This window comes from Neolamprologus multifasciatus, chromosome 20 (genome assembly GCF_963576455.1).
Source record: "Neolamprologus multifasciatus chromosome 20, fNeoMul1.2, whole genome shotgun sequence".
In the NCBI taxonomy this organism is placed as follows: Eukaryota; Metazoa; Chordata; class Actinopteri; order Cichliformes; family Cichlidae; genus Neolamprologus; species Neolamprologus multifasciatus.
In genome coordinates this window covers 28,366,067-28,438,155 of record NC_140458.1, presented here as the reverse complement: position 1 = coordinate 28,438,155, position 72,089 = coordinate 28,366,067, and the positions used below count along the sequence as shown (strand labels likewise).

At 38.4% G+C, this 72,089-nt stretch overlaps 2 protein-coding genes, 1 long non-coding RNA gene and 1 pseudogene across 4 annotated transcripts in view; 3 read left to right on the top strand and 1 right to left on the bottom strand.

The window, feature by feature from the left end:
- The window catches only part of LOC146495121 (NACHT, LRR and PYD domains-containing protein 3-like), a 12,034-nt gene extending 7,743 nt beyond the window's left edge, over positions 1-4,291 (top strand). The window contains 6 exon segments of the mRNA XM_085146203.1: positions 1-867; positions 869-1,153; positions 2,241-2,417; positions 3,073-3,249; positions 3,511-3,557; positions 3,760-4,291. The exon segment at positions 1-867 is cut by the window's left edge and continues 649 nt beyond it. Of these exon segments, the coding sequence (XP_085002329.1) occupies positions 1-867; positions 869-1,153; positions 2,241-2,417; positions 3,073-3,249; positions 3,511-3,557; positions 3,760-4,283 (2,077 nt within the window). The 3' untranslated portion in view covers positions 4,284-4,291.
- An 11,393-nt stretch (positions 4,292-15,684) lies between these two features.
- Positions 15,685-22,345, bottom strand: LOC146495120 (uncharacterized). Its single transcript, XR_014871579.1, has 2 exons — positions 18,577-22,345; positions 15,685-18,527 (listed from the first exon to the last, which is right to left on the bottom strand). It is a non-coding gene; the product is annotated as an uncharacterized LOC146495120 (long non-coding RNA).
- A 2,702-nt stretch (positions 22,346-25,047) lies between these two features.
- Positions 25,048-36,073, top strand: LOC146495119 (protein NLRC3-like; annotated as a pseudogene). The gene is made up of 7 exons (XR_014871562.1): positions 25,048-25,815; positions 25,942-25,958; positions 26,632-28,415; positions 30,386-30,562; positions 33,036-33,212; positions 33,835-33,881; positions 34,913-36,073. The product of XR_014871562.1 is annotated as a protein NLRC3-like (transcript).
- An 11,090-nt stretch (positions 36,074-47,163) lies between these two features.
- Positions 47,164-66,958, top strand: LOC146495118 (uncharacterized). The gene is made up of 17 exons (XM_085146086.1): positions 47,164-47,201; positions 48,287-48,370; positions 49,241-49,324; positions 50,330-50,413; positions 51,282-51,365; positions 52,236-52,319; positions 53,220-53,303; positions 56,260-56,343; positions 58,996-59,048; positions 59,297-60,004; positions 60,346-60,945; positions 61,040-61,768; positions 61,999-63,793; positions 64,891-65,067; positions 65,731-65,907; positions 66,174-66,220; positions 66,427-66,958. The coding sequence occupies exons 1-17, from the start codon at positions 47,164-47,166 to the stop codon at positions 66,948-66,950; spliced, it is 5,436 nt and encodes a 1,811-aa protein (XP_085002212.1). The 3' UTR covers positions 66,951-66,958.
- The last annotated feature ends 5,131 nt before the right edge of the window (positions 66,959-72,089 follow it).

The following is a 72,089-nucleotide window of genomic DNA, read 5'->3' as shown; positions in this document are numbered from 1 at the left end:
GATCACCTCCCGTCCTGCAGCGTCCAACTGTATTCCTGTTGATAAAGTTGACCGTTTCACAGAGGTGCGAGGATTCAATGAAGAGCAAAAAGAAGAGTACTTCAGGAAGAGGTTTAATGTGGATCTGGCTGAAAAAATCCTCACCTGTGTGAAGAAATCAAGGAGCCTTTATATCATGTGTCACATACCAGTTTTCTGTTGGATCACTGCAAAGGTCCTGGAGGAATATGTGACCAAGAACCAAGATGATGAAATGCCCAAGACTCTAACTGACATGTACACATACTTTCTTTTGATTGAGTGCAGACAGGCTAATAGAAAGTATAATGAAGATAAGACAAGTGAAAGCTGTGAGATAGATAAATACTGGAATGAAAGAAACAAGGAAACCATTATATCTTTGGGCAAACTAGCTTTTGAGGAGCTTGTTAAAGGAAACTTTCTCTTTGATGAAGAAAACCTGACAGAGTGTGGTACTGACATCACAAAAGCTGCTGTTTTTTCTGGGATATTGACTCAGATCTCTCAGATCGAGAGAGAAGGTCCTTCACTGTACCCACAGAAATTGTTTTGCTTTGTCCATTTGAGCATTCAGGAGTTCCTGGCAGCTTTCTATGTGTTTTACGTCTTCAGTAACAAAAGTGAAAATCTGCTTACCACACCCCCTTCATTGGTTTCAGATTTGCCTGCATCTGACTTCTACAAGAAGGCAGTGGACAAGGCTTTAGATAGTAAACATGGAGACTGGGATCTGTTTCTCCGCTTTTTGCTTGGCCTCTCACTGGAGACCAATCAGAATCATCTGAAAGAGCTGCTGATAGACAACAAAAAAAATAACAAGGAGACTAACAAGGAGACAGCTGAGTATCAAAAAGAAGATCAATGAAGACATCAGTGATGCAGATAAAAACCTCAATCTTTTTTACTGTTTGAATGAGCTTAATGATCACTCTCTTGTTAAAGACATCAAAGACCAACTGCAATCAGGAAAACAGAAATTTGAAGATTATTCTGCTGGTCAGTGGTCTGCTCTGACGTTTGTGCTGTTGACGTCAGACGAGAAACTCGATGTGTTTGATCTGAAAAAGTATCGGAAATCAGAGAAAGTTCTTCTGGAAATGTTGCCAGTGGTCAAAGTCTCAAAAACTACCTTGTAAGTACTTTTGAATAATTGCTTTTGTAATTCAGTGTACACAACGTTTAACTATCTAAACAGCTTTCACAGAGATGTAGAACTCCAGTGAGTTTAGTGGGAGATTCAGTCAATTCAGTGTCATTTATCAAGTTTGAATTTCAAACTTTCTGCTTTCATTCAGAGGGTTTAAGAACAACTTGACATTCACTATTCAGTAGTTACAGATAACTTTGTGGAAAGTCACCTATTTTCAGTAATTGGATAATTGACTGATAAGCAGTTTCATGGTCAGGTGAGTCATGTTCCCTTGTTACTTCATAACAGTGGAAATGTGTCACTGGCATTTATTGATGATGTGGGCAGGGATAGCTCATTATTATTATTATGAGCTATTATGAGCTATTATGAGCTATTATGAGCTATTATTATTATTATTATTATTATTATTATTATTATTATTATTATTATTATTATTATTATGTGATTGCTGATGTCACAGGATGAATTCGGAAGTTTGCAGCCAAACACCAGAAAACTGATCAGACGGTGTTCCAGAGTGCTGACATGCTAGGTTTTTTAAGGCAAAGAAATGGGATATTCTTCAGTGTCAACTTATCCAAACCTTTTTTTTTTTTAATTAAATATTAAACTGAATACAGAAAGACTCACAGACAAACACCAACTGAAGGTGGCTGCAGTAAAGGCCTGACAGAGCATCTTAAGGGAGGAAATGCAGCATCTGGTGACGTCCATGGGCTCTAGACTTAAAGCTATGACTAACAAATGATTTCCATCCAAATATTACAAATAATTATTTATTTGGATTTAAAATTATGTACTTTTGTGATATTAATTCAAAGATTCTGAAAATGGCAAACTATGTTTAAAAGTGTCTGTAATTTCTAAAGTAAATGCAAGATTTTTGTTGATCTCCTTGAATCTTCTTAATTGTTCTATTTAAATTCCAATGTGGTGGTGCACAGAGTCAGATGTCCCTGTCCAACAAATAATTTATATAACTGTATACACTGGTCTTTTAGTTACTTGAACATACTAGTGCAAAGTAACAGTTCATAGCACTTTGCTGTATGTCTCATTTTCACAGGCTGACTTGGTGTGAGCTCTCTGAAAAAGCCTGCAGTGGTCTGACATCCTCAGTCCTAAGCTCTGCATTCTCAAACCTTTTGGAGTTGAACTTTAGCCATAATGATTTGCTTGATGTGGGTGTGCAGCATCTTGCAGAAGGCCTGAAGAGTTCACACTGCAAACTGGAGAGTCTGAAGTAAGTGTGCATAAATCACACTGCCAAAGAGATTTTTGTCTTTTCTTGTTAGAAAAGCTTCCACATGTTACAAAGTATAACAGACTGTTAGGTTGCTGAGACGCTAGACTGTTTTTAGCCACATATGAATTTTATTAGAAACAGATATTTTTTACACTTTAGTCAAAGTGTGCAGAAAATCTGTACCTTAACACATTGTTCATAATAGATGATTGTTTTCCATTACCATTATATCCTAACCCCAAACTAAAGGGGATGAAAGCAAATAACAGGTTTCTTCTAACAGTCATCTAATCCTAACTGCCTCTTCCTGCCTCTGACTTTTAACAGCCAATTGTTTGCATTATCTTGGGCAAGTTTGGGGTTTCTGAATATAGAAACAAATTAAATGGTCTACCTGGCCTCATACTTTATAGTACATGAAATTTCTGTGAACATTTTGTCAAGTTTACCCAAGCAGGAAAAACATTCACAGCATTCAAATGTCTTATATAAATACATTCACAGCAGCAAACTTGATGTTAAAGAGAAGGTGATCATCTTATTAAAGACATTAATGTGTCATGCGTTTATTGAATCATTTTTTGAGTGTTTCAAACCTTTATCAAAGAGTCAGAAAGACCATCAAAATAATTTCTCTCTGTGTGTTCTGCAGATTGTCTGGTTGTCAGGTAACAGAGACAGGCTGCTCTTTCTTGGCCTCATCTCTCAAATCGAATGCAGCTTCCCCCCTGAAACATCTGGATCTGAGTTATAATCACCCAGGAGACCTTGGGACCAGACAACTCACTGATATAAAGGAAGATCCAAATATGAAGCTGAAGACACTGCTGTAAGTTATAAATATAATTGTCTATATAGTATATATAAATAAAAGGCTTTCTAATAATATGGAAGGATCTTTTTCTGAGCCTACATCAACTTTAAAGCAAAATTATAATAGAACCTGAAGTAAAAAGTCAATGTTTCATTTATAACATAAATTAAATTTGAAGTCATATTTTTTCCACTCTGTTTGAAAATTATTGCTGCACTACTTCCTCACCCTACCTTACTTTACCTAATACTATATATAAAATAAAATCTTGTACAGTTTGGACCATGGTGGAGAGCATCGGTTAAAACCGGGGATGAAGAAGTGTAAGTTGGTCTCTGATTTTCAGTGTTTTGTCATGTAGTCATCAAGTTAAAGCTCCAGTTGCTCATTTTTGAAATCAAAATCACCAATTATAATTTGCTATACCTGCTAATGTTGTTTTGATTTGTTGCTTTGCTTGTATCTTTTTTATGTATTTATATTTTGTGGTCGCGCCAAAGATATCAAATGCATTGTCTTTCTCAGATGGTGTAGAACTGAAGTTTGACGAAACTACGGCGAGCAAAAGGCTTATCCTAGAAGGAGACAGAAAAGTGAAAACTGTAAAGAAGGTAGAGGAGAAACCTGCACGACCTGAAAATGAGGACAGGTTCAAGAGGTCTCAGGTGTTTTGCGTCGAGGGACTGAAAGGTCTCTGCTACTGGGAAGTGGAATGGAGGGGGACGGTCTGCATTGCTGCAGCATACAAAAGAGTGGGTAGAAATTGGGATAGTAGTGGTGGCCTAGGATGCAATGAGATGTCCTGGGGTCTGTACTGCTCCAGCACTGACTACACTGCCATGCATGGGAAGACATCAACAAAGCTGGAATTACCTTCCAGTACAAAAATAGCAGTGCTCTTGGATTGGGAAGGTGGAATTCTGAGTTATTACAGTGTTTCATCAGAAAAGCTGAGCCTCATACACATCTTCCATGCAAAATTCACAGAGCCGCTCTTCCCAGCCTTCTGGTTTAAAACAGGCTCTGTGACCTTATGTGACATTGATTAAATCACTGTGGTTGAAACAGGTTTGATAAACTGATCACCACAGATGTTCTTCGTATTTCATTCAATTAACATTTCAGTTCCTTAACATGAAAAATTACGTTACTGTTTTTCTCTTTTAGATGTGACTTGTTTATAAATGACAATAAAGAAAAAAGAACAATGTAAAAATAAAACTAAGCTTTTGTAATATCATAAAGTTACATTTGCACAACATCCAGAGGTCCTTAAAACACACTAACCCATGGCAGTTGTAGATCTGCTATGATACAGGCAGCTCTGTATGTCAAGATAAGGGACAGTCGCTGATTTCACTCATTTCTTTCTAAAAACTTGTTTGTGTTTCCTTGTTTAATCACTTATATTTTTCTAAGTATGAGATATCCTGATAACAATGATGAATATTAATTTCAAGTATGTTTTTTTTACTTCAGTTCTGCCTTGTTCTTGTTTTCATTACTTTAATTTTATATTTTATATATGACAATAAAGCAGAACATGTACAAGAAAGAATACATAACTGTATCCCTGTCAAATAATACTTACATTTTTTTTTGTTTTTTGTTTTCACTTTCTAATGAAAAGATAGCTAACGTTTAAATTAACAGTGGGGTAAAAATCAGACATTATGGATGGATCGTTTTATTGTCAGTATCTTCAGCAGTGAAGACTGATGGTCATATATAACTGTACATACAGAAACCTGACTTTTTGATATACATAGATATAATACAATAAATCCACTGATTAAGGTCAGACTGTGCTTGAGAAATTTATAAAAAAAATAATTTTGTTTTACCAGCTTTGAAAGCGAGAGAGAGAGAGAAAAAGGCTTCACTAGGAAAGATTTATGGAGAGTTGAACCCAAAGTCAAATAAATGTATGCCAAAAAATATCAAAATGTCACACCTCACAGACTTTGATTTGTTAAAGACAAATTACTCACATTTGACTTTGGCTCACATCACAGGATTAGGTTTTTATCAGGTGTGTTTCTTAACTGATACATCTGGAAACTTGAACACAAAAACACTTCTGAATGTCACCCGATGAGTGTTGTGGTTGGACTGTATATACTGCCTTAGTCTTTATCTTCCTAATTATGTGTCAGTTGATCGCTTGTCCAGGTGGTATGTTCCTACATCCACGTCTGTCTTTGTCTCTGTCCAAATTTCTTTTTTCATTCACGCTTTCTAACATAATTTCAGTCGAGCGGCTGTCAGACACAATTTATTTCCCTTCCCTTCCATCTGGATCCTGATCAAACTTTACTGTGTTACACTGTGAAGAAGCCTGGTTGACTATAGGAATAATTAGGGGAGTAATGGCAGCTGCAGTTTTCAGTCTTGGTATCCAGGTCTCAAACACATGCACAATCATAGACATTTACAGTACAATAATGTGATGTTGAAACAGCCTATTTTCCCTGACACATACAGTTATATTCATGGCAGTTGAGTCTGTTGGGAGTGATTATTTCCATCGGTGTCCACCAGACTGTAAGAAGAGAAGAGAAAAACTGAAATAAAGACCTTTTGCATTTACAGTAAGGTAAGCTTAGCAGCTTCCATGTCCAAAATTGTCTAAATCTTCTTAATGTTAAATTTGAATACTTTATTTCATTCTTTCCTCCCTAATCTTTGCTTAACGTTACAGAGCATAACCGGTTATTTATTTCTTTTTTAGTTTGTGACCAGTTTGAGCCTTTCTAGTTAATCAAAGAGTAAAGAAACAATATTTCAAATATTCTAAAAATTACTGTTAAAGCTAAACATCCTTACAGTGGGGACAGTTTGCATACTACTCAAGACACAGCTTGTTTACTTAAAATGTGCATTTTAACATTATATTATTGTATGCATCCATCTTTTTTTTATTTGTTTTTTTGTTTTGTTTTGTTTAGTTTTTTTTGTTTTACCAAAATTCGCATCCAAGCTGGCATGTTTGGGCATTTTAATTGGTCACTTGGTGTTCGCTCGCTCTGTGGTATAGTATCGCTTCCTGTTCCTGCTCAAACACAGTGGTGTTTCTGAGTAGCTTATTTGCTTAGCAGTTTAATTAACAACTTTTAAATACATTCTTTTTTTTCACAGTATAATCTTCACGTGCTTCATCCGAAGCACACTTTCTGTGTACTCACTACCTAATTTATAGCCAAAGTATTCACTCACTGTCTCTGTACTGTTTCGCTAGCTTAGCTTGTAGCCGACCCGTTAGCACCATGGCTACTTCACCTGTCCCTTCTGCACTTTCTTGCTCATTGTGTCAGATGTTTAGTTACTCCTCGGCCTCCTTTAGCAGTAATGATATCTGTAACAAATGTAGCATATTTGCAGCTCTGGAGGCCAGGATTACTGAACTGGAGACTCGGCTTTGCACCCTGCTCTCACCCTTAGCTAGCCAGGCCCCTGTAGCTGGTGCAGCCGAAGATAGCGTAGGCCCCGCTAGCTGTTCCCCGGCAGATCCCAAGCAGCTGGGGAAAGACGGCTGGGTAACGGTGAGGAGGAAGCGTAGTCCTAAACAGAAGCCCCAGGTACACCACCAACCCGTTCATGTGTCTAACCGTTTTTCCCCACTCGGTGACACACCCGCTGGGGGTCAAACTCTGGTAATTGGTGATTCTGTTCTCAGACATGTGAAGCTAGAGACACCGGCAACCATAGTCAATTGTCTTCCAGGGGCCAGAGCAGGCGACATTGAAGGAAATTTAAAACTGCTGGCTAAGGGTAAACGTAAATTCAATAAAATCATAATTCACGTCGGCAGTAATGACACCCGGTTACGCCAATCGGAGGTCACTAAAATCAATATTGAATCGGTGTGCAACTTTGCCAAAACAATGTCGGACTCTGTAGTTTTCTCTGGTCCCCTCCCCAATCAGACCAGGAGTGACATGTTTAGCCGCATGTTCTCCTTAAATTGCTGGCTGTCTGAGTGGTGTCCCAGAAACGATGTGGGCTTCATAGATAATTGGCAAACCTTCTGGAGGAAACCTGGTCTTGTTAGGAGAGATGGCATCCATCCCACTTTGGATGGAGCAGCTCTCATTTCTAGAAATATCGACAAATTTATTAAACCCCTCAAAACATGACTATCCAGAGTTGGGACCAGGAAGCAGAGTTGCAGTCTTACACGCCTCTCTGCAGCTTCTCTCCTCCTGCTACCCCCCCAAAAACCCATCTCCATAGAGACTGTGTCTGCTTCCAAAAAGACAAAAAACAAACTAAAAACCAGCAACAAACAACTTAAACATTTACAAAGAAAGAACAATACAGTATCCACATCTGAACCAAAGAGTAAAACAGTGAAATGTGGATTATTAAATATTAGGTCTCTCTCCTCCAAGTCTCTGTTAGTACATGACTTAATAATTGATCAACAAATTGATTTACTCTGCCTTACAGAAACCTGGTTGCAGCAGGATGATTATGTTAGTTTAAATGAATCAACACCTCCGAGTCATTCTAACTACCAGAAATCTCGAAGCACAGGTCGAGGGGGCGGTGTGGCAGCAATTTTTCACACCAGTCTATTAATTAATGAAAGACCAAGACAGACTTTTAATTCATTTGAAAGCCTGATGCTTAGCATTGTCCACCCCAGCTGTGAAACTCAGAAACCAGTCTTACTTGTTATCATCTATCGTCCACCTGGGCCTTACACAGAGTTTCTGTCTGATTTCTCAGACTTTATATCTAATTTAGTTCTGAGCTCAGATAAAATAATTATTGTGGGTGATTTTAACATCCATGTTGATGCTAAAAATGACAGCCTCAACATGGCATTTAATCTGTTGTTAGACTCAATTGGTTTCTCTCAAAATGTAAAAGAACCCACCCACCACTTTAATCACACTCTAGATCTTGTTTTAACATATGGCATAGAAACTGAACATTTAACAGTGTTTCCTGAAAACCCTCTCCTGTCTGATCATTTCTTGATAACATTTACATTTACAATAATTGATTACGCAGCAGTGGAGAGTGGACTTTATCAAAGTAGATGTCTTTCTGAAAGCGCTGTAACTAAGTTTAAGAATATAATCCAGCCACTGTTATCATCGTCAATGCCCTGTACCAACACAGAGCAGAGCAGCTATCTGAACGCTACCCCAACAGAGGTCGATTATCTTGTTAATAATTTCACCTCCTCACTACGTACGACTCTGGATACTGTAGCTCCAGTGAAAACTAAGGTCTCTAATCAGAAGTACCTGACCCCGTGGTATAATTCTCAAACACGTACCCTAAAGCAGATGACTCGTAATCTGGAGAGGAAATGGCGTGTCACAAATTTAGAGGATCATCATTTAGCCTGGAGAAATAGTTTGTTGCTTTATAAGAAAGCCCTCCGCAAAGCCAGAACAGCTTACTACTCATCACTGATTGAAGAAAATAAGAACAACCCCAGGTTTCTCTTCAGCACTGTAGCCAGGCTGACAAAAAGTCAGAGCTCTTTTGAGCCAACCATCCCTTTAACGTTAACTAGTGATGACTTCATGAACTTCTTCACAAATAAAATTTTTATCATTAGAGAAAAAATTACCAATAATCATCCCACAGATGTAATATTATCTACAGCTACTCTTAGTTCCATTGATGTTAAGTTAGACTCTTTTTTTCCAATCGATCTTTCTGAGTTAACTTCAATAATTACTTCCTCCAAACCATCAACGTGTCTTTTAGACCCCATTCCTACAAAACTGCTCAAAGAAGTCCTGCCATTGATTAATTCTTCGATCTTATATATGATCAACCTATCTCTAATAATCGGCTATGTATCACAGGCCTTCAAGGTGGCTGCAGTTAAACCTTTACTCAAAAAGCCATCTCTAGACCCAGCAGTCTTAGCTAATTATAGGCCAATCTCCAACCTTCCTTTCATATCAAAAATCCTTGAAAGAGTAGTTGTCAAACAGCTAACAGATCATCTGCAGAGGAATGGTTTATTTGAAGAGTTTCAGTCAGGTTTCAGAGCTCATCACAGCACAGAAACAGCTTTAGTGAAGGTTACAAATGATCTTCTTATGGCCTCTGACAGTGGACTCATCTCTGTGCTTGTCCTTCTTGACCTTAGTGCAGCATTCGATACTGTTGACCATAATATCCTATTAGAGCGATTAGAACATGCTGTAGGTATTACAGGTATTGCACTGCAGTGGTTTGTATCATATCTATCTAATAGACTCCAATTTGTGCATGTAAATGGAGAGTCCTCTTCACACACTGAGGTTAATTATGGAGTTCCACAGGGTTCAGTGCTAGGACCAATTCTGTTTACATTATACATGCTTCCCCTAGGCAGCATCATTAGAAGACATAGCATACACTTTCACTGCTATGCAGATGACACCCAGCTCTATCTGTCCATGAAGCCAGATAACACACACCAATTAGTTAAACTGCAGGAATGTCTTAAAGACATAAAGACTTGGATGGCCACTAACTTTCTGCTTCTTAACTCAGATAAAACTGAGGTCATTGTACTCGGCGCTGAAAAGCTTAGAAATATGGTATCTAACCAGATTCTTACTCTGGATGGCATTACCTTGGCCTCCAGTAACACTGTGAGGAACCTTGGAGTCATTTTTGACCAGGATATGTCCTTCAACGCACATATTAAACAAATATGTAAGACTGCGTTCTTCCATTTGCGCAACATCTCTAAAATTAGAAATATCCTGTCTCAGAGTGACGCTGAAAAACTATTTCATGCATTTATTACTTCCAGGCTGGACTACTGCAATTCATTATTATCAGGATGTCCAAAAAACTCACTGAAAAGCCTTCAGTTAATCCAAAATGCTGCAGCAAGAGTACTGACAGGGACTAGAAAGAGAGAGCATATTTCTCCTGTTTTGGCTTCCCTTCATTGGCTTCCTGTTAAATCCAGAATTGAATTCAAAATCCTGCTCCTCACATACAAGGTCTTAAATAATCAGGCCCCATCTTATCTTAATGACCTTGTAGTACCATATCACCCTATTAGAGCACTTCGCTCCCGCTCTGCAGGCCTACTTGTTGTTCCTAGAGTATTTAAAAGTAGAATGGGAGGGAGAGCCTTCAGTTTTCAGGCCCCTCTTCTGTGGAACCAGCTTCCAGTTTGGATTCGGGAGACAGACACTATCTCTACTTTTAAGATTAGGCTTAAAACTTTCCTTTTTGCTAAAGCATATAGTTAGGGCTGGACCAGGTGACCCTGAATCCTCCCTTAGTTATGCTGCAATAGATGTAGGCTGCCGGGGGATTCCCATGATGCATTGAGTTTTTCCTTTCCAGTCACCTTTCTCACTCACTATGTGTTAATAGACCTCTCTGTATTGAATCGTATCTGTTATTAATCTCTGTCTCTCTTCCACAGCATGTCTTTTATCCTGTCTTCCTTCTCTCACCCCAACCGGTCGCAGCAGATGGCCGCCCCTCCCTGAGCCTGGTTCTGCCGGAGGTTTCTTCCTGTTAAAAGGGAGTTTTTCCTTCCCACTGTCGCCAAAGTGCTTGCTCATAGGGGGTCATATGATTGTTGGGCTTTTCTCTGTATCTATGAAGCGCCCTGAGGCGACATTTGTTGTGATTTGGCGCTATATAAATAAAATTGAATTGAATTGAATTGAATTAATGTAGGAGGCAATGAATTACACACATAATATAGGAGTGGATGGTGGCTAGAGTGAAAGCAGTTACAAAGGAAGGGATGGAAGTAGAAGAGAAAGGAAACATCTGGGACAATGTGGCAACGAGCGAACTGAAGGCCTTTTTGCACCACAATCCAATTCATTGTTTCCATAAACCTATTTTTTGACTGAGTCTGTGAAGAGCCTTAAAGAAAATCACAATAAAAAATTTAGTTCCAGTTCTCACGTCACGGGCCTCATAAAAGCAACAGACCTGTTTGATTTGCTTAGGAACTCTCCTGTTTCTGCTTCGTTCACTCCATACTATTGATCTGCTGCAGCTAATTGACAACACATTTAGGGCCCCTCACGCTCTTTCTGTCTCACTCTGCATCAGTCTCTTAAGATTTGTTTTGATTAGAGAGCTGCCTGAGCACGCTTTGAGTTGAATGAATGAATGGTTTGTGTGGGTTTACAACAGACTTTGTGAGAAATGTGTGAACGTCACTGCTTTTGAACTGGAAAATGTACATTCCTTTTGCAGTGATCAAAAAACCTTTTAAAAGCTCACAGTTCCTTCCTTCCTGTTAAAAGGGAGTTTTTCCTTCCCACTGTCGCCAAAGTGCTTGCTCATAGGGGGTCATATGATTGTTGGGCTTTTCTCTGTATCTATGAAGCGCCTTGAGGCGACATTTGTTGTGATTTGGCGCTATATAAATAAAATTGAATTGAATTGAATTGAATTAATGTAGGAGGCAATGAATTACACACATAATATAGGAGTGGATGGTGGCTAGAGTGAAAGCAGTTACAAAGGAAGGGATGGAAGTAGAAGAGAAAGGAAACATCTGGGACAATGTGGCAACGAGCGAACTGAAGGCCTTTTTGCACCACAATCCAATTCATTGTTTCCATAAACCTATTTTTTGACTGAGTCTGTGAAGAGCCTTAAAGAAAATCACAATAAAAAATTTAGTTCCAGTTCTCACGTCACGGGCCTCATAAAAGCAACAGACCTGTTTGATTTGCTTAGGAACTCTCCTGTTTCTGCTTCGTTCACTCCATACTATTGATCTGCTGCAGCTAATTGACAACACATTTAGGGCCCCTCACGCTCTTTCTGTCTCACTCTGCATCAGTCTCTTAAGATTTGTTTTGATTAGAGAGCTGCCTGAGCACGCTTTGAGTTGAATGAATGAATGGTTTGTGTGGGTTTACAACAGACTTTGTGAGAAATGTGTGAACGTCACTGCTTTTGAACTGGAAAATGTACATTCCTTTTGCAGTGATCAAAAAACCTTTTAAAAGCTCACAGGCCCTGTTAAATGATTATGTTGACCTTTTTAATAGTTTATGCGCATCTACTGACTAATACAACATTTAATAAATTTTGGTTGATTTCCAGAAGTAAAAGTTTTAAAACTCATCAGGCAATGGATAATCTAGTCATGGCAGCAATAATGAGTTGTGTTGTTGAGGATACGCAGAACTTTTGCTTTGGTAAAACTGTTGCTTTTGCTGCTTCCAACCTTTGTTAGCTGCTGTTAGCTGGCTGTTGGTAGCTGCTGTTATTGAAACATTCTTGGAAGTGTTTGGACTGTGATGATTACTGAATAAACTCTCATATGGTGTGAGACTGTAATTAAACTCTATATCAGAGAGCAAGAGAGATTTGTAGGATACTCAAGCCTAACATTAGCTAACATGTTAGCTTAAAACAGCTGTTGTTGTTTAGCTGTCAGCTGTCTGGAGACAGGAGGGTCGCATTTCTAATCCAGTGCATTCCAACCACCGTGCTGCGGCACATAGGTGTGCCGTGAGAAATGATCAGTTGTCCCGTGGAAGATTATCTGGTTCCACCTGGTACTCTAAGCAATCAGCATGAGTAACAGGCAGAAAATTACATTCTCTTTCACTAGAGGGCAGTACTACCTGCTCTAATTAAATTGGTTGCAAACTGCCAGTATAACAGAAGAAATTACATAATAGTCATGCTGTGAGTGAGACAATGCAGCACGTAATAACAATATATAAATATTTGAAAGAAAAAAGTAGTCAATCTGAACTGGGTCCTGACCTTTTTATCATGAAGCTGATGGTGCAGATACAAACTGAAATATCCCCCAAGAAGCCTTCTTTGCCTAGCCACATGCATAAAACACAATTAGTCAGAAAAGGGATGTCTTTCCCAGAACACTGTATTTAAATATGATGGGGAATATAGTGGCTTCCAAAAACTGAACCTATGTATTTTTAGTGGATTAATTTGTTAATTCAAAATTTGTTTGAAGATCTGAAACTTATATGTGACAAAAATGCAAGAAAAGAAGTCAGGAAGAGGAAAAGGACTTTTTCACAGTACTCTCTGTGTTTCTGCAGACTGCAGCAGCCCACCTCTGCCCTCCACAGATGAGCCACAACCACACCCTGGTCTATGGTGTTTATGAGAGGCATCTGCCACTTCCAGTTCCTCATTTATCAATGAGCAGGTTTACTGTTGTGAAGGGAAACTTTTTAACCCAGACCACTATATTATCCTAAATTTAACCAATTAGACTGTGATAACTAAAATGAATCAAGAAATATCCACTGCATAAAAATACCAGGAAGTGAAAGTAAAAAGCAAGTTAATAAAAGCAAACTAGAAGCGAAAAGAACCAAAGTGCAGAACACAACCCTTGTTTTACTTTGTTGGGATCCTACGGCAATTGTGTGGAAGAGAAAGAACTGAGAAGAAGACAGATTTGGAAAGTGAAGCAGGTTGTGAGTGAAAAAGTGGTGTCGTGGCCAAAAAAGCTCCTGCTTTGTTAATGCACTGTGTGCAGGCGTGTTGGCACTCACAGCATTTTAGGTCATTTCTGACTGAAAGTTCTCACAGATTACATCTCCACTGACAGTCTGACCCTGGAGAACAACTCATGATGTGAATGTTAAAACAAGGAACACATCCTGGTTCCACTCCTGACCTGATGTGCCGGGAAACTCTGGAATCTTTAGTTTTCGTTTTCTAACCACAGGCTGACATATGATGATGCAGAGGAGGAGTCGGGTAGTCTGAAGAAGTTTGTGAGGACTTGCTAACAAACTAATTTTAGCACATTAGCTAGGAAAGCCTTGATGAACCTCAGTTTAATAAAACAGGGAAGTTGAACAGGGTGTTCCTCAACCACTTCCATTGTGAAGAATTAATTTTTCATTAATACTTCTACTCCTGTCGATATTGACCACATTACCATGGTGTACATTGCTCAATTAAAGAGCTAAATGTAAAGATTTATGCTGCTTTTATTAAAAGAATCTTACTAAAAAATACTCATATTTTTACCACTAGTGCATTTATGTGTAAGTTGAATTTTGCTGATTTAGTTGATTTAAAGAACGCAAAGCTGAACTGTTTTGCACATCTTTGGGTTACTTATTAATTATTTCACATTTATATACTTACCTATTACCTATTTTGTTGTCTGTGAAGGTTCTCAGTCATCCAGGTCATCGTAGTCTAAGGAGCTTGGAAAGAAAAGCGTCTGGACTTCTTTGAGTTGCTTGAAGACATTTCACCTCTCATCCGAGAAGCTTCTTCAGTTCTAAGGGACAAATGGTGGAGAGTCCCAGATTTAAACCCAGTGGGAGTTTTCCCCCAAAGAGGGACAAAGGACCCCCTGATGATCCTCTACCTAATCACATGAGCCAAGGTGTGAAAGCGGGTGTGGGTCACAATCAGCCAGGGTTTTGGGTGAGCTCATTGTGAAACAAGGCCCCACCCTATCATGTGATTTCCTGAGGTCAGATGGCCCAGGATGTGAGTGGGCGTTAAGGCGTCTGGGAAGGGATCTCAAAACTGGATTATAGATGGCAGAGAGTTGGTGTCGTGAACCACCGCCTCTGTTCAAAGATGGTCGTTCACAGTGGACGTAAACTGTGAGCGACCATCTGTCCTTAGACTACCTATTTTGTTATAAAACATGCAAGCTATATGTGTTTGAAACATATAAGGAAACAAACCATACAGGAAAATATTCAAATGACTTTTTATACCCACTGCAGTAGGAACTTTTTTTCCCCCCTAAAATACTTAAAGTGCTGGTTGAACCTTAAATCCTTATCTTAGCCACTTCTGCTATTAAGGGTCTTCAAATCAAAACAATGCCATAATTTCAAGACCTCTTGAAACAACATAAAACCTCGAAAGCTGGCGTCTTAACAACAATTACAGATGAAAACCTGTCTGTGGTAAGTCAGACAGAAAGTTTTAGTTTAATTCATGTGATATTTATATTTGAATGATTGAATGATTCTGATTAAACTGCCACAAGTAATGCTAGCTCATACATGGCAATCGTTAACGTGCGATTAGATGAGTTGACCTATATGGCTTCATCAAAGCAAAAACAGCAACAATACTGCTACTAATATTAATAATAATGTAAGGAGAACAACCTCAGGAAAGCAAAGAATCACGGGCCCAGAGTTAATTCATGTACATGGACGATTACCTGACACCTTCCGTCGACTACAGAAAGTGTAGGCAAAGCGCGCCAGGCATTCACTCAGAGTTTATTATATACTGCCCTCTCACGTAACACTCATGGGTGGAGTACAAGTTAGGAAAAAACAACTTCTTATCTGCTGCTTGCATACGAGGCTGCACAGGATGCAACCTTGCAAGACGAAGATGAACAAGTTGATTAACGATCTTGTAGTGGGTTAGAACAATACATGTGGGTGTTATCTAAACTTGAGCAACTTCCTCATGTGATCACTTTGTTGCAGCTAAAGAATTTGCTGACACGCTATGTACAGGCATTACTGTGCAATTTAAATAAGCTAAAACATAAAGGTAATAAGGTAAAATCTTTTCACATTCCAGCCTGTTTTTAGCAATTTAAATTGTACGGCAAAACACATATCATTTATCAGGACATAACTTCTTACAACATGTATTTTCAGTTAGTTCATCATAGAATGCATTTGCTGGTTTTTATGGGCAACTTAGACACTTGTCTACATCATAGTCATCAGTAAGTAACTACTTGTCTTTCACATTTTTAGTTACTACATAATTAGTTGCACTTCATCTTCATTTAACAAATAGGAAAAGAAGTCTTCATGATCTTCATCGGTTTGTGGTACATCTGCGTATGTTGTGAGTGATAAACTTATCATCTGTGAAATTACAGCCTTTAAACAAGGTATAACACAAGTAAAGAAAAGCAAAATAAAATAAAATATAATAAAGTAAAATAAAACCAGGAAAACTCCAACGCCGATCAACAGTCTCTTTAGAATCTGAAGCCATGTTTAAAGAATGTACATTATCTGGCATGTAGGTGCAGCACATGGTGTTGAATAAGACACACAATCCTCCTTTCTCAGCCAGGATCATGTCCAGTGCTACACGATATTGCATTACAGCAATTCAGAGAGCGTCCATTTCTTGCTTATGTCCCTTGTTGACCTTGCAGGATGCATTGAGGAACAAGCCGAATCTATAGTCCAGTGTCCAGTGTCTCACTTCCGAGAGCATGTTTTCCAGTCCCTATCCATGGGAAAAGGGCGTGGAGAACTTTCTGTCCTGTGATAGGAATACTTATGACTCTTCTACTGCAGAAAAAACCCCTCTGTGGAAAGGGTGGTGGGTCCAGTTATCTTACTGCTGTTATGATCCCAGCAGTCTTCAGAGTGTCATCGTATGCACAGTACAGTGACACAGCATTAGGTGATGTTCATAGGAAACTGCTGTTATCACCACCATAGCTTCTGGTTCCTGTGCTTTTCACAGAATCATGATGTTATCCTTGGACTCCCCCTGCGCTGTCGATGGAGCTTGGCACGCTCCCCTCATCCTTCAGGTGCCCGTCTGTTGTCCAAAATCTCCTCTGTTGGCCTCTGGAAATCCCCCTTGGCACAGTTCTCATTCCAACGCAGCTTCGTGGTCCTTGCTGCGGCTCCAAAGTCTAATCTCATGATGGGCCCCAACCAGCTCGACTTTTGACCTCAACCACTGCCTGGGCTGTCAGCTATGCCTGGAATGGTTTTTGCTTCACACCGGGCCTCTGAAGATTTCTCAGGAGATGACTGCTGCACCTGTATTTCCTTGCTAGGAGGAAAAACTTCTATTTGGAGAGCATGTCAACAATCATCAAACCACATTCTTTAGTTCAGTGAACTTCACTCATCAAAGCCTCATCTGAACATGAATGCACCACTTGCATAGGTTTGATACCCGTTGAATGAACTGTTAATCACACAAATCGCTGCAAAAATCATATAAAATATAGTTTAATGTTAATTCATTGTTTCATGTTAATCCTGGGCCCCTCCTCTTGACGCATGGACACTCCCATGAGTCAACTCATCAAAACCAGATTCCTGTCTTAAAGAAAAAGGTTAGCTAGATCATGTCCCAGGCAACATCAGGGCATCTCCCCCTCTGGAGCAGCACCACCTCGGATCTATAATCCTGCAGTAAAAGATGTTAGTGTGATTTGCATATTAAGTTTGCTTAAAAACTGGCTCCGCCAGGAGCCTGCATACACACCATCATGGTCTGAAAAACAAGATCTGGAAGTGAAATCAAAATAACCTTCACATTTTCCCTAAAACACAGTGTAACAGCATCACCACTCATAACCTGTAAACACAGTTTCTTCACACATAAACCCAGAAATCTTGTAGTAGAAAACATTAACTAGTTGTTCTGGTATAAATCACCTGATCAAATCACAAGAAGAATTGTAATGCTGTAGGAAAGAAATGTAAATGTTAACGCTGCGCAGGTGTATACACTCTTTCTCACAGTAATCTCTATGAACAACACAAACCCATGAATAACACACCCCTGGTAGATTCACAGACACAGAAAGTGGCATTTAAAAGTTAAATCGGTATGCAACCTCGGATGTTGCTGTCATCTTTCTGCTCCTGTAAAAAGAAACACATAAATTCATCCACCCTTTTGTCCTGTCTAGGTTGAGGTTAACTTTGAGTCGTGGTCAAGTCTTGTCAGCTTTTACCAGTCAGTCAGTTTGTTTTTATTTCCATTTATTCATTCATTCATTCATTCATTCATCCATTCTTTCTTTGCTGATAGTGGAAACTATCGCCGCATTTGATTTCCACCCTCAGCAAAATGACGTCATTTCAAAAGAAAAAGAAGAATTTTAGATCGGATTACCTCGCTGAATCCTTTTTAGGCAGGGACTCTCATTTTCTAATCGTCCCAAATAAGTGGCTTTCTCCTGAGCCCATTTTAATGTGGAGAAACTCACTTGTAACAATTTTCTTGATGACGTATCGTATAGCGCTTCTAATCGTGCAGATCTGCTGAGAGAGATTATCGAACAAAACTTTCAGTGCACTGTGAAAGTATCAAAATAAAAAGGCCTTGTTACGTCATGACACAAGCTCCTCATCTCAGGAGGGTAAATCATACCATTAGCATGGTTTATCATACTATCATACTAATTGGCAGGCTCAACTTCACAACAAAAGAAAAATCATCAGCTAGATTCACTCCGAACCAACCATCAGCTGCACAACACACAACATAAGCCTAATATATTATTAGCTATGAGTTTAATCCCCAGATCTGTGCTTCTCACTCATTTAGGCCACACACACCCATTTTATTCAGTTTTCCTTTTTTCCTGTCATCATAAAACATGTGACATGTTGTCATGCACTTCACAAAAGAAGTTTGTTCTGACGTATTCAGAGTTGTGTATCTAGGTACAGGATACACTCACACATCAAAACAGGAAACTCAGTGTTTTAGAGTCTCCATTCTAACAAACTCCAACACATCTCATTCACTCGCGCTAAGATTCAGTCACCTTTCCTCAATCTAAGAACGATCAACTAATTTGCATATCAGCTATTAACCCACTAAGATGACAGGACAACAGAAATGCATATTCAAAATGTAATCACAAAAATAGAATTTCCCTCATACAGTAAATTACTTGTGCTGCATCAATCAAGCAGAAAGCATCTCCCAATTTACTGTATTAACAACTAAATTTATTGTCTGATTACTGGTTGGTCAAACCAGAATCTTTTTTCCCACAAAAGTTAAACTGTTGTCCTGCAACCTAGAGAGTCAATTTTTATGATTATTGGATAAATTCAGCATTTGATAACAAGTGTCTGTTAAATTTACACTATTTTAACACTGATGAGAGATAACAAGCTAATTTTCATTGCATGTGTGTTTGTGTTATTAGGCAGGTTTAATGCATGTCTGTGGAGCTGCATATCCAGCAGAGCATGTTCTTAAAGCTGCCTTTCTCTGCTATTATTTAATCATTTTGTAACTGATGTGCTATGAGTCCACTGATCTTTGCATCACACTAAGTGACTTGGACAAGATGGTAAACAGACTCACATGCTTAAGATGTTGTCTAATCTTCATGAGTTCTCTTGTATTTGGAAGTGTTAGTAGGGTTAATGCATGTTCTGCTTGTGTGTGTGTGATTTTGTATGTTTCTTTTTGCAATGTTTCAGACTCTTTCACAATTTTCCCACTTAAGCAGTCAGTTTTCTTTTCCCCAGGTTTGCTAACCCAAATTTTGATTTCCCAGATTAAACAACAAAATTCCTATGTGTTCTCACCACTCCTCTCACTCTGTTGTCCTCTCCCACTTCAACAGTCCAATAGCAGGCAGTTCTCCTTCAGCTTTGTCCTGTGTTTCACTGTCTCTTCTTGCCATTTTCTCCAAAGGTGGCAAATGTCAAACTCCAACAGTCTCCTCAGTTCTCCTCAAACGTTCTTTTCACATGCACAGAGAATTTGCAGCTTGTTGGGAACACAGTGCCAGTCATCCAATCATTCAGGATGATGGGTTTGCTCTTCTTCTCTGATGCTGTTTGTCCACACTGCTGCTGCTTGCTGGGACTCTTTGCCCAGGACTTTGCTGCTGTCTCTTTATCTGCCATGTCATTGCTCTTTGGAGCTGCATTCCTTGTCTTCAGGGAGGAGTGAGAGCTCGCTTGTGAGTTTGAGAGACACATGGTGCTGTAAATAAGTCAGCCAGAAACTTGGCCTGAATGTTTTCTAATGATGTTAAACTATAACTTTCAGGTCTGCTTGTCACCTGAAAGTGACAAACTAAAACATGTTCATTATTATTATCACTGCTTAACCAACACACACAACTCTCTCTCTCTCTGTTTTTGTGAATTGTCCTTTCTTAAAAGCAGAAAATGAGATTGTAGTTGCTCTTGGCTGATCAACACAAAACCTTTTTCCTATGATTATTTTTCATCTACAATGTAAATTTTGTCTCTTTTCTACTCTTTTTTTTTTTTTTTTTTTTTTTTTAAATAGCTGGTGACCTGCAGAATCACCGCTCTCACAATCAGAGGCAATTACTTTTACACAGCGCACAAAAACACTGTGACGTCAGACACATTAACACTCACTTTTTTCATCTGCGTAAATAAATCATTTGGCCAATGGCATGTGCTATCGTGATCCATAAATATGATCACAAGTTTATTTAACTATTTTTCAACCCTCCAAAACAAATAAACAAAAACATGATGCTATGAACACTACACACATGAGTCAAGATGCAGGAAAACTGCTCACGGAAACTCTGCACACTCCAGTTATCACAGTTATCATAGTTCTATTTCCCTCTCTTTGAAGAGTTCTCAGCCAGCTCCTGATCTGATAATGTGTAGCTTGCTCATCAGCTCAGAAAAGACCAAAACGCAACCTCACACAGTGGTTGCGTGCTTTGCCCCACAGTGGCAAAGACTTGCACTTTCATATTCAATTCAGCTTCTCCGTCATGTAGTTTTCAGCTGTTTCATACAGGGTTCAGCATATTAGTTGTTATTATAGGTTTGCTCTATATCTCAGCAAAGTCTCATCCAGGATGACAAGTTTTCAAGCAGGTCAAGTGCCTCTATGCACTTAATTAGTTAAAATATTTACCTATTTTACTTCATATGTCATTGTACTGAATTTGAGCAACCCTAAGCTTAATGCAGATTACTTTCAACAATTATCCACCTCACATCATGACTGACTGAGGTGCCTCTTCATATTAATATTATTTTATCATTAACACCAATTTACAGGTTGTTATCCTTGCTATTATTAGTATGAATACATTAAAGATAAGTTGTAATTTAATTTTGCCGTTCGTTTATTTTTCATTATTCAATCGGGTCTGTTTCCAACCCTTTTTAAACTACTTTAAACTACTTTGATCTCCATGTATAAACACTAATTTGTCCGGCGCCTGGACATTTTTCTCTAGCCACTGCTCGTCAGCAGTGAGTTTGGTGGGCTGATTACCCATTATCACACAACTGCAGAGCCGTCTCTGGCACGAGACGCGGGGGTGGTTGCTGACACGCCCTTCTACTTCATACTACTCATGAAGCGGTGCCAGTTTTATGGGATGAAACCCAACCTTTCCCCTTTGTCACCAGTACTTGAGCTCCTTACAGTAAATAAAAAGACAGTAACAATGGAAGTAGTTCAGCAACTTAATGTGCTGTCAAAAAAAGTTAACTTACTTCCGACACACAGAAAACACAGACATTTATACACAGTCGCGCAGATCCTTACGGCGGATCACTCCTAAACCCTTACGGCGGGTGAGACCTTTAACGTGTTTTACTTTACAATCCTTTCGGCGGATTAGTCCTATGAGCTCTTACAGTGGGTCAACCTTATTACACGTATTTTTAGAAATCCGTACAGTGGATTAGACTGTCAACCCTTTCATTTTACGCGAGTGTGATTGAGTGGATTCTTTACCTTCCAAGATCTTTCCGTCTATGTTTGAGGTCTTTCACTGGATCCCAGCGTCGTGGACCACTGATAAGAACACCGGCCACTCCTTCCATGGAGGAGGGTGTCAAAAAACCTCGGTGCGGGGTCCCAATGACGACAGGATACAGCGTAGATCTCTGGTTTTGAGTCACAACAATCGAGTTGCTTTTTCTAACTCCGACTCGGAGGACCAAGAAATGTAAGGAGAAAAACCTCAGAAAAGCAAAGAATCACGGGCCCAGAGTTAATTCATGTACATGGACGATTGCCTGACACATTCCGTCGACTACAGAAATGTGTAGGCAAAGCGCGCCAGGCATTCACTCAGAGTTTATTATATACTGTCCTCTCACGTAACACTCATGGGTGGAGTACAAGTTAGGAAAAAACAACTTCTTATCTGCTGCTTGCATACGAGGCTGCACAGGATGAAGCCTTGCAAGACGAAGATGAACAAGTTGATTAACGATCTTGTAGTGGGTTAGAACAATACATGTGGGTGTTGTCTAAACTTGAGCAACTTCCTCATGTGATCACTTTGTTGCAGCTAAAGAATTTGCTGACACGCTATGTACAGGCATTACTGTGCAATTCAAATAAAGCTAAACATAAAGGTAATAAGGTAAAATCTTTTCACAATAACCCTATAGAGAAACACACTAAGTGCACAATCCATTTACTGACTAACCTGTATGCACCACTATAGTTTAGTAGCGTTATCTCCAAAACCCATATCTTATTATTATAAATGCCTTAATCTTAACCTAGAAACTAAGTCGCCGGCTTTAAGAAGACTTTGCTGCATGAGGACTGATAAGAACATGCCAAAAGTTGCCCTTTGGCATGACAGAAAGCAGCGCTGTAAACAGAAATCAGGGTAGCACTTTTTATTATAGTTGCTAATAATGTAATAATTGGAGTAATTAAGTGGAAAAGGAAGAGTAATAATTTGGCAATAGAGAATTAATTACCAAAAGAAATAACACAGGACACAGGAATCAGTGCTGGTGTTGATATCTGTTCAACAGCTACAGATGAAAAATACAAATGTCAGTGGAATTGAGAAACAATCAGACTTGGGCACTTCTGAAATCTGTACAAAATGTAATGGAAATCATTCCATGGTAATATGTTATTACGATATTTCTGCTTAAGTTGGCCATCCTTTATTCACTTAGAACACGACATTGTGGACAAGGTTTAATGACAATAGTCTTTATTTTGTGGCAATTGGAATGTCAAGGTCAATACAGTTGTTTCTGTTATAAATTAACCAGGAAGTATTGTAATGGACTTTGATCAGTTTCTTAATTTGTGTAAGTCACATGCACTGAAGACATTCTGGTTTTTCTTTTTGTCGCTAGACCACTTCTAAGTCAGGTCAAAACCAGACTTAATTCAGCGCTTGAAGTTTGTTTAGAAAGAAGACTGTTCCAAATGGATACTATGGATCAAGACCGCTTTCAAGCCAAGTGTGACTGAAAGAGTGGCAGCTTTTGTGTTCATATAAACTTGTGCATGGATTTGGAAACAATTTAATTTAAAGTAGCCCCACAATTAGATAAAAACAAATATTAGCAGAAAAACTGCTAATACTGTGTTTTAAACAAACATGTCTGAGGAACAACATATGTCCACATCGACTGTCAAGTGAGTTACAATTTTTGATCTCAGTGTTATTATGCAAACTAAACTTCTAAATATTTTGCTAAATATTAATGTACTTGATGTTTTAAACTTGAATGTGAAGACTAATGTACAAATGTTGATGCAATTTCTATGTTTTCTTGTGGCTTTGTGGGTTTTCTTTAGGTACTCTGGTTTTTCCTTTAGTCCAAAGGCAAGCTTGTTAGGTTAAATTGTGACTCAGAATTGCCTGTGGATGTGAATGTATGTAGGGGAGGGTACTGTCACTGATTTCTCTAACTAAATCAATTCGGATTTTTAAGGTACAACACGATTCGATCCCCAATCCGATTCAATTCAATCTTGGCTCAGACAGTCAGAAATATTATAATTGTGATCATTTATCAGTACATTTTATATCTCTATATAAAAACAAAGCTGAAACTTGTGCAGATGCCTTTTATCAAAGTAACTGAGGATAAAACTTACCAAAAAAAAAAAAACATGAAGGAGACTTTCCTGTCCTGGCTTGGAAGCAAAACAGGAAAAGTAGAGGGAATTCATGAAATGTTTTTCAAATGTGAAGTGTTGTTTTAATCATCTTTTGCTGCCGATTCAGTGAATTTTAGTTGGAGAGTGATGAAACCTGCAGCTTTCAGCACCTGATGGCTTGTCTGTGTAGATACTGTCAGGTGAATCAGCCAAGCTTTGTTTACAACATTTTCTGGAATTACCTGTTTGGTGTGTGTTGAAATAGTTTTGTGAACTCTAAGCAAAGATTCTGGCGTTTCTGGCAAAATACATTTGTATTTACACATTGATTCAGGATTTAACAATATAGCAATATTCAAACTAAAACTGATTTGAATAAATTTTTTAAGCCCACCCCTACATGTATGGTTGTCCTTCTGTCTGTCAGACAGCATGTTAATGCAAAGTTAGCCAAGAATCCAGACCTCAGCCCAGGTCTGAGGTCTGGGTTCGCTTAAATACATACAGTGTAAATACATTCAAGCTTTGTCTTATAAAAGCATTTTCTAATCTGTTTGAAAGTCCACTTGAGCCCCGAAGACCAGACTCTCGAGCAGAAAATTATATTAAATATATTAAAAATAATTTTAATTTTATCCTCCAGAAAGTTACAACTCCTAAAACCTTAACCTAAAATCACTGTTATTATTAAATATGGGGAAAAAAACAAACAAACAAACTATAAAACAGCCTTCGAATATTTTTTGTCAGCAGTACGTCTGTCATGTTCATACGTCTAGGATTCAAGGTGTTAAGAATTTAAGTTAAGATTGGTCAAGCAAACATATTAGTTAAGCGAGGAGTTCTAAATTACTGTTTATTTAATTTTCTTTGTTTTGGTTTTAGTTTGTTTATTAGTTACATTTTCAGCTTAATATATATTCTTTAATATTTTGAGTCTTTCTTCAGTCCTTGTTTATATTAAGAGTTATTTTGTTTTAGTGTTTCCTGTTTCCACTTCCTGTGTCCGTTTCCCTATGTTAAATGTATTGTGTTATCCTGCTTTGCTCAAATAATGAGTTAGAAATGTTATAATAGTAATAGTTATAAATGTTTTCTCTGTGTTGAACTGACCACAGCAGCACTGCTAAGAGGAGGGATGGTGAGGCTGATTCGCACAAAATCATCAAAACAGGTATCCTTCTTAAGTCAGCATTATTACGAAAATCATACTTTAGAACTTGGATATTTTACTTAATCCAACATACTACTGCTAATTTAAAAAAAATTACATGTCAATGTGTTTATTCACAACAGTCACATTATTATTAATATTATTGTTAATTAAATCACTGCAATTGCTGCACTGCATTGTTAATGGATATAAGTGTAATTTTTCACTATAAAGATGCAAAAGAAGAACTGAAAATCAACCTGAAGACAACAATTTCTAAAACATTCAAAGAACAGAGTAGCCTACAGACTCCCTAGAATAGTGAAAAAGGGGCAACATAAAGAAGAACTTGAACAAACCAACTACACTGATATGCTTAATGTGCGAACAGTGCTAACTACAGGAATGGCTGGTGTTGGTAAAACATTTCAATCAAAGATGTTCATGATTAAATGGGCAAAAGGGAACACCAACAAAAACATAGACTTTATAGTTTCATTCCAGTTCAGTGAGCTGAATGACAGAAGAGATATTTAGACTATGGAAGAACTGCTGAACGATTACTTCAGCAATATTAAACAGCGAGGACATCCTATGACAAGTTTAAAATATTTTTCATTCTTGATGGCCTGGAAGAATGTCCACTTCCTCTGGATTTCAAAAACAACAAGGAGTGACATGAAGAAACAGGCCACAGTGGACAAGCTGCTAACAAACCTAAGCAAATGGACTTTGCTTCCTTCTGCTCATCTCTCCACTCTAAACGGCACTCAAAAATCTGTCAAAAAATGTTTTAGTATGACTTTGGTAAGCTGCGAAGCCGCACTGCTTGATGGATTGTCGGTGCATAACGGCTACTACCACTAGTACTAGTCAGGAGCCTCATGGGTCCAAAACTCCGTCCGTTTCAGGTCCCAAAGTCAAATGAACACTGCGGCATCACAGAGAGTTAAAAGCCATCTAAATTCTCTCATCTTTAATAAAATGATCAGCTTTGCTGTTTTACCAGGTATAACAGTTAAGATTAACATTGAGGCATCCATGAAAACAGAATTTATTAAATTTAATGGAGTTAGAAGTTAGCAGGAAGTTGGCTCGCTAGTTTCCACCTAAACATGATATAGCATGTTCTGACTGAGAGATTTCTGAAAAAATTAAAACGTACAGCTCTGCTATCACTTCCAACATAAATGAAGACAGAAAACTAAACAGCAGTGACGTTTGTAGGGTTACTGAAGTTTGGCTAGCTGGTATATAATGATATGCTACATGTTAGCATAACATAAACGCAGTGAAGCTGAAGGGTGAACGCTAACTTTTTTCCACTCGATAAAAGTTAACGTGAGGGTTCCCGATGCTGTAAACGGACCAAACTTCAGTCAGGAGAACAACTGAGATAGTCCATCCACAATACGAGGTTAGTCATTAATATACTGCAACAACACGGGAATGGAACAGCTGCGAGAGAATTCAACATTCAACATTAGATATCATTGAGCATCTTTGTATTACTTATGCTAGTATACTACACCAAAAAAAGAATAAAAATACTAAAAAAAAAAAAACTTTCAGAAAAGACAAATGTAGTAAATATTTATATAATAAATAATTGTTTATTGCTGAAAAGACAAATGTGCACAGTGTATACTTGTGTAATTTCTGTTTCTAATGTTTTCTTACAGAGAAGCCGGATATTAGAAGCCAACGCAAACTCAAGTCTCAACTGAAGGAGCAGTTTACTCGTGTGTGTGAGGGCATCGACAGGCAAAAATCCTCTGCTGTCCTGAATGAGATCTACACAGAGCTCTACATCATAGAGGGGCAGAGTGGAGAAGTCAATGAGCAGCAAGAGACCAGACAGGTTCAAAATGCAAAGTTCAAACCAGTTAAACAAGAAACAGCAATTAAATATAATGAGATCTTCACCTCTGTAGGAAATAAACATATTAAAACTGTGATGACAATTGGAGTGGCAGGCATAGGAAAAACTATCGCATCAATGAACTACATGCTGGACTGGGCTGAGGGTAACGCAGTTCAAAACATTCATTTCATGTTTCCATTTCCTTTCCGAGAGCTTAATTTGAGAAGAGAGGAACAACTCAGTTTTGAGGATCTTATTCATCAGTTCTTTCCAGCTATGAAGACCTCAGAAATATCTGACTATGACAAGTACGAAATTCTGGTTGTTCTGGATGGCTTTGATGAATGTCGTCTTGATCTTGACTTCAGTGAAAGTAATAAATGCACTGATGTGAGAGAGCAAACATCAGTCAATATTCTGCTGACCAACCTCATCCAAGGAAATCTGCTTCCTAAAGCTCAGATCTGGATCACCTCCCGTCCTGCAGCGTCCAACCGTATTCCTGTTGATAAAGTTGACCGGGTCACAGAGGTGCGAGGATTCAACGAGGATCAAAAGAAAGACTACTTCAGGAAGAGGTTTAAGGACAAGGATCTGGCTGAAAAAATCCTCACCCATGTGAAGAAATCAAGGAGCCTTTATATCATGTGTCACATACCAGTTTTCTGTTGGATCACTGCAAAGGTCCTGGAGGAATATGTGACCACAAACCAAGTTGATGAAATGCCCAAGACTCTAACTGACATGTACACATACTTTCTTTTGATTGAGTGCAGACAGGCTAACAGAAAGTATAATGAAGATAAGACAAGTGAAAGCTGTGAGATAGATAAATGCTGGAATGAAAGAAACAAGGAAACCATTATATCTTTAGGAAAACTAGCTTTTGAAGAGCTTGTGAAAGGAAACTTTCTCTTCACTGAAGAAAACCTGACAGAGTGTGGTACTGACATCACAAAAGCTGCTGTTTTTTCTGGGATATTGACTCAGATCGAGAGAGAAGGTCCTTCACTGTACCCACAGAAACTGTTTTGCTTTGTTCATTTGAGCATTCAGGAGTTCCTGGCAGCTTTCTATGTGTTTTACATCTTCAATAACAAAAGTGAAAATCTGCTTACCTGCTTGCATCTGACTTCTACAAGAAGGCAGTGGACAAAGCTTTAGATAGTAAACATGGAGACTGGGATCTGTTTCTCCGCTTCCTGCTTGGCCTCTCACTGGAGACCAGTCAGAAACATCTGAAAGAGCTGCTGATAGACAACAAAAAAAATAGCAAAAAGACCAACAAGGAGACCAAAAGGAGACAGCTGAGTACATCAAAAAGAAGCTCAATGAATACATCAGTGATGCAGATAAAAACCTCAATCTTTTTTACTGTTTGAATGAGCTTTATGATCTCTCTCTTGTGAAAGACATCAAAGAGCAACTGCGATCAGGAAAACAGAATTTTGAAGATTACTCTGCTGGTCAGTGGTCTGCTCTGACGTTTGTGCTGTTGACGTCAGACGAGGAACTCGATGTGTTTGATCTGAAAAAGTATCGGAAATCAGAGAAAGTTCTTCTGGGAATGTTGCCACTGGTCAAAGTCTCAGAAATTACTTTGTAAGTGCAGGCAGGATTTTGTTATTAAGCAATGCATTTGACATGACATCAGTCTAAATTTGCATCCAACCTCACATATAATGTCAAATTAATTTACGGCGGTAATTAATCATGTAAAGTTGTAACAAGATGGAGTTGGATTACGCAGCTTTATGGGGCAGTGTTGGTGATGCAGCATTTTGTTAGTTTGGTGATGTTCAAGTCAATATTGTGGTTATTTTACCAATTCTGAGTTATACACAGTACACTGTTTCATAGTTTAGGGGACAAAGAAACAATTTTTGTAGTTTTGCCTCTGCAAACTGCCAAAGTGGGCTATAAATCATAGAATTACTGTGTGATTGAACTGCACACTTTCAGCTTTAGTTCAGGGTTTTTATAAAAGTACTACATTAAGTGTGCAGCAATTAAACCTAGAGGCTCACAATTAATTAGATAATTTACTGACAAGCAGCTTCATGGCCAGGTGAGGCATTGTCCCTTATTAACTCAAATGAGGCAGAAATAATATCTGGGATTGATTCAAAGTGTTGAATTTTTTTAATTTTATAGCTTTTTACTTTCATTTTAAATATGAGGCTTGTTCATGTGAGGGAGGCCAGTATTAGACTGTACACTGCAGAGCTGACAAAGCACGAATGCACTTGTCAGCTCTGCAGCACCAAAACGTGTAAAGACCACAAAAACAATATAAGTTCATGACGATAAAATTATTGAGAAAAACAACTTCACAACATCTAACCAAGTCAAGAACACTCAAGAAGGAAGGTATATAATGTAAGGTATAGAATCAAGAGATCCTCTCATGAATATGAATATAGAGGATATACGATACAAAATACTGGTTACCCTTCAGAAGAAGGATGGCAGATAAAATAAAATAAAATTTAAAAAACATTGATAAGTGGAACCAACCAAGTGGAACCTGAATGATAGGAAGAGAAAGAATCAGCACGTGATCCAAAGGAAACAGCATTACCATTACCATAATTTCCTTGGGGATTAATAAAGTATTCAGATTCTGATTCCCTATCAAATGTAGTGTAGGAAATGTTATGATATGGGCATGGATGGCTGCCAGCAGAATTGGGCCTCTAGTGTTTATTGATGATGAATGTTGATAGAAGTAGTATGATGAATTATAAAGTGGACAGGGTTATATTCTCTGCTCAGATCCAACTGCTAAAATGTCTTCATGGTGCAAATTGATAATAAGCCAAAGTATATTAAAAAAGGAAAGAACTATGATATTCTTCAGTGGCAGAGTCAGTGACCTGATCTCAACCTAACAGATCAGTCTTTTCATGTTTTTTTCTTTTTTAATCACAGCCATAACTTGAGAAGGAGGTGATGTAGCATTTTATAAATTATGACATAGGTACAATTAGTAAAAGTTTGTATTTCAGTGACCTTGACGTCAAGGTCAAGGGCAGAGGTCAAGTTTTCTTGTTATGTTGAAGAATAGGTGATGCAGGATTATCAAATTTATATGATATGTGCATCTGCTAGGAGGCTGAGGGATAGCAGTGTGGGCTGCCAGTGTTTTTCATTGAATACAAACTGAATGCAGAGCAGCCACAAACAAGCAGCAGTTGAAGACAATATAGTAAAGGTCTGACAGAGCATCGTAAGGGAAGAAACAGCATTTGGGGATTGGGTGGAAAATGTTTTCATCCAAGTATTAAAAGCAATACTTTGTGTTTGTTTGTCCAATTAATTTTGAGTCTCTGAAAATAGGAGGAATCTATATAAAAATGTATATAATTTCTAAACAATTTTCTTTTGTTAAGTCATACAGATTAAAATCTGCACTTTAGTCACATCTTGACTGTCAATGTCAAATCCACAGCCACAGTTTTCTTTTTGTTTGTGTGTTTTGTTTTTTCACAAGTAACACTGAGGATTTACCTTAACAATTGCTTCAGCCTCAGGATGTCCAATAGGATTTCTGACTGCTGTTATTTTCACAGGTTGAGTTGGTGCGAGCTCACCGAACAATCTTGCAGTGCTCTGACATCATCAGTCTTGAGCTCTGCATTCTCAAACCTGTCAGAGTTGGACATGAGCCATAATGACCTGCTAGATTTAGGTGTGAAACATCTTGCTGTAGGCCTGGAGAGTCCACACTGCAAACTGAAGATTCTCAAGTAAGTGTGCAAAAATGATCACTGCTGGGGAGTTCTGTCTCTTTTGTCTCTTTAGAAGGGTTGCTAAAAACAAAATTGCTTTCAACAAGCTTTCAGGCCAAACTGTTCATAAGAAGAAATCAGAAATGAACAGAGACCAGTCTCAAATTGCCCTTATTATTTATTCAAAGGCTGTTACCTTTGAGTCTTGTTCAGTGTGCTACAATGCGTGTCTTGGGAATGATCAGAGGATATGAATCATCAAAGGACATTTAGTTGTGCCATATGGCCACTAACCTTCAGTAATCCATCTTTATTCAAAATGATGTCAACATTCGAAGTGGGCTTTGTTTTAGAATTTGGTCTTTCTTGGCATGACACTGAAGGTCCTTTGTAAAAGCATCATGTTTTACAGTTTTAATGTTTACTCATACAGCTTCTACAACTTAATTCCCTTTGTTTCCACCATGTATCTTTGCAACACTTTCCGCCGTCCTGATTAGTGTAGATACTGCATGAATCAAATCTGTGAACTCTTTGAACTCCATTTTTCTTTCACTGTTGTGCTAATAGTTGCTAGATCCATATCTGGATGTACCAGCTCAAAGACATAAATCTGAGAGAGGTGCCCTTTTTGAGGTTTTGATAGAAATGAGTGATTAGTAAATCAGTTGGTGCTTTTGAAAGTTGCGGCCGTTGTTGGTCGAGTTCCAGGGTCTGCCGAATTTTCTTCAGTGCTGATGTAATGCCACTGGTGTGGGCGAGAAGACTTCCTGATTCATGTTATCCTGTTTGACACATAGACAAAATCTGTGTGAGGTGTTAAATATGTAACTCATTATTCTTATTCTTATTCTTATTCTTATTCTTATTCTTATTCTTATTCTTATTCTTTTACTGTCTGTATAGTATGCCACAGAATGAATGTCAGTTTCAGTTTCAATCTTCCAATTCTGGTCGAAGTCTTACATCTCTGTTGCCAAGACAGCTGTGCAAAGCTTGTGTGTGTGAAAAGTGTGAAAAAATGTTTGCACCCTTCCTGTTTTCCTATTGAAACCCAGCAAGGGGAAAATGACACAGTGGGCTCAGAGTCTGAGAAAAAGCCATAGCCTGAGCAACAGGTATACCATCCCCTTGATGTCTTCCAATGTTTTGTTTTGTTTGTTTCACATACAAATGATCTCAGAGGACTTTAGGCTGCATTGCTACACTTCCACCATTAAAGGTGGAATTCTGATGATTATTTTGACTATCAGAGGATGCTAGTGGAAAAGGGCTAAATGTCTCTTTAATGAAGGCACTGTAAAAAGGTGCATACATTTCTCATGCTATACGAGAAATAACATTGGAACTATGCATTTGTGTGCTGCTACAACTTTTATAAAACTTGGGTTAAACAAGCCCACATCCTCCCCCTTGTGGACTGTTGTAGCTACTGCACCCCAGCTAGTATAAAATGTTGAAATTGGTGAGTGAATCTCAGCTTCATCTTAAAATATAAATTGATGTCTGCTACCCTTGAAAGTTAGGTTCCATCAAGGGTAGTTACTTAACATTCACCATAAACATCACAACCTGCTGTGCTAACTATACATTACTTTTTGTGAAAAAGTGTGCAGAAACTGATGTGCACACAAAGGTTGCACCACTTTCATTTGAAAGACACAGGTACCAGGTTCAAGACCACAAGATTCCAAACAATGTGACTCTAACTGACTGGAATCACTCTCAGATGCATTTGTAAAGATTGAAAAAGATTTGCCATCAGATTGCAATCAATCTGAGTTAGTCTGTGCCAGTGACTGCGACCCATCTGGAACATGTCATTGCAATAGGCGACTTAAACCAACTGGATTCCAGTTAGATGTATTCTGCTATTTACCTGTAGAAAAGCAAGCTTTCTGAGTGCCAGTGCAATTTGGTATTAAAATTGCTGTCCTGCAGCAGCTACGTTGTTTGTCGAGGAATTTCTGTTTCAAATGTATGAGTTTATCTCTGGACTGAATATAAGTAGTTAATACGAATTTCTGTGTTTTTAGAGGGCAAAGTTTCCAATTATTATCACAGTTAATCACTCTGTCACAAACAGATTGTATGTAGTTGCCTGCTTGAGCAGACTGAATCAGTCTTATTACCATGTTTACTTGCACTTTGAAGACAGCAACACTGCAAGTGGTCGCTGAGCTGTTTCTGGTCTTTGAAGCAACTTTTTAAAAAGCAGTGAGATTGTAACTTCCTTTTTCGTGGTCACAATAATTTTGGTCGTGCTGTGGTCTCTAATTATTATTTTCCCTAGTGTGAGTGTAATATTAACAATGGTAGGCGAGTTCACTTCACATAGTTGGTCCATTGTAATGTTTAGGGTTGTCTGGTTCCACAACGGACTCAAGTTAAGAATGTTAAGAATCCAGTTTCAATAATTAAGAAGGAAACTTTTCCACCAAAAATCTAAATGACAAACAATAATTTTTCTCTGCATTTGTTTGTTCTGCAGGTTGTCTGGTTGTCAGGTAACAGAGAAAGGCTGCTCTTTCTTGGCCTCATCTCTTTTGTCCAACACAGCCTCCCGTCTGGAACATCTGGATCTGAGTTACAATCATCCAGGAGACATTGGGACAAAAAGACTAACAGATATAGTTGAAGCTCCAAAAATAAAGCTGAGGGCAGTGCTGTAAGTGTGTATATATAATATGGCATTTATTTCAATGTTAATTTTGACAGCAAATTTTGATTTCGTTTTTGCCATATTTTAGCTATTTAAATTATTTTAGATGATATTTAGATCGTTTTAGTATAGTCTAACTTCATTAGTTCTGATTGTGTGTCAAAAGTGTCAATGCAGCTTTTCATGGTGTTTTGTTCTCATGCATTAGTATTTGTTTAGTTATTATCTTGTTTTCATCAAAAAAAATGTTGACAAAAATTACTGGCCAACAAAATAAAAACTGATTTGTTTGAAATAATATGACAGGCTTTTTTTTTCTTCTCTTTTTTGTTTTCCGAGCAAAATGTGACAGAAGCTGAAATAACAAATCAATTTTCTGATTTATAACAGTGTGGTTTTGCCAAATATTATGTCATCAGTAGCTCCATTAATTGTGTATATCAAACAAGTACAGAAAGTATTTTTTTCATACACGCACAATTGCTGCTGTGCCAGTGAATTTTCCAACCTTTCATTTAAAAGTAATCCACCATATGGCAGTTGATCAGAAATTATGAAACAGACCTTTAGTTGCATGGAAAATGTCAACTGTTGTACTAAATTTAAAGAATCTATGCTTCTTTTTCAGTTTGGACCACTGCGGAGCATATCGGTTAAAAGCAGGGATTAAAAAATGTAAGTCGTCTTCTTATTTGAAATGTTTTGTTATTTTTGTCCAGAGGTACACTGGGTCTTCAGCTGCTGTATCTGTAACAAAACATTCAAAAAACAAACACCACCACAAAGACAACCCCCCCCCCCCCCAAAAAAAACCCCACAACAGCAGTAGGTACACAAAAATACAATTTTGCTATGGTTGGTGAATGCATGTGAGAGAAGGAGAGAGAACATGACAGTCATGTGTTCAAGTGTTTGTCATGAGACTTACTTGATGGTGAGGGTGAGAGGTGCAACAATGACCCCCAAGAGCCAGAGGTGGAGGGAGAAAGACACAGATGACCAGGGCCATCCAGAGCCCCCCATGAGTACTGAAAACCTGATGTTACACATCTCAATGACAACCACATGTCCTGCCCAGCAGAGGAACGAGGGAGGCGCCAGATGGAGTACAGCCAATGACCAGTGGGGAGCAGCAGAGGGGAAATTCCTTCCCTACCCTCCATAACAATATCGCACAGACCATTGCTCAGCAAGCCCCAGACTCAAGCCTAGCCATGTGTGCGAGTGTACACACACACACAGACCCCACCCTTTGATGTGCAGGCAAACAGATGCCCCCCAGAGGCAAACACAGTCTGTGTCGGCTCCAAACCACCAGCCAACCCCAACCCTGGACAGGGTGCAGAAAGCAGCAGTGTAGGAAAACCTGTCTGCTCATCTGCCTCCCTGTCAGTGTTAAAGGTGACCTGATAGGTGCATGTATTGGTGTAAACCCTCAGTGTCCAAAGTGCAGGTAAAATTGAGAGGCAGACAACTTTGAAGTGGTGATTGGGACCTCCTAAGCAGCCCCAGCCACTAACCTTTGGGTAGCACACCCAAAAGATTTCAAAAACATTATTTTTGCACAATTGTTTAAAATCTAATTATCATATGTGTATTCTTTTGATGTCATTTTCATTTGTTGCTTGGCTTGTGTCTTTTTGATATAGTTTTTATATTTTCTGTGGTCCATGTACACAAAGACATTGAATTCATGTTTTTTTCAGATGGCAGAGAGCTGAAGCTTGATGAAAATACTGCAAGCAAAAGGCTTATCCTAGAAGGAGACAGAAAAGTAAGAACTGTAAAGAAGTTAGAGGAGAAACCTGCACGACCTGAAAATGAGGACAGGTTCATGAGGTGTCAGGTGCTTTGCTTCGAGGGACTGAAAGGTCTCTGCTACTGGGAAGTGGAATGGAGGGGGACAGTCAGCATTGCTGTGGCATACAAAAGAGTGGGTAGAAAATTGGATAGTAGTGGTGGCCTAGGATGCAATGAGATGTCCTGGGCTCTGTATTGCTCCAGGACTAAATGCACTGCCTTGCATGGGAAGACATCAACACAGCTGGCATTACCTTCCAGTACAAAAATAGCAGTGCTCTTGGATTGGGAAGGTGGAATTCTGAGTTATTACAGTGTTTCATCAGAAAAGCTGAGCCTCATACACACCTTCCATGCAAAATTCACAGAGCCGCTCTTCCCAGCGTTCTGGTTTAAAACAGGCTCTGTGACCTTAAATCACTGTGGTTAAAACAGCTTTAATGTACTGTAGGGAATACTAACAATACTCTTTTATTAACATTTCAGTGCCGTAATGTGAAACATTACATTTTCTTTTTTTAATGCAAGTTGTTACTTTACTTACTTCTGAATCCATATCAAAACTGAAAAAATGAAAAACTGTCATAAAGAAGCTTTCTGTATTCCAACCCTCTTATCAGACAACCACTCTAGTACTGCTATAAGTTACTGCATTTTTTTAAAGACTGCATATTGACTGTGCCTTCGTGAGATTTATTAGCAAAACGGAAACCTAACTAAACATACTTTAAATGGACTAATCAATAAAATTTGAATTAGCGAGATTATTTTGGAAAGATTAAATACATTTTGTGTATTTCAGTCATTTCTGTATATTCATTCATTTCATTTATTTTTATTTTTATACAAGTAAAATATTCTGATGAAAGATATACTGATAACAATGATGAATATTATTAACAATTTATTTGTTTTTTGGTTTTTTTGGCTTCATTTCACATTACTGATACATTTTTTTGTTTTGTTTTTTTAAGACCTTGTAACAGTTTAACTACTTTTTTAAATTTTCCACAATAAACATTTTTGGTGGCTGTAATGAATACTGCTTTTCATAATTAATATAAAGGACCTGAAAAAACCTTTAAATTGATTAAAAATCCCAATCTGCAATTAATACAATACAAAATACTGCATAGAGTGCACTATACAGGTCATCGAATGTTTAAGATGGGCTTTACATCCGCCAACAACTGCTCACACTGTCAAGGCAATACACCAGACAGTTACATCCACGCTCTTTGGTTCTGTCCACCAGTGCAGAAGTTTTGGCACGAGATATGTGAGGACTTATCAAAGTGTCTGAAATGTAAAATTCCAACCTCCCCTTTAGTATGCTTGTTGGGAAATTTGGATGATGTCACTACAGAAATTAATACAGTCCACATGGTTTTTATTGCCCTATGCATCGCCAAGAAAACGGTCCTCATGAACTGGAAAAATAAAAATAATCTTAATTCTAGCCAATATAGAAACTATCTAATAGATCACATTAGTCTCGATATAGCCTCTGCCACCACATTAGATCAATCCCTCTGGGCTCCTTTGATCGGCTCCATCACCTAGCGGGGGTGGGGGGTCGTGGTTTGGTCCCGCCTTGGCTATTGTGGTTGATGTGGAGGTTGGGATGGGCTTAGGGCACCTGGAGGACTCCTAGAGACGTTATCCCTGGAGGGCTTAACCCGGGGATTGTGTTCATAACCTGGTTAGTGGCTCTGGTCGCTCTCAGAGGTTGTTCTCCTCGTGGCCGCGTGCAGCGGGGCTGGAGGATGGTCTGTGCTGGCGGACGTAGGTTACTGGCCTGGTGGCCTGGCTGCCCCTGAGTGGATCCGGGGCGGGCGTGGGGGTTTGGGGTTCGGGGGTGCTTCGCCTCCGTGCTGGGGCTCTGGCTGGGCCTTGGGGGCTTCGGTCCTCGTCGGTGTGTCGCCGAGGTTGTGGGCGGGTGGGTGCACGGGGGCTCAGCCCTGGCGCAGGGGGCCTCTTGTGCATCGGCCTAACCGGGGGGCTCTTGAACTGGCAGGGAGGTTGTTCCATCTTTGCAGGAGTCCACTCTGCAGGTGGGGGAGAGACATAGGAGAGGTGGAGAATAAACTTAACCTGGGTGTCTGTGTCTTGTGTAGTCTGGGAGATGATTGAATGTTGGGGTGGGTACAGTTTCCTCTGCGGTGGGGTGGGGTGGGCTGCCCCGGGTCCTGTGGGGCTTGGCGGTGCTGCTGCCGTAGGCCCCGGTCTGGATGGGCCTGGGCTCCCTTGCCTTGGTGGATACCAGAGGACGGGGGTGCATATTGGGGTCAGCGGGGGAGCTGGCCCTAGGGAGGGACACCCTCCCCTCCCTTCTTTTCCTCCCCATCCCCGGCTGCCTCCCTCTTCCCGCTCCACCACACCCACCCACACAGGTAGGGCTTTGGGGTGCGGGTGTGTCACCAGGGTGCAGGGGAGACATTCCCCCCCCCCTCTGTCCTCTTCTGGCCACCTGTGCCTCAATTTTATCTCACAACTTAGACATCCACATTACTTACACTCTCATAACACACACACATATATATATATATAGGGCCTTGAGGGTGGGCACGTTAACGGCGTCCAGTAGACGGTCTGTGTATTCAAACCTACCTCTGGCGCCGGTGCCCACCTCTCAATTTTAAATCCATGTAGACATTGAGGGTTCTCGGGAGGGGCCGTGCTAACACCTGCTGCTCTCTGGCAGCAGCACCATGCTCTCCCTTGTTTTAAATACACTTTAGAGCAACACGCAGCAACACTACACTTGAGCGGGAGGAGGGAGGTATGGGGTCTTAACACACCCCCCGTTCTCTGCATCTCTTCCCAGGGGGGGCTGGGAAGAGATGCTGGCTGTCCGATTGGCCTCCCTGCTGCTACGGAGCCTGGGGCGGTCTGCTTGCCTCCACCCCGGAGGGAAGGGTAACATCTCTTGGGTCTGGGTGCCGTTTCCATCTCTGGGGGTGAGGATACCTGGACCCGGGGTATAGAGTATGTTTGGGGAGTGTGATTGTGTGTACATGTCCATTTACGTTTATTCCTACGTTGGGTGAGTGCTGAGTGTTTGTATATGTGTGCATGAGGGTGGGAATGCATGTCTGTGTCTGTGTGTGCCTGTTTGTCTGTGTCTATATGTCAGGTCGGGTCTTAGACTCCACCTCTCTGGGAACTCCAAGGCCCTCCAAAGTGTGGAGGCCTATCTCCCCTCACCACACTCCCTGCCGGTGACTGATGCCCTCAGGGGTCGGTGCATTGTTGGTTCTTGGTGTCCAGGGCTGGGCGCTCAGGTCATGTGCCAGCTCACTCCCGGTGGCTACTTGGCGGGGCCTGGCGCCTGCTGCTCGGTCAGGCCTCTTCCGGGGCGCGGGGGGCCTTCGGGCCTCCGGCCTCTGTGCCTGCGGCTCGGTTCACTCTGGCACAGCTGGCTGCCGGCGGAGCCGGCGGGCACGCCGGTGCAGCCCCCTCTAGCTTCTGCCCGATGGCTACTGGGTGACCCCTCATCTGGGGATCCTCAGCCCTTCCCATGAAGGTGGCACGGATGCCCCTCCGGTGGTCCTCCTTGGGCTCTTGCACTCTGGGGCCTCTGGATGTCTGGGGCCTGGATCTCCTCCATGCCTGCTTCATGCCCTGGGGGACGGGGCTATGGCTCTCTACATCCTCTAGCAGACCATTACATGGGGAAACCATTTAAATACAAGCGCGCCGATCCACACAGGTGTGCACACGGGTGTTCACTGTTTGTAGACTTAAATCACACCTTTCTTGGCTGCTACTTCAAAGCACATTGTGCGCTGTCTGTCCTGCGTGCTGCACAACAACATTCAATATTTAGTATTTACTGCTGTTTACACTTAGCTAGATTAATGCGATGGTGTTGTGTATAGTATGTTGCATTGTTTTGTTTTTTTTGCTTGTTTTCTATTCTTTTTCTCTCAACAGGTGATCCCGGAGATATTTTTTCTTCCCCCCTTTCTCACTGTCCCTCTCCCCTTCTGTTTTTCTTTTCCTTCCTCTTTCTTTCTCCCTTTCCTATCCCTCACTCATGTCTGTCCCGTCTGTAGCAACTGAAAATAAAATAAATAATAAAACAAAGGTCGATCAAATGGACCAATATGGCAATGCCATGATGATCCATTTGGCAAAATAAATCCATTGGGTATCCTTGTTGGTCTTCAGACAACAATTCTGACGGCTAAAGAACCAAATGGGACAGGCGGAAAAAAAAAAAAAAAAAAAAAAAAAAAAAAAGACCTTGTAACAGTTTAACTACTTTTTTAAATTTTCCACAATAAACATTTTTGGTGGCTGTAATGAATACTGCTTTTCATAATTAATATAAAGGACCTGAGACCCAGTAACATGAATATTGAGTTAAATCTTTATTAAACAAACCTGTCCACTGTTTAATTACATGAGAATTTGGGGGCAGTGTAATCACAGCACAAGCATACTCCCAATATGTTATGACTGTGTTGTAAATTATTATATATGATTTTTTTTAATCTCTTATGTTTAAAAAAAGTCAATAAATCACATGCAAATGTAGACCACCTGTTTAACCAAGGAAAGTTTATTCATCAAAATTATTTGTTATTCACATTGACATAACACTATTTTTTACACCCCTCAAAAACCAAGCTGCTCTTCAAATTTTGGCCATCGGATGCCACCAAAGAGGACTGTGTTGAGAAGCCTCGAGTAATGATCCCCACTTCATTAGTTATCTGGTGCACTTAGTGGGTTGGTTATGCCCTTTTCCTTCTTGTTGCCTTATTTTTTTGTGGCTTGTGCTTAAAATATTTCTTGGGTCCATAGTGACATAACAACATTATATTATGAAAATTTGTTGGACATTTATATGAATTTTAGCTGATGATGCTGATGATTTTCCTTATTAAATTAAATGCATTGCAACATATAATTAAAGTTGCATAAGTGAAAAACAATTGTTCTTACACTGTACTTGAAAATTCTGTTAAGGTCTAAGTTGCCTTGGTGTCTTGATTCCTGTAGATCTTCCACTAGACCACTAGAGGGCAGCACAGACAGCCGAATAGAAATGAGTGCTCATGAAGCGTTTACAACTGTCTGCTTGCTCTAACGTCTCATTAACAAACAATTATACTATACTTTTCTTTATTGTTTCATACCTTTCTGACTCATTAAAGCCTCTTTTAGTTCCCAGGAATCTCTAGGGCAAAAAATTACTCCATCTTGGAGGCTGCCTGACTTTGAAGCAACTTATAACGACACTGGTGTTGCCCCGTGGTTGGCCTTGACACCAGCTCGGAGGACAGAGGTCAAAAGTTTAGATTAAATATTGCTCTACTTCTGCTGTTTCTGCTTTTACTGCTACAGTCATTTCAGAGGCTTGTGTGCGTGACAGATTAAGGCATGTGGCTCATAAAATGGCAGGGAATTTATTTGTCTGTTTTTCTGAGTGGGTTTTAAAGTCAGAAAAGTGTTTCTCAGCTATGTTCTACAGTATATTTATAAGTGAGTGGAGTAACTGTTGATGTGCTTGCATATCCATTGTTGGTTTGCATAATTAATATGGAAAAAAGAGTCACTGCAGTCAAATGAATCTATTTGTAACAGCTTAAATCACAATATGCACACACACACTTAACCTGTGAGCACAGACGTGGAGTCTTGTGGATACACACACATACAGAAAGCTACGCAAACACTCACTTATCATCTTGACTCTCAGTTGCAGGTCAGACTCTCATACACACAAGCTAGACTGATACTAATGCTCCTCCACTTAGACTGTTTTCACAAGACTGTAATGGCTGAGTCCATTAGTGTTAAATAGGGGGTTTGGCTATTTTTCACACCTTCCCCGAGCCAAACGTGGGCTCGACCTACTACAATAAGAAGAACTTTCAACACTGTCATCACTTTACCTGATGAAATACATCAAGGTTCACATGCTGTCTGTTCTTCTCTCTTGTCTTTATTGTATTTCTTAGTTATACTGGTAATTTTACACTTTCATGTGCAAAAGTCATGAACATACATAGTTACTACACGCAACCTAATTATAAACAACAACAGGTAAACACAGTGCAGTTCAAAAATAATTTTAAAATACTACTTTGTAAGAAAAATAGGTGGCAGTATTTCCTCCCACAGAGAAATGACATTTCCTTTCAACATCTGAAATATCTGAGTGTTCAATAAGAGTCAGTGGCAAAACGGTAACCCCCTCATGTGTGCCTTTAGATGGGACACATCTAGGTGAGAGTTTGCACAGTTTAGGGTTTTGGAATGAATGTAACTGTGAACAGATGAGATTATTTGTCTTTTGTCCATGTTTAATTGAAGGACTTTCAGTCCTGCTGGAGTTATGCGGACAGAAGTGTTAGAAAAAAGAAAAACAACAACTTAGAAACAGGGTGAAAATAAAGGACGAGCATGGTGGAATATTAGCAGGCTCAGCTTTCTTTGTTTTGGTTCTTCCTTCTTTATCCTCCTCCATTTCCCTTTCTGCCCTCTGTAATAACTGCAGCTATGAGCTTCAGCTGTTGATGGTTATTGGAGATTAGATAAGAGACGGTGCTTGGCTGGCGATCTGTGTGTCTACTCTCAGTATTTGGCTTTAGCTGATAAGAAAAAGAAAGGAAATTGGCAGGAAGGATTGGGACTGCTTGGTATGTGTATGTCTAAGAGTGGATAATGATAGCCTGTAGGAAATGCTGGACAAATTGCCTAATAACAAATAAGGAGAAGATTAGGATGAGAGACAGCTAGAAGCTGACTGACAATCACAGGAAAGGCAATGAGAGAGAAAAGCAGAGAAAACCACAGGAACATGTCAGCTGCTGAAAGTAAAGTGGTCAATCAAAGCTTATACAGAGTAAGAAAATTACATTTAATGTTTATCATTTGTTTTACATCTCAGGGTTACCCCAGACGCATCATTAATATAGTGTAAATGGTGCTGACTTGAAACATCACATTTTGGGTGTCTTTTCAGTTACTCCTGAAAGCTGAAAGCTCAGAAAGATTATGCAAAAGTGACCTTAACTAAACATCCTTTTATTTATTTATATGAATTAATATTATAACATTGAAGTTATAGGATTGAATCAGTAAAATGATAAAAATACTCCAACTTTTTGAGCTTCACCTCAGTGGTACTACATTGTTGTTGAAGTAATGATTATGGTAAACTCTATTAAGTACTTTAATCTGCAAAGCAAATTAAGTAATTAATTATTTTAGTGTAGTGCTATGATGTGATAAAAATTGGAAATACTAAAAAAAATACTAAATTGAAAAAATATGTTATTTTGAATTGACCCTGGATTGATTGTAATTTTGAACATCCACCTCATATACATAATATACATATATATGGATATATAATTGTTCTGTCTGTCCACATATATTATATGCTGATATATATGTCAGCACTTATTGCCTGCTTCATGTTTATATTCAGTTCATCCATCAAACTGGACAACATCATAAAAAACAAAACAACAACAGCAGCTGCCGGAAATAAGATATGAAAATGATTAGGTGTGAAGTTCTCAACAACAAAATTAAAAACATTCAAGCAGCTCATTATTCTTTTTCCAAACTTTTGCTGTGTGTTCATTTTCTCTGCAACGGGGCAAAGGCTGGAAGAAAATGTCATGAATAAATGTAGAGAAAGCAAAGAGTAAAGGTGAGTAGGAGGGGAGGTTCAGGGGATGCAACAAAGTAAGGTGAAGGAAGAAGCGAGTGCTCACACATCTGTACAGATGTGATCGCTCAGAGGGAGGACTAGGCTGTGTTTTGCAGTTGCAAGTGTCAAAGATCAGGCCTTTGGGGTAATGATGCAAACCATGTCCTCATGAATCATTATAGCAGCTTAGAACTAAGTGTATGTCTCTATTGTATTCCCATAAGTGCTTATTAGTGTGTTTTTTGGTGACTGTGTGTGTTGTGAGTGTGAGCCCACGTTCTCACTGGTAGATGAAACGCTCTTTCCTTTGGAGTTCAGAGGTTAAATTCTTCCACTGGAGAAATTTAGACACCCAACATCTCTGTGAGGCACCTGGGAACACACACACACACACACACACACACACACACACACACACACACACACACACACACACACACACACACAGTTCTTGGACAACTATCCACAAGTGTCCATTCAGAACTGCTCCATATCACACATTATGGGACTACAGGGTCCAGTGATCCACTAATCGCTATGCGTTTTGCAAGAATAACTGTCAGGAGACACTGGCTCAATCATTAAGGAATGCTGTTCCACAGATATGATCAGAAAAAGGGAGAAGCTTAAAGTTCTGATAGAAAATCGGGGAAGCAGAAATTGCTAAATATGACAAAATAAATTATTCAAAAGGTTATCACAAAATAATCTGTTCACACACAGATACAGATACAACTAGTGCTAAACCCCCCTCATTTGAAGTACTGATTTAACTTTTTTACTCAACTGAAATGCACTCAAAGCAAGAAAGCAAAAATGAGCTTTTTACCGGCTATGTTTGTGAAAAGCTGAGTCTTCTGCTACATTAATGTAATAATAAAATAATATTAGTAGATAAGAATCCAAAGTTGATTTAATTCTAAGTTTTAATGCTTAAAATCAAAGCAGAGTAAAGTTTGACTTATCTGATTCTTTTGTTAAATACTCTTTATAATCCAGTGCACCTTATGGTCCGAAGAATATGGTAGTCAGTGTAGTTAATTTTAGTTCGCTGTCAGTGACCATTCAACAAACAGGTTGAAACACACACGCACGCACGCACGCACGCACGCACGCACACACACACACACACACACACACACACACACACACACACACACCAGTCTAGTCACCTAAGAGATTAGAACAGCCTGCCTATCGCTCCAGCTGCCAGGTCATCTTTCAGTGCTGGAGATGGGATGAGAAAGGTGATGAGTATGGAGAGTTTTTGTAGCTGGTGATGAAAGAGGGACAAGAAGGGGATTATTAACAAGTGGAAAAAAGCAGATGGAGATGGCTGGTAAGAGAGAAAGTAGAGAGGCTTGAGAGAACTCATCATAGGCTTGAATGTCGTGGTACTTTGGGACTTTTAATGATTTATTTTATCTGAATCAGTTTTATCATTTGATTGTACCAAATACATCTTTAATGACTTTAACAAGCAAGAATTGGGAGCACAAGGTTGAATTTATCTTGGATTTTCTCTAATCCTGTAGACCTTTAATCTCAAATCTATACATACAACCCCATTATTATTTGGTTAAATGTTCCTTAGCAAGTTGCATCTCGACCAGATACTTCTGGTAGCCATTATTAAGCTTCAAGCATAATTTTGTCTGGATTTTTGATCACTCTTCTTGGGAGAAATGGTAGAGGTCTTTTAAATTGGTTGTTTCCCTGTAACAGACACGACTTTAAAGTGTAGTCCACAAATTTAGATAGAATAGATTTGAACTTCGGATGTGGGAAGGCCATTCTGAAAGCTAGCCAGCCAAACCCTGGAGGCCTACCTACACAAAAAAAATTCTCAGACATTTATGTGAACCCTTTTAACTAATGACATGATTATAAACTAATATAAAATGAATATCTGGTATGGTACACCACATTTTTTTGATGAGACATATCTAAAATTACAGAATTTGACTGCTGCTGTGGTGGAATAAGATTTAAATGTGACAATAATCGCAGTGTTAAGATTAATCAAAAACCAGGAAGCACTGGCACTAAGCAGGAACTCGCCTATTGGGAAATCGCGCTTTTCCCTTTTCAGTGCCACCGGTTCCAGGGGGAAGCAGGGTGATGTGGTGACAGCTGGAAAACTGTCTGGTCAAAAGATGAGACATCAGAGCATAAACTCAACTTTGTTAATGATAATAAAAGCTTTTCAGAAGCACGCTGAGTGTTGCGAGTGGTGACTAGGGTTTAGAATTAAAACACTATAATATGGAGGCACTTACTTCCTGTAAATCATCAACGAAAGCTCTGCAGTGTAAGCAACTGTCATTACACTACATTATTGTCCAGTGTAAAACTTTATGATTTTTGTTTCTTATTAACTATATTGCATTCCAGTTATACATGGCACCAATGAGAGTCACATGGGAAAGAAGCAGACATGGGTGGAGTGGGTATGGACAATAGAAGTAACATTATTACTTAAATCGAAACCACCCTTTAATTTATTAATACTTCTCAGCCACATTATGTTTTTCTCACAATATGCTTAAATGATAAGAATGTTTTAAGCAGTCATTGACTTTTTATCATTAAAGACTTTGTATCTATTTCCATAAAAAATAAAGTTCTTTTTTTATGGCTGACAGGCACAAATTAGGGAACAATGTGCAGAGATGGGAAGACAGACAAAACAGTGGGGATGGGTGAGTCGGAGTTTAAGGGTGATGAGTTTTCATTGAGCTACACGGGTAATGAAAAGACATGGAGGAGAACAGTGAACAGGTGCCGACCATGTGTACACAGTAATAAAGGCAGTAGACTCCCACACACTGACTAAGCCTCCCCCACACACAGGAGGTTTTACTAAGCACATGACAGGTTTGTAGGGTCATGTCTGTCATTTCATGTGCTTGCATTGTGTGTATGTGGACCTCAGGAGTGTCAGTGCATGACAGAGTGAGATTGAAAGATTGAAGCTCGTTAATTGTTTACCTTCCACGCCTTTTGCTTTTATTTTAAAATATATACACAAGGCTTCAAAATACCTGACATGCATGCACATGTGTTCACACACATGTTCACACACATGTTCACACACGAGCGCCATCAGGTATAGAAAAGCCCACATATGAGTTTTGGAGTCATATGGATCTTTAATTTTGAATGAGTGATGTTGAATAACCCAATAGAGAAACGCACAATCCATTTACTGGCAAACCTGTATGCACCATTTTAGTTTAATAGTGTTATCTCCAAAACACATATCTTATTATTATAAATGCCTTAATCTTAACCTAGAAACTAAGTCACTGCCTTTAAGAAGACTTTGCTGCATGAGGACTGATAAGAACATGCCAAAAGTTGCCTTTTGGCCCAACAGAAAGCAGCGCTGTAAACAGAAATTAGGGTAGCACTTTCTATTATAGCTGCTAATAATATGGTAATTGGGGTAATTAAGTGGAAAAGGAAGAGTAATAATTTGGGATTAGAAAATTAATTACCAAAAGCAACAATCAATAATAAGAACAACTTATTTAATACAGAAATCTCTATGTGTTTTATGTTACTTCTCAAATTTGCTTTTATTCCAAAACACAGTGTCTAAAAAAAACCAACGCTGGATTCAGTAATAGGAGTTTGAGTATTATCTTTGTGAAAACGCTGTGGATCACAGTCTTTATGAGGATTGCATGCTGACCCAATATTCAAATTTAAATAGACACAATGGGGTTTTTTTTCTTTTGGTGACATTATATTGTGTCTTATTCTTGGAAAATTGTATGACAAAAATACTCTTTTAGTATAACGAGCTGAATATGCTAAGAGCTTAAAATGATAACAATATATCTAAAATGTAAATAGCAGTTGGCACAGAAAATATAAGAATATAGGACTAAGAGAATGGTAATACAACAGCTACGGATGAAAAATACAAATGTCAGTGGCATTGAGGAACAATCAGGCTTGGGCACTACTGGAGTCTGTATGTAATGTAATGAAAATCATTCCATGGTAATATGTTATTACGATATTTCCTTTATTCACTTAGAACACGACATTTTGGACAAGGTTTAATGACAATAGTCTTTATTTTGTGGCAGTTAGAATGTCAAGGTCACTACAGTTGTTTCTGTTATAAATTAACCAGGAAGTATTGTAATGGACTTTGATCAGTTTCTTAATTTGTGTAAGTCACATGCACTGAAGACATTCTGGTTTTTCTTTTTGTCGCTAGACCACTTCTAAGTCAGGTCAAAACCAAACAATTCAGCGCTTGAAGTTTGTTTAGAAAGAAGACTGTTCCAAATGGATACTATGGATCAAGACCGCTTTCAAGCCAAGTGTGACTGAAAGAGTGGCAGCTTTTGTGTTCATATAAACTTCTGCATGGATTTGGAAACAATTTAATTTAAAGTAGCACCACAATTAGATAAAAACGAATGCAGGACCACCAGAAAGCAGAAAACTGTGTTTTAAACAAACATGTCTGAGGAACAACATATGTCCACATCGACTGCCAAGTGAGTTACAATTTTTGATCTCACTGTTATTATGCGAACTAAACAATTAAATATTTTGCTAAATATTAATGTACTTGATGTTTTAAACTTGAATGTGAAGACTAATGTGCAGATGCTGATGCAGTGTGTATTTTTATGTCACTCTGTTGCTGTAATTTTTTTTCTCTATTGTAACAGATCTGCTAATCATAGGTTTGAAACTGGTAAAGCTCTGAAAATTGAGTTATGATTTTTCTTGTGAAACAAACATTAAAATCCTCATGTAGCTTTGTAAACGTTTGTCATTTGAGACTCAAAGATCATGTCCAAGGGAAACCTGAGAAGGTTCCTGGTTTGAACTTTCTGGTTTCCTGGGTTTTCCTTTCGAATTTCTATGTTTTATTGTGGCTTTGTGGGTTTTCTCTAGATACTCCTGTTTTTTTCCACAGTCCAATGGCAAGCTTCTTAGGTTAGATTGTGACTCAGAATTGGCCATGCCTATGGATGTGAACGTACGGTTGTCTTTCTGCCATATCCGCCAACAGACCACTCTGACCCAGCTTCTTCTTCTACGAGCTGCCTCAGCTCTTCTTTCCTTACACCCAATAGCATTTGCACATTAAAAAGGTTTACAGTAAGCTAAAGCTTTCTTTAAAGCCTAATATGGAGCCTTGGTGTTACGCCGCATTTCCATCTCCTCACACACAATTTACAGAATCTGTAACTGACCACAGGTGATGCTGAGGTCTGGTCATAACATCCAATTATGTTGGTTATTGAGAATATTGTCATTCAGTTTTGACTGTTTTTCTGCTATAGGAGTATCTGGATATGAAGACATTGAGGGTAGACTTGGCACTACATCAGTTATCAGTCAGGTCTTGAAATAAATAGTGATGGGACAGAGACAGCTGGTTAGCACGCTGTGTTCAGTATCTTTTTCAGCAAAGCACTTAAATATATTTCTGCCGCTTAACATCAAATAGTTACTGCTGGGCATCCTGTTCTGTTGATAATTGAAATTGCTTTTTGAATGGGTAAACAGAAGTTACAGATGCACTTTTAAGCTTTGTCTAATTAAGACATTTTCTGATCCTTTGTTGAAGTCCACATGAGCACCAAAGACCTGTTTCCATGAGAAGTGACATGTCCAAAGGGGAAGCCCCAGACTTCAGTGATAATGAACCAAGGTAAGATACTCAAAATTAATTTCTATTAAACAAGTAAGGAAACATTATAAATCCCTCTGTCATTAGTAAATCTGATAAATAACTAAGTGCAGCATTGCAGTAATCTTAGTCAACAATATATTGCTCTTCATTCATATTTTTTAGAATATTTTGGATTGTAACTTTCTGATAAGCATGTACCATTGTCAGCACAAAAGAAGTCGAGCTTCATGGGACATCTAACACTATCAATGTTAAAGTGACATTAATAGTTGTAATATGAACTGTGCAATCTGTTCCACTCACGCAAAAGTGACAATGAGCAGTATTTGGCAGAGCAAAGTTCTTGCAGCATTTGCTGTAAATACATAAAAACCTGAAATACAACATTAATGCAGAGACTTTATCACCAGTATATGGTTGTCAGTTAGTTATTTTTGGTAAGTCATATAATGTTATCATCAGCACAAAGCAGGTGTAGCTTAAATGTGGTGTGTGGATCTTTGCTGCTAAACCAGGTGTCTGTGGAAGCACAGATACAGCAGACTCTCTGTGTAGTTGGCAGGAGTTACCCAACTTGCTCTTCAGTGAAAGGACAGTGGTGAACATGAAACAAGATTTCAGAGCTATTGCTAAAGCTTTCTTTAAAGCCTACTATGGAGTTTTTGTGTTACGCCACATTTCCATGTCCTCACACACAATTTACAAAATCTATCGCTGGACTCAGTTGAAACTGAGGCCTGGTCATAACATCAAACTTAACATCAAATACTTACTGCTGGGCATCCTTTTCTGTTGATAATTGAAATTGCTTTTTGAATGGGTAAACAAAAGTTACAGATGCACTTTTAAGCTTTGTCTAATTAAGACATTTTCTGATCCTTATTGAAGTCCACATGAGCACCAAAGACCTGTTTCCATGAGAAGTGACATGTCCAAAGGGGAAGCCCCAGACTTCAGTGATAATAAACCAAGGTAAGATACTGGAAATTAATTTCTATTAAACAAGTAAGAAAATGTTACTATAAATCCCTCTGTCATTAGTAAATCTGATAAAAAAAACAACTAAGTACAGCATCGCAGTAATCTTAGTCAACAATATATTGCTGGTCATTCATAGCTTTGTACGTAAATAACTGAAATGCAGAACTGAAGCAGAGACTTCATCACCAGCATGTGGATGTCAGTTAAATGATGAAGTTGTTTAGAACAGCTTTTATTTTTGGTAAGTCATATAACGTTATCATCAGCACAAAGCAGGTGTACCTTAACCTCCTAAGACCTAAACTCTTTCATAGCATGCATTTTTAATTTTTCTTTGCTATTTGGGCTGATGGGGGCCTGATGAATGTAAAAACAAAGACTTACCAGATTTTTATTTTTACCTAATTTTTGTTTATGAGAAAAATGAGAGCCACATATGAGGACATTCGTTTTAAATTTTGATAGAACAGTGGCAGTATAATGTCCTCGTAAGAGGATATCAGGCCCTTATAGAGTAAAATTAGGTATTTTGGTTTCGACAACCCAAAATGTGATGTCCACATATGTGGACGCCAGGTCCTAGGAGGTTAAATGTGGCGTGTGGATCTTTGCTGCTAAGCCATGTGTCTGTGGAAGCACAGATACAACAGACTCTCTGTGTAGTCAGCAGGAGTTACCCAACTTGCTCTTCAGTGAAAGGACAGTGGAGAACATGAAACAAGGTTTCGGAGCTGTTGTTAAAGCTTTTTTTAAAGCCTAATATGGAGCCTTGGTGTTACGCCACATTTCCATCTCCCCACACACAATTTACAAAATCAATCACTGGACTCAGGTGAATCTGAGGCCTGGTCATAACATCAAACTTAACATCAAATAGTTACTGCTGGGCATCCTGTTCTGTTGATAATCGAAATTGCTTTTTGAATGGGTAAACAGAAGTTACAGATGCACTTTTAAGCTTTGTCTAATTAAGACATTTTCTGATCCTTATTGAAGTCCACATGAGCACCAAAGACCTGTTTCCATGAGAAGTGACATGTCCAAAGGGGAAGCCCCAGACTTCAGTGATAATGAACCAAGGTAAGATACTGGAAATAAATTTCTATTAAACAAGTAAGGAAACATTATAAATCCCTCTGTCATTAGTAAATCTGATAAATAACTAACGCAGCATTGCAGTAATCTTAGTCAACAATATATTGCTCTTCATTCATATTTGTAGATTATTTTGGATTGTAACTTTCTGATAAGCATGTACCATTGTCAGCACAAAAGAAGTCGAGCTTCATGGGACATCTAACACTATCAATGTTAAAGTGACATTAATAGTTGTAATATGAACTGTGCAATCTGTTCCACTCACGCAAAAGTGACAATGAGCAGTATTTGGCAGAGCAAAGTTCTTGCAGCATTTGCTGTAAATACATAAAAACCTGAAATACAACATTAATGCAGAGACTTTATTACCAGTATGTGGTTGTCAGTTAGTTATTTTTGGTAAGTCATATAATGTTATCATCAGCACAAAGCAGGTGTAGCTTAAATGTGGTGTGTGGATCTTTGCTGCTAAACCAGGTGTCTGTGGAAGCACAGATACAGCAGACTCTCTGTGTAGTTGGCAGGAGTTACCCAACTTGCTCTTCAGTGAAAGGACAGTGGTGAACATGAAACAAGGTTTCGGAGCTGTTGTTAAAGCTTTCCTTGAAGCCTACTATGGAGCCTTGGTGTTACGCCACATTTCCATGTCCTCACACACAATTTACAAAATCTATCGCTGGACTCAGGTGAAACTGAGGCCTGGTCATAACATCAAACTTAACATCAAATACTTACTGCTGGGCATCCTGTTCTGTTGATAATTGAAATTGCTTTTTGAATGGGTAAACAAAAGTTACAGATGCACCTTTAAGCTTTGTCTAATTAAGACATTTTCTGATCCTTATTGAAGTCCACATGAGCACCAAAGACCTGTTTCCATGAGAAGTGACATGTCCAAAGGGGAAGCCCCAGACTTCAGTGATAATAAACCAAGGTAAGATACTGGAAATAAATTTCTATTAAACAAGTAAGGAAACATTATAAATCCCTCTGTCATTAGTAAATCTGATAAATAACTAAGTGCAGCATTGCAGTAATCTTAGTCAACAATATATTGCTCTTCATTCATATTTTTTAGAATATTTTGGATTGTAACTTTCTGATAAGCATGTACCATTGTCAGCACAAAAGAAGTCGAGCTTCATGGGACATCTAACACTATCAATGTTAAAGTGACATTAATAGTTGTAATATGAACTGTGCAATCTGTTCCACTCACGCAAAAGTGACAATGAGCAGTATTTGGCAGAGCAAAGTTCTTGCAGCATTTGCTGTAAATACATAAAAACCTGAAATACAACATTAATGCAGAGACTTTATTACCAGCATGTGGTTGTCAGTTAGTTATTTTTGGTAAGTCATATAATGTTATCATCAGCACAAAGCAGGTGTAGCTTAAATGTGGTGTGTGGATCTTTGCTGCTAAACCAGGTGTCTGTGGAAGCACAGATACAGCAGACTCTCTGTGTAGTCGGCAGGAGTTACCCAACTTGCTCTCCAGTGAAAAGACAGTGGTGAACATGAAACAAGGCTTCAGAGCTATTGTTAAAGCTTTCCTTAAAGCCTACTATGGAGTTTTTGTGTTACGTCACATTTCCATGTCCTCACACACAATTTACAAAATCTATCGCTGGACTCAGGTGAAACTGAGGCCTGGTCATAACATCAAACTTAACATCAAATAGTTACTGCTGGGCATCCTGTTCTGTTGATAATTGAAATTGCTTTTTGAATGGGTAAACAAAAGTTACAGCTGCACCTTTAAGCTTTGTCTAATTAAGACATTTTCTGATCCTTATTGAAGTCCACATGAGTACCAAAGACCTGTTTCCATGAGAAGTGACATGTCCAAAGGGGAACCTCCAGACTTCAGTGATAATAAACCAAGGTAAGATACTGGAAATTAATTTCTATTAAACAAGTAAGAAAATGTTATTACAAACTCCTCTTTCATTAGTAAATCTAATAAAAAAAACTAAGTACAGCATCACAGTAATCTTAGTCAACAATATATTGCTGGTCATTCATAGCTTTGTACGTAAATAACTGAAATTCAGCACTGAAACACAGACTTCATCACCAGTATGTGGTTGTCAGTTAAATGATGAAGTTGTTTAGAACAGTTTTTATTTTTGGTAAGTCATATAACGTTATCATCAGCACAGAGCTGGTGTACCTTAAATGTGGTGTGTGGATCTTTGCTGCTAAACCATGTGTCTGTGGAAGCACAGATACAGCAGACTCTCTGTGTAGTCATCAGGAGTTACCCAACTTGCTCTCCAGTGAAAAGACAGTGGTGAACATGAAACAAGATTTCAGAGCTAAAGCTTTCTTTAAAGCCTCATATGGAGCCTTGGTGTTACGTCACATTTCCATGTCCTCACAAACAATTTACAGAATCTGTAACTGACCTCAGATGATGCTGAAGCCTGGTCATAACATCCAATTATGTTGGTTATTGAGAAGATTGTCATTCAGTTTTGACTGTTTTTCTGCTATAGGAGTATCTGGATATGAAGACATTGAGGGTAGACTTGGCACTACATCAGTTATCCGTCAGGTCTTGAAATAAATAGTGATGGGACAGAGACAGCTGGTTAGCACGCTGTGTTCAGTATCTTTTTCAGCAAAGCACTTAAATATATTTCTGCCGCTTAACATCAAATAGTTACTGCTGGGCATCCTGTTCTGTTGATAATTGAAATTGCTTTTTGAATGGGTAAACAAAAGTTGCAGATGCACTTTTAAGCTTTGTCTAATTAAGACATTTTCTGATCCTTTATTGAAGTCCACATGAGCACCAAAGACCTGTTTCCATGAGAAGTGACATGTCCAAAGGGGAAGCCCCAGACTTCAGTGATAATGAACCAAGGTAAGATACTGGAAATAAATTTCTATTAAACAAGTAAGGAAACATTATAAATCCCTCTGTCATTAGTAAATCTGATAAATAACTAAGTGCAGCATTGCAGTAATCTTAGTCAACAATATATTGCTCTTCATTCATATTTTTAGAATATTTTGGATTGTAACTTTCTGATAAGCATGTACCATTGTCAGCACAAAAGAAGTCGAGCTTCATGGGACATCTAACACTATCAATGTTAAAGTGACATTAATAGTTGTAATAGGAACTGTGCAATCTGTTCCACTCACGCAAAAGTGACAATGAGCAGTATTTGGCAGAGCAAAGTTCTTGCAGCATTTGCTGTAAATACATAAAAACCTGAAATACAACATTAATGCAGAGACTTTATTACCAGCATGTGGTTGTCAGTTAGTTATTTTTGGTAAGTCATATAATTTTATCATCAGCACAAAGCAGGTGTACCTTAAATGTGGTGTGTGGATCTTTGCTGCTAAACCATGTGTCTGTGGAAGCACAGATACAGCAGACTCTCTGTGTAGTTGGCAGGAGTTACCCAACTTGCTCTCCAGTGAAAAGACAGTGGTGAACATGAAACAAGGCTTCAGAGCTATTGTTAAAGCTTTCCTTAAAGCCTACTATGGAGTTTTTGTGTTACGTCACATTTCCATGTCCTCACACACAATTTACAAAATCTATCGCTGGACTCAGGTGAAACTGAGGCCTGGTCATAACATCAAACTTAACATCAAATAGTTACTGCTGGGCATCCTGTTCTGTTGATAATTGAAATTGCTTTTTGAATGGGTAAACAAAAGTTACAGCTGCACCTTTAAGCTTTGTCTAATTAAGATATTTTCTGATCCTTATTGAAGTCCACATCAGTACCAAAGACCTGTTTCCATGAGAAGTGACATGTCCAAAGGGGAAGCCCCAGACTTCAGTGATAATAAACCAAGGTAAGATACTGGAAATTAATTTCTATTAAACAAGTAAGAAAATGTTATTATAAACCCCTCTGTCATTAGTAAATCTGATAAAAAAACAACAACTAAGTACAGCATCGCAGTAATCTTAGTCAACAATATATTGCTGGTCATTCATAGCTTTGTACGTAAATAACTGAAATGCAGAACTGAAGCAGAGACTTCATCACCAGCATGTGGATGTCAGTTAAATGATGAAGTTGTTTAGAACAGCTTTTATTTTTGGTAAGTCATATAACGTTATCATCAGCACAAAGCAGGTGTACCTTAACCTCCTAAGACCTAAACTCTTTCATGGCATGCATTTTTAATTTTTCTTTGCTATTTGGGCTGATGGGGACCTGATGAATGTAAAAACAAAGACTTACCAGATTTTTATTTTTACCTAATTTTTGTTTATGAGAAAAATGAGAGCCACATATGAGGACATTCGTTTTAAATTTTGATAGAACAGTGGCAGTATAATGTCCTCGTAAGAGGATATCAGGCCCTTATAGAGTAAAATTAGGTATTTTGGTTTCGACAACCCAAAATGTGATGTCCACATATGTGGACGCCATGTCCTAGGAGGTTAAATGTGGTGTGTGGATCTTTGCTGCTAAGCCATGTGTCTGTGGAAGCACAGATACAGCAGACTCTCTGTGTAGTCAGCAGGAGTTACCCAACTTGCTCTTCAGTGAAAAGACAGTGGAGAACATGAAACAAGGCTTCAGAGCTATTGCTAAAGCTTTCTTTAAAGCCTAATATGGAGCCTTGGTGTTACGCTACATTTCCATGTCCTCACAAACAATTTACAGAATCTGTAAGTGGCTTCAGGTGATGCTGAGGTCTGGTCATAACATCCAATTATGTTGGTTATTGAGAAGATTGTCATTCAGTTTTGACTGTTTTTCTGCTATAGGAGTATCTGGACAATGAAGACATTGAGGCTAGACTTGACACTACATCAGTTATCAGTCAGGTCTTGAAATAAATAGTGATGGGACAGAGACAGCTGGTTAGCACGCTGTGTTCAGTATCTTTTTCAGCAAAGCACTTAAATATATTTCTGCCGCTTTACATCAAATAGTTACTACTGGGCATCCTGTTCTGTTGATAATTGAAATTGCTTTTTGAATGGGTAAACAAAAGTTACAGATGCACTTTTAAGCTTTGTCTAATTAAGACATTTTCTGATCCTTATTGAAGTCCACATGAGCACCAAAGACCTGTTTCCATGAGAAGTGACATGTCCAAAGGGGAAGCCCCAGACTTCAGTGATAATGAACCAAGGTAAGATACTGGAAATTAATTTCTATTAAACAAGTAAGAAAATGTTACTATAAACCCCTCTGTCATTAGTAAATCTAATAAAAAAAAAGACAACTAAATACAGCATCGCAGTAATCTTAGTCAACAATATATTGCTGGTCATTCATAGCTTTGTACGTAAATAACTGAAATTCAGCACTGAAGCAGAGACTTCATCACCAGTATGTGGTTGTCATTTAAATGACGAAGTTGTTTAGAACAGTTTTTATTTTTGGTAAGTCATATAACGTTATCATCAGCACAAAGCAGGTGTACCTTAAATGTGGTGTGTGGATCTTTGCTGCTAAACCATGTGTCTGTGGAAGCACAGATACAGCAGACTCTCTGTGTAGTCGGCAGGAGTTACCCAACTTGCTCTCCAGTGAAAAGACAGTGGTGAACATGAAACAAGGCTTCAGAGCTATTGTTAAAGCTTTCCTTAAAGCCTACTATGGAGTTTTTGTGTTACGTCACATTTCCATGTCCTCACACACAATTTACAAAATCTATCGCTGGACTCAGGTGAAACTGAGGCCTGGTCATAATATCAAACTTAACATCAAATAGTTACTGCTGGGCATCCTGTTCTGTTGATAATTGAAATTGCTTTTTGAATGGGTAAACAAAAGTTACAGATGCACCTTTAAGCTTTGTCTAATTAAGACATTTTCTGATCCTTATTGAAGTCCACATGAGTACCAAAGACCTGTTTCCATGAGAAGTGACATGTCCAAAGGGGAACCTCCAGACTTCAGTGATAATGAACCAAGGTAAAATACTCTGGAAATAAAATTCTGTTAAACAAGTAAGGAAACATTATAAATCCCTCTGTCATTAATAAATCTGATAAAAACTTTGGGATAAAAACAAGATGGGGCCTGATTATTTAAGACCTTGTATGTAAGGAGCAGGATTTCGTATTCAATTCTGGATTCCTGGATTTAACAGGGAGCCAATGAAGGGAAGCCAATACAGGAGAAATATGCTCTTTCTAGTCCCTGTCAGTACTTTTGTTGCAGCATTTTCGATTAATTGAAGGCTTTTCAGGGAGTTTTTAAGGACATCCTGATAACAATGAATTACAGTAGTCCAGCCTGACAGTAATAAATGCATGAACTAGTTTTTCAGCGTCACTCTAAGACAGGATATTTCTAACTTTAGAGATGTTGTGCAAATGGAAGAAGGCAGTCCTACACATTTGTTTAATATGTGCATTGAAGGACATATCTTGGTCAAAACTCACTCCAAGGTTCATCACAGTGTTACTGGAGGCCAAGGTAATGCCATCCAGAGTAAGAATCTGGTTAGATACCATATTTCTAAAATTTTCAGGGCCGAGTACAATAACTTCAGTTTTATCTGAATTAAGGAGCAGAAAGTTAGCGGCTATCCAGGTCTTTATGTCTTAAGACATTTCTGCAGTTTAACTACCGTAATTGGTGTGTGTTATCTGGCTTCATAAATAGATAGAGCTGGGTGTCATCAGCATAGCAGTGAAACTGTATACTATGTCTTCTGATGATACTGCCTAAGGGAAGCATGTATAATGTAAACTGAATTGGTCCTAGCACTGAACCCTGCGGAACTCCGTAATTAACCTCAGTGTATGAAGAAGACTCTCCATTTACATGAACAAATTGGAGTCTACTAGATAGATATGATATAAAACCGCTGCGTCGCAGTACCTGTAATACCTACAGCAAGCATAAAAAAAAACACATAAACATTAGCAATCACTTTTTTGGATAGCACCAGCCCACTTTAACTCTTGAGTATAGCAGTAGAAATTATATATATGTTTTTACCTCATCTCTTTGTATTCAATAAGCATTGATTGATACAGCAATAGGGTTGTCTTTTATGTGTTATTGTTCCCTCCATTTAGCCTCAAATCAGTGTGAAGGGGTACTGTTAAGTAAATGAATAACGTGTTAAATCTAAAATAACAAGCCTGTTTTGAAAAGGAACTTGGTACAAAAAACAAATATTTATGTACAGTTTACTCTGCGGTGGGGTCAGACGGGCCACCCCAGGTTCTGTGGGGCTTGGCGGTGCTGCTGCCGTGGCCTTGGTTGATTCCAGTGAGTGGGGGTGCCTACTGGGGTCAGCGGGGGAGCTGGCCCATAGCCCCTCCCTTCCTTCCCTCCCCATCCCCAACTGCCTCCCTCTTCCCGCTCCACCACACCCACCCACACATACAGGGCCTTGGGGTGCAGGAGTGTCACCAGGGTGCAAGGGAGGTATTCCCTCTCTGTCCCCTTCTGGTCACCTGTGCCTCAATTTTAAAGTAAAATAAAATAATAACAACAAACGTCAATCAAATGGACCAATACGGCAAGGTCGTGATGATCCACTTGGTAAAATAAATTCATTGGGCATCTTTCTTGGCCTTCAGACAGTAATTCTGATGGCTAAATATAATTGATATTCATTTAAATGGTAGTAATGATCATTGGTGACACGAAAACATGTATGTTCTATATTAGTTAGATAGGACTTGTTTTTAAATGATAAAATATTTTTTTCATCATAATGAGAGGGCATTTGGTTTGATTAATTAATGACTTATTTTTGACTTAATTTTGAGGTTTCCTTTAACTAAAAATCTTTGATGTTAGTTTGAGGAACTAAAGGGAACCAAATTCAGAGAATATTTAGATATTTAAGATATTTAAGTGTGATGTTGAAAGTCCAACAGCTGATGAGTAATGTTCTAATATTTGTTATTTAGTGGTAATTTTTAATACTTTTATATTTATTCAAAGGATTGTCATGAGGGTTTGATCATTAGCAGGGGATTATGCACAGTTAAGAATGACAGAGGATAGTGGACAGGAAGGATCTGTATCTAGACCCTCTTAGACAGGTGCCTCTTGGATCACACCTTCTTTAAAAAATGGCCAGTAATAATTATATGTCTAATGGCTTGATTTAATAGTGGATTGTTTTATTTTATTTTATTTTATTTTTTAGAAAATCCAATTTCCCACCACAGTCATGAAATAACAGTCATTATTAGTTTTTTTTTATCTCTTAATAAAATCTGTTTTCAGGTCAGCTCCATGCATTCTTAGTACATGCAGTAGTATGTAATATTAAAAATTCAATCAGAACAGAGGATACTGGACAAAAACCTACAAAAAGTTTCAGAGGTACCTAGAAGGTTCGATATATATAAATGTTTGACATTGAAGTTTACCATAAAGCTGAACAGGAATACAATGTTTAATACTATTAAACCTTCTGAATCTAAATGTTGAGTAAAAGCAGGGAAAGGTATGGGTGAGCCTACTGTTATAACTGTAAAAGAATAAAAGGAAATGGAGACAATATGATAAATTGCCAAAGTGAAATGTCAGTTTATTTATCTTGCTGTGCTGACAAACAAAATATTAATTAGAAATGTCTTCTCTGCCTTGAAGCTCAACTAGATCAACTGACAACAGCAATGCTTCTGTGAAGAGTGATCTCAGTGGTGAGGATGACTCTTACAACATCATTAACACAGAAATCCTTCTTAAGTCAGCGCTGTCAACAGAAGAATATTTTAGAACACAGGATATTTGTACTTTATTTAACATACGACTCCTATTTTCTTTCCTCTGAGAAGGTATCACACTAAGAAAGAATGACATGTCATTGAATTTATTTACAAAACTCATATTTGTGCATATTACTACAAAAATTCATGGTACATCTTTTTATATTTTTCTGTTTTTTCAGAGACCTCAAAGCAATGGACAAAGCTGGTGACACATCTGCGCAAAAGTCTTCTTAGAGAAAACACTTTGATTGAAAACACCAATTATCCTAACCAGAAAAACACAGAGCACATCATAAGAGAAGACAGCACTGCAGAGAATAATGAACAGACTGGGGTGAAAGTGAAGACAATATCTGATATATTTAAAGACAAGAATGGGAAGAAACCCAGAACTGTGCTGACGCTTGGAGAGGCTGATATCGGAAAATCCTTCCATGTACAGAAATATATAAAAGAGTGGGCGGAAAATACAAACCCTTCACTTTTAACTTGGCTTAAAACATCTTTAATTGGTAAAGGAAAAGAAAATGAACTAGGAATATTTCCACTTGAAGTCTCTGAACTTAATAAAATAAAAGATAAAATTAGCTTGGTGGGTCTTCTCAACCATTGCTTGAAGGAAACCAAAGACTTGGTCATCACTGAATTTTCACACTTCCCGGTTTGTTTTATCTTGGATGGACTTGACCAATTTCAGCTCCCGCTCGACTTTGACAACAACACCACCTTGTCTGATATCAGTGAACCAGCCTCAGTGGACGTGCTGTTGACCAACCTCATCAAAGGGAACCTGCTTCCTTCAGCTCTAGTGTGGATAACGTCCCGACCTTCAGCTGCTAATCGGCTGAATGTTGAGAAATGTGTTGACAGGGTGACAGAAATACGAAGTAAGATTATTGTTACGGAGACTGTACCTTAAAATTAAATGCAACCAAGGGTCTTCATAGTATAATATCCAAAAGTCTTGATCTACCCCCAATTTCTTTATATATCGTCATACATTTCTAGAAAAATGAGAAATAGATGCACCAATTTATTAAAACATGTACAAACTGCATATTTCTACTTAATCTCCCACTCAGTGAAGGAGTCACACTAAAGAAGAATAACATGTCTTTGTATTTATTTATAACAGTCATATTACTACTATCATTGTTGTTAATTGAAATGTTGCAGTTGCTGGATATTACATTGTTCATATTAATTCTTGGCTCTCTTTCATTTACAGTGAAAAATGCAGGAGAAATTCTGAAGTCTGCAATTCGCAAAAAGTATAAAACACAGAGAGAGGAAGAGATTGACACAGAACTCTGTGCACAAAAGGAAGAAAAAGAAGAACTAGTGCAACCCGACTACAAAGATATGTTTAATGTGCGAACAGTGCTAACAAAAGGAATGGCTGGTGTTGGAAAAACATTTCAAACAAAGATGTTCATGATTAAGTGGGCAAAAAAGAAGACCAACAAAAACATAGACATTATAGTTTCATTCCAGTTCAGTGAGCTGAATAAAAGAAGAGACCAAGTTCAGAGTATGGAAGAACTGCTTAATGATTACTTCAGTGATATTAAACTACGAGGACATCTCTCCTATGACAAGTTTAAAATACTTTTTATTCTGGATGGCCTGGAAGAATGCACACTTCCCCTGGATTTTATAAACAACAAGAACCTGACTGACATGAAGGCACAGGCCACGATGGATGAGCTGTTAACAAATCTAGTCAAAGAGACTTTGCTTCCTTCTGCTCATCTCTGGATCATCTCTCAACCCTCAGGAGTCGATAAGATTCCATCTGATTATATCCAGAAAGTTACAAAATGTCAAGGTAAGAGACAACACACTGGTTTCCACATTTAAACACAATTAAAAATAAATTAATAATTGATGTTGTTCACGGTACATTTATTTATTTTTTTTAGAGACGTCAAAGCGATGGACGAAGGTGGTGACACATATGCGTGAAAGACTTCGTACAGAAATCACTCTGATTGAAGACACCGATCATCCTAACCAGAAAAACACAGAACACATCATGAGAGAAGACAGCACTGCAGAGGGCACTGATGAACAGAAAAAGAAACAGGCTGTGGTAAAAGTGGAGGCAACATCTGACATCTTTAAAGACAAGAATGGGAAAAAAATCAGAACTGTGCTGACTGTTGGAAAGGCTGATATTGGAAAATCCTTCCACGTACAGAAATTTATAAAACAGTGGGCGGAAAAGAAAAACCTTTCATCTTTCACTTGGGTTGCAGACAGGACAAAAGCTTTTTTTGGTAAAGCAAAAAAAAAAGAACTAGGAATATTTCCACTCAGTGAGATTAATCAGATTAAAGATATGAAATTTAGCTTAGTGGGTCTTCTTAATAATTTCTTCAGAGAAACCAAAGAATTTGTGATTACTAACTTTTCACAATTCCCAGTTTTAATTATCTTGGATGGACTTGACAAATCTCAGCTTCCACTTGACTTTGACAAAAACACCACCTTGTCTGATATCAGTGAACCAGCCTCAGTGGACGTGCTGTTGACCAACCTCATCAAAGGGAACTTGCTTCCTTCAGCTCTAGTGTGGATAACGTCCCGACCTTCAGCTGGTGATCAGCTGAATGTTGAAAAACTTGTTGACAGGGTGACAGAAATACGAGGTAAGATTATCATTGCAGCAACTGCAATTAGATATAGTTGAGCATTTTTGTAGTACTTATGCTAGTGTATTACACCAAAAAAAGAGTCAAAATGCTAAAAAAAAAAAAAAAATTCATAAAAGACAAATGTAGTAAATATTTATATGATAAATAATTTGTTATTGCTAAAAGCAAGATAAATGTACGCAGTGTATACTTGTGTAATTTCTGTTTCTAATGTTTTCTTACAGAGAAGCCGGATTTTAGAAGCCAACGCAAACTCAAGTTTCAACTGAAGGAGCAGTTTACTCGTGTGTCTGAGGGCATCGACAGGCAAAAAACCTCTGCTGTCCTGAATGAGATCTACACAGAGCTCTACATCATAGAGGGGCAGAGTGGAGAAGTCAATGAGGACCCAGAGACCAAATGGGTTGAAAAGGCAAAGTTCAAACCAGTTAAACAAGAAACAGTAATTAAATATAATGAGATCTTCACCTCCGTTGAAAATAAACATATAAAAACTGTGATGACAATTGGAGTGGCAGGCATAGGAAAAACTATCGCATCAATGAAGTACATGCTGGACTGGGCTGAGGGTAACATGGTTCAAAACATTTATTTCATGTTTCCATTTCCTTTCCGAGAGCTTAATTTGAGAAGAGAGGAACAACTCAGTTTTGAGGATCTTATTCATCAGTTCTTTCCAGCTATGAAGACCTCAGAAATATCTGACTATGACAAGTACAACATTCTGGTTGTTCTGGATGGCTTTGATGAATGTCGTCTAGATCTTGACTTCAGTGAAAGTAATAAATGCACCGATGTGAGAGAGCAAACATCAGTGAATATTCTGCTGACCAACCTCATCTATGGAAATCTACTTCCTGAAGCTCAGCTCTGGATCACCTCCCGACCTGCAGCGTCCAACCGTATTCCTGTTGATAAAGTTGACCGGGTCACAGAGGTGCGAGGATTCAATGATGAGCAAAAAGAAGAGTACTTCAGGAAGAGGTTTAATGTGGATCTGGCTGAAAAAATCCTCACCCATGTGAAGAAATCAAGGAGCCTTTATATCATGTGTCACATACCAGTTTTCTGTTGGATCACTGCAAAGGTCCTGGAGGAATATGTGACCACAAACCAAGATGATGAAATGCCCAAGACTCTAACTGACATGTACACATACTTTCTTTTGATTGAGTGCAGACAGGCTAACAGAAAGTATAATGAAGATAAGACAAGTGAAAGCTGTGAGATAGATACATGCTGGAATGAAAGAAACAAGGAAACCATTATATCTTTAGGAAAACTAGCTTTTGAGGAGCTTGTGAAAGGAAACTTTCTCTTTGATGAAGAAAACCTGACAGAGTGTGGTACTGACATCACAAAAGCTGCTGTTTTTTCTGGGATACTGACTCAGATCGAAAGAGAAGGTCCATCAATGTACCCACAGAAACTGTTTTGCTTTGTTCATTTGAGCATTCAGGAGTTCCTGGCAGCTTTTTATGTGTTTTACATCTTCAGTAACAAAAGTGAAAATCTGCTTACCACACCTCCTTCATTAATGTCAGATTTTCCTGCATCCGACTTCTACAAGAAGGCAGTGGACAAAGCTTTAGATAGTAAACATGGAGACTGGGATCTGTTTCTCCGCTTCCTGCTCGGCCTCTCACTGGAGACCAATCAGAAACATCTGAAAGAGCTGCTGATAGACAACAAAAAAATTAACAAGCAGACCAACAAGGAGACAGCTGAGTACATCAAAAAGAAGATCAATAAAGACAGCAGTGATGCAGATAAAAACCTCAATCTTCTTTACTGTTTGAATGAGCTTAATGATCACTCTCTTGTTAAAGACATCAAAGACCAACTGCAATCAGGAAAACAGAATTTTGAAGATTACTCTGCTGGTCAGTGGTCTGCTCTGACGTTTGTGCTGTTGACGTCAGACGAGAAACTCGATGTGTTTGATCTGAAAAAGTATCGGAAATCAGAGAAAGTTCTTCTGGGAATGTTACCAGTGGTCAAAGTCTCAAAAATGACCTTGTAAGTACTTTTGAATAATTACTTTTGTAATTCAGAGTACACAAAGTTTAACTATCTAAACAGCTTTCACAGAGATGTAGAACTCCAGTGAGTTTATTGGGCGATTCAGTCAATTCAGTGTCATTTATCAAGTTTAAATGTCAAACTTTCTGCTTTAATCCAGAGGGTTTAAGAACAACTTGACATTCACTATTCAGTAGTTACAGATAACTTTGTGGAAAGTCACCTATTTTCAGAAACTTAAAAGTAATTGGATAATTGTCTGACAAGCAGTTTCATGGTCAGGTGAGTCATGTTCCCTTGTTACTTCATAACAGTGGAAATGTGTCACTGGCATTTATTGATGATGTGTGCAGGGATAGCTCATTATTATTATTATTATTATTATTATTATTATTATTATTATTATTATTATTATTATTATTATTATTATTATTATTATTATGTGAGTGCTGATGCAAGTCACAGGATGAATTCGGAAGTTTGCAGCCAAACACCAGAAAATTGATCAGACGGTGTTCCAGAGTCCTGACATGCTAGGTTTTTAAAGGCAAAGAAATGGGATATTCTTGAGTGTCAACTTATCTAAACCTGGTTTTTCATTAAATATCAAACTGAATACAGAAAGGCTCACAGACAAACAGCAACTGAAGGTGGCTGCAGTAAAGGCCTGACAGAGCATCTTAAGGGAGGAAATGCAGCATCTGGTGACATCCATGGGCTCTAGACTTAAAGCTATGACTAACAAATGATTTCCATCCAAATATTACAAATAATTCTTTATGTAAAGGATTATTTATTTGGATTTAAAATTATGTACTTTTGTGAAATTAATTCAAAGCTTCTGAAAATGGCAAACTAGTTTACAAGTGTCTGTAATTTCTAAAGTAAATGCAAAATTTTTGTTGATCTCCTTGAATCTTCTTAATTGTTCTATTTAAAATCTAATGTGGTGGTGCACAGAGTCAGAGCTATAAAAATTATGTCCCTGTCCAACAAATAATTTATGTAACTGTATACATGATCTTTTAGTTACTTGAACATACTAGTGCAAAGTAACAGTTCATAGCACTTTGCTGTATGTCTCATTTTCACAGGCTGACTTGGTGTGAGCTCTCTGAAAAAGCCTGCAGTGGTCTGACATCCTCAGTCTTAAGCTCTGCATTCTCAAACCTTTTGGAGTTGAACTTTAGCCATAATGATTTGCTTGATGTGGGTGTGGAGCATCTTGCAGATGGCCTGAAGAATTCACACTGCAAACTGGAGATTCTGAAGTAAGTGTGCATAAATCACACTGCCAGGGAGGTTTTTGTTGTCTTTTCCTGTTAGAAAATTAAAAGGTTTCCATATGGTACAAAGTATAACAGACTGTTTGTAGGACGCTAGACTGTTTTTAGCCACATATGAATTTTATTAGAGACAAATATTTTTTACACTTTAGCCAAAGTTTGCAGAAAAGCTGTGCCTTAACACATTGTTCATAATAGATGATTGTTTCCCATTACCATTATATCCTAACCCCAAACTAAAGGGGGATGAAAGCAAATAACAGGTTTCTTCTAACAGTCATCTAATCCTAACTGCCTCTTCCTGCCTCTGACTTTTAACAGCCAATTGTTTGCATTATCTTGGGCAAGTCTGGGGTTTCTGAATATAGAAACCAATTAAACGGTCTACCTGGCCTCATACTTTATGTAAATAGGACATGAAATTTCTGTGAACATTTTGTCAAGTATACCCAAGCAGGAAAAACATTCACAGCATTCAAATGTCTTATATAAATACATTCACTGCAGCAAACCTGATGTTAAAGAGAAGGTGGTATGATCATCTTATTAAAGACATTAATGTGTCATGTGTTTATTGAATCGTTTTTTGAGTATTTCAAACCTTTATGAAAAAGTCAGAAAGACCATCAAAATAATTTCTCTCTGCAGATTGTCTGGTTGTCAGGTAACAGAGAAAGGCTGCTCTTCCTTGGCCTCATCTCTCATATCCAATGCAGCCTCCCTCCTGAAACATCTGGATCTGAGTTATAATCACCCAGGAGACCTTGGGACCAGACAACTCACCGATATAAAGGAAGATCCAAATATGAAGCTGAAGACACTGCTGTAAGTTATAGATATAATTGTCTATATAGTATATATAAATAAAAGGCTTTTATTTCTAATAATATAGAAGGATTTTTTTCTGAGCCTACATCAACTTTAAAGCAAAATTATAATAGAACCTGAAGTAAAAAGTCAATGTTTCATTTATAACATAAATTAAATTTGAAGTCAAATTTTTTCCACTCTGTTTGAAAATTATTGCTGCACTACTTCCTCACAATACCTTACTATACCTAATACTATATATAAAATAAAATCTTGTACAGTTTGGACCATGGTGGAGAGCATCGGTTAAAACCGGGGATGAAGAAGTGTAAGTTGGTCTCTGATTTTCAGTGTTTTGTCATGTAGTAACCAAATTAAAGCTCCAGTTACTCATTTTTGAAATCAAAATCACCAATTATAATTTGCTATACCTGCTAATGTTGTTTTGATTTGTTGCTTTGCTTGTATCTTTTTTATGTATTTATATTTTTTGGTCATGCCAAAGATATCAAATTCTTGCGTTGTCTTTCTCAGATGGTGTAGGACTGAAGTTTGACGAAACTACGGCGAGCAAAAGGCTTATCCTAGAAGGAGACAGAAAAGTAAGAACTGTAAAGAAGGTAGAGGAGAAACCTGCACGACCTGAAAATGAGGAAAGGTTCAAGAGGTCTCAGGTGTTTTGCGTCGAGGGACTGAAAGGTCTCTGCTACTGGGAAGTGGAATGGAGTGGGACGGTCTGCATTGCTGCAGCATACGAAAGAGTGGGTAGAAATTGGGATAGTAGTTGTGGCCTAGGATGCAATGAGATGTCCTGGGCTTTGTCCTGCTCTAGGACTAAATGCACTGCCTTGCATGGGAAGACATCAACACAGCTGGAATTACCTTCCAGTAAAAAAATAGCAGTGCTCCTGGATTGGGAAGGTGGAATTCTGAGTTATTACAGTGTTTCATCAGAAAAGCTGAGCCTCATACACACCTTCCATGCAAAATTCACAGAGCCGCTCTTCCCAGCATTCTGGTTTAAAACAGGCTCTGTGACCTTATGTGAGATAAACTAAACCACTGTGGTTGAAACAGGTTTGATAAACTGATCACCACAGATGTTCTTCGTATTTCATTCAATTAACATTTCAGTTCCTTAATATGAAAAATTACTTTGCTGTTTTTCTCTTTTAGATGTGACTTGTTTATAAATGATAATAAAGAAAAAAGAACAATGTAAAAAGAAAACTAAGCTTTTGTAATATCATAAAGTTACATTTGCACAACATCCAGAGGTCCTTAAAACGCACTAACCCATGGCAGTTGTAGATCTGCTATGATACAGGCAGCTCTGTATGTCAAGATAAGGGACAGTCGCTGATTTCACTCATTTCTTTCTAAAACTTGTGTGTGTTTCCTTGTTTAATCACTTATATTTTTCTAAGTATGAGATATCCTGATAACGATGATGAATATTAATTTCAAGTATTTGTTTTTTTACTTCAGTTCTGCCTTGTTCTTGTTTTCATTACTTTAATTTTATATTTTATATATGACAATAAAGCAGAACATGTACAAGAAAGAATACATAACTGTATCCCTGTCAAATAATACTTACATTTCCTCTTGAACATCGACATTTTTTTTGTTTTTTGTTTTCACTTTCTAATGAAAAGATAGCTAACGTTTAAATTAAACAGTGGGGTAAAAATCAGACATTATGGATGGATCGTTTTATTGTCAGTATCATCAGCAGTGAAGACTGATGGTCATATATAACTGTACATACAGAAACCTGACTTTTTGATATACATAGATATAAAAAAATAAATCCACTGATTAAGGTCAGACTGTGCTTGAGAAATTGCTAAAAAAAAAAAATTGGTTTTACCAATTTTGAAAGCAAGAGAGAGAGAGAAAAAGGCTTCACTAGTAAAAATTTATGGAGAGTTGAACCCAAAGTCAAATAAATGTATGCCAAAAAATATCAAAATGTCACACCTCACAGACTTTGATTTGTTAAAGACAAATTACTCACATTTGACTTTGGCTCACATCACAGGATTAGGTTTTTATCAGGTGTTTCTTAACTGATACATCTGGAAACTTGAACACAAAAACACTTCTGAATGTCACCCGATGAGTGTTGTGGTTGGACTGTATCTACTGCCTTAGTCTTTATCTTCCTAATTATGTGTCAGTTGATCGCTTGTCCAGGTGGTATGTTCCTACATCCACGTCTGTCTTTGTCTCTGTCCAAATTTCTTTTTTCATTCACGCTTTCTAACATAATTTCAGTCGAGCGGCTGTCAGACACAGTTTATTTCCCTTCCCTTCCATCTGGATCCTGATCAAACTTTACTGTGTTACACTGTGAAGAAGCCTGGTTGACTATAGGAATAATTAGGGGAGTAATGGCAGCTGCAGTTTTCAGTCTTGGTATCCAGGTCTCAAACACATGCACAATCATAGACATTTACAGTACAATAATGTGATGTTGAAACAGCCTATTTTCCCTGACACATACAGTTATATTCATGGCAGTTGAGTCTGTTGGGAGTGATTATTTCCATCGGTGTCCACCAGACTGTAAGAAGAGAAGAGAAAAACTGAAATAAAGACCTTTTGCATTTACAGTAAGGTAAGCTTAGCAGCTTCCATGTCCAAAATTGTCTAAATCTTCTTAATGTTAAATTTGACTACTTTATTTCATTCTTTCCTCCCTAATCTTTGCTTAAAGTTACAGAGCATAACCAGTTATTTATTTCTTTTTTAGTTTGTGACCAGTTTGAGCCTTTCTGGTTAATCAAAGAGTAAAGAAACAATATTTCAAATATTCTAAAAATTACTGTTAAAGCTAAACATCCTTACAGTGGGGACAATTTGCATACTACTCAAGACACAGCTTGTTTACTTAAAATGTGCATTTTAACATTATATTATTGTATGCATCCATCTTTTTTTTGTTTGTTTTTTTGTTTTGTTTTGTTTTGTTTTGTTTTTTTTGTTTTACCAAAATTTGCATCCAAGCTGGCATGTTTGGGCATTTTAATGTAGGAGGCAATGAATTACACACATAATATAGGAGTGGATGGTGGCTAGAGTGAAAGCAGTTACAAAGGAAGGGATGGAAGTAGAAGAGAAAGGAAACATCTGGGACAATGTGGCAACGAGCGAACTGAAGGCCTTTTTGCACCACAATCCAATTCATTGTTTCCATAAACCTATTTTTTGACTGAGTCTGTGAAGAGCCTTAAAGAAAATCACAATAAAAAATTTAGTTCCAGTTCTCACGTCACGGGCCTCATAAAAGCAACAGACCTGTTTGATTTGCTTAGGAACTCTCCTGTTTCTGCTTCTTTCACTCCATACTATTGATCTGCTGCAGCTAATTGACAACACATTTAGGGCCCCTCACGCTCTTTCTGTCTCACTCTGCATCAGTCTCTTAAGATTTGTTTTGATTAGAGAGCTGCCTGAGCACGCTTTGAGTTGAATGAATGAATGGTTTGTGTGGGTTTACAACAGACTTTGTGAGAAATGTGTGAACGTCACTGCTTTTGAACTGGAAAATGTACATTCCTTTTGCAGTGATCAAAAAACCTTTTAAAAGCTCACAGGCCCTGTTAAATGATTATGTTGACCTTTTTAATAGTATATGCGCATTTACTGACTAATACAACATTTAATTAATTTTGGTTGATTTCCAGAAGTAAAAGTTTTTAAACTCATCAGGCAATGGATAATCTAGTCATGGCAGCAATAATGAGTTGTGTTGTTGAGGATACGCGGAACTTTTGCTTTGGTAAAACTGTTGTTTTTGCTGCTTCTATCCTTTGTTAGCTGCTGTTAGCTGGCTGTTGGTAGCTGCTGTTATTGAAATATTCTTTGAAGTGTTTGGACTTTGATGATTAGTGAATAAACTCTCATATGGTGTGAGACTGTATTTAAACTCTATATCAGAGAGAAAGAGAGATCTTTAGGATACTCAAGCCTAACATTAGCTAACATGTTAGCTTAAAACAGCTGTTGTTTAGCTGTCAGCTGTCAGCTGTCTGGAGACAGGAGGGTCGCATTTCTAATCCAGTGCATTCCAACCACTGTGCTGCGGCACATAGGTGTGCCGTGAGAAATGATCAGTTGTCCCGTGGAAGATTATCTGGTTCCACCTGGTACTCTAAGCAATCAGCGTGAGTAACAGGCAGAAAATTACATTCTCTTTCACTAGAGGGCAGTACTACCTGCTCTAATTAAATTGGTTGCAAACTGCCAGTAAAACAGAAGAAATTACATAATAGTTATGCTGTGAGTGAGACAATGCAGCACGTAATAACAATATATAAATATTTGAAAGGAAAAAGTAGTCAATCTGACCTGGGTCCTTACCTTTTTATCATGAAGCTGATGGTGCAGATACAAACTGAAATATCCCCCAAGAAGCCTTCTTTGCCTAGCCACATGCATAAAACACAATTAGTCAGAAAAGGGATGTCTTTCCCAGAACACTGTATTTAAATATGATGGGGAATATAGTGGCTTCCAAAAACTGAACCTATATATTTTTAGTGGATTAATTTGTTAATTCAAAATTTGTTTGAAGATCTGAAACTTATATGTGACAAAAATGTAAGAAAAGAAGTCAGGAAGAGGAAAAGGACTTTTTCACAGTACTCTCTGTGTTTCTGCAGACTGCAGCAGCCCACCTCTGCCCTCCACAGATGAGCCACAACCACAGTTTATGAGAGGCATCTGCCACTTCCACTTCCTCATTTATCAATGAGCAGGTTTACTGTTGTGAAGGGAAACTTTTTAACCCAGACCACTATATTATCCTAAATTTAACCAATTAGACTGTGATAACTAAAATGAATCAAGAAATATCCACTGCATAAAAATACCAGGAAGTGAAAGTAAAAAGCAAGTTAATAAAAGCAAACTAGAAGTGAAAAGAACCAAAGTGCAGAACACAACCCTTGTTTTACTTTGTTGGGATCCTACGGCAATTGTGTGGAAGAGAAAGAACTGAGAAGAAGACAGATTTGGAAAGTGAAGCGGGTTGTGAGTGAAAAAGTGGTGTCGTGGCCAAAAAGCTCCTGCTTTGTTAATGCACTGTGTGCAGGCGTGTTGGCACTCACAGCATTTTAGGTCATTTCTGACAAAAATGTTCTCACAGATTACATCTCCACTGACAGTCTGACTCTGGAGAACAACTCATGATGTGAATGTTAAAACAAGGAACACATCCTGGTTCCATTCCTGACCTGATGTGCCGGGAAACTCTGGAATCCTTAGTTTTCATTTTCTAACCACAGGCTGACATATGATGATGCAGAGGAGGAGTCGGGTAGTCTGAAGAAGTTTGTGAGGACTTGCTAACAAACTAATTTTAGCACATTAGCTAGGAAAGCCTTGATGAACCTCAGTTTAATAAAACAGGGAAGTTGAACAGGGTGTTCCTCAACCACTTCCATTGTGAAGAATAAATTTTTCATTAATACTTCTACTCCTCCTGTCGATATTGACCACATTACCATGGTGTACATTGCTCAATTAAAGAGCTAAATGTAAAGTTTTATGCTGCTTTTATTAAAAGAATCTTACTAAAAATACTCATATTTTTACAACAAGTGCATTTATGTGTAAGTTGAATTTTGCTGATTTAGTTGATTTAAAGAACGCAAAGCTGAACTGTTTTGCACATCTTTGGGTTACTTATTAATTATTTCACATTTATATACTTACCTATTACCTATTTTGTTGTCTGTGGAGGTTCTCAGTCATCCAGGTCATCGTAGTCTAAGGAGCTTGGAAAGAAAAGCGTCTGGACTTCTTTGAGTTGCTTGAAGACGTTTCACCTCTCATCCGAGAAGCTTCTTCAGTTCTAAGGGTCAAATGGTGGAGAGTCCCAGATTTAAACCCAGTGGGAGTTCTCCCCCAAAGAGGGACAAAGGACCCCCTGATGATCCTCTACCTAATCACATGAGCCAAGGTGTGAAAGCGGGTGTGGGTCACAATCAGCCAGGGTTTCGGGTGAGCTCATTGTGAAACAAGGCCCCACCCTATCATGTGATTTCCTGAGGTCAGATGGCCCAGGATGTGAGTGGGCGTTAAGGCGTCTGGGAAGGGATCTCAAAACTGGATTATAGATGGCAGAGAGTTGGTGTCGTAAACCACCGCCTCTGTTTAAAGATGGTCGCTCACAGTGGACGTAAACT

What these genes read in the sequence shown, in the direction of transcription:
- LOC146495118 (XM_085146086.1), top strand. Translation starts at nt 47,164, where the DNA reads ATGTCTGAGGAACAACATATGTCCACATCGACTGCCAA. An exon ending in GAAAGTTACAAAATGTCAAG is followed by an intron (nt 60,946 to 61,039) that starts GTAAGAGACAAC and finishes TATTTTTTTTAG; the next exon opens with AGACGTCAAAGCGATGGACG. An exon ending in TGCAAACTGGAGATTCTGAA is followed by an intron (nt 65,068 to 65,730) that starts GTAAGTGTGCAT and finishes TTCTCTCTGCAG; the next exon opens with ATTGTCTGGTTGTCAGGTAA.